The 69736-nt window shown below is 41.5% G+C and overlaps 10 protein-coding genes across 10 annotated transcripts; 6 read left to right on the forward strand and 4 right to left on the reverse strand.

Moving 5' to 3' along the window:
- Window positions 1-362: 362 nt before the first annotated feature.
- On the reverse strand, window positions 363-2070 carry LOC139203535 (natterin-3-like). Its single transcript, XM_070833331.1, has 2 exons — window positions 1948-2070; window positions 363-1453 (listed from the first exon to the last, which is right to left on the reverse strand). The coding sequence occupies exons 1-2, from the start codon at window positions 2057-2059 to the stop codon at window positions 363-365; spliced, it is 1203 nt and encodes a 400-aa protein (XP_070689432.1). The 5' UTR covers window positions 2060-2070.
- A 3681-nt stretch (window positions 2071-5751) lies between these two features.
- LOC139204200 (natterin-3-like) lies at window positions 5752-7112 on the reverse strand. The gene is made up of 2 exons (XM_070834181.1): window positions 7019-7112; window positions 5752-6865 (listed from the first exon to the last, which is right to left on the reverse strand). The coding sequence occupies exons 1-2, from the start codon at window positions 7110-7112 to the stop codon at window positions 5778-5780; spliced, it is 1182 nt and encodes a 393-aa protein (XP_070690282.1). The 3' UTR covers window positions 5752-5777.
- Window positions 7113-12891: 5779 nt separating this feature from the next.
- Window positions 12892-14982, forward strand: LOC139203537 (natterin-3-like). The gene is made up of 2 exons (XM_070833332.1): window positions 12892-12958; window positions 13805-14982. Exons 1-2 carry the CDS (start codon window positions 12892-12894, stop codon window positions 14899-14901), a joined length of 1164 nt encoding a protein of 387 aa, XP_070689433.1. The 3' UTR covers window positions 14902-14982.
- Window positions 14983-16836: 1854 nt separating this feature from the next.
- LOC139204156 (natterin-3-like) lies at window positions 16837-19462 on the forward strand. Its single transcript, XM_070834127.1, has 3 exons — window positions 16837-16871; window positions 17285-17366; window positions 18184-19462. The coding sequence occupies exons 1-3, from the start codon at window positions 16857-16859 to the stop codon at window positions 19278-19280; spliced, it is 1194 nt and encodes a 397-aa protein (XP_070690228.1). The 5' UTR covers window positions 16837-16856; the 3' UTR covers window positions 19281-19462.
- Window positions 19463-25794: 6332 nt separating this feature from the next.
- LOC139203538 (natterin-3-like) lies at window positions 25795-27865 on the forward strand. Its single transcript, XM_070833333.1, has 2 exons — window positions 25795-25870; window positions 26769-27865. The coding sequence occupies exons 1-2, from the start codon at window positions 25795-25797 to the stop codon at window positions 27863-27865; spliced, it is 1173 nt and encodes a 390-aa protein (XP_070689434.1).
- A 4035-nt stretch (window positions 27866-31900) lies between these two features.
- Window positions 31901-34278, forward strand: LOC139203539 (natterin-3-like). The gene is made up of 2 exons (XM_070833334.1): window positions 31901-31976; window positions 33182-34278. Exons 1-2 carry the CDS (start codon window positions 31901-31903, stop codon window positions 34276-34278), a joined length of 1173 nt encoding a protein of 390 aa, XP_070689435.1.
- A 4631-nt stretch (window positions 34279-38909) lies between these two features.
- Window positions 38910-42605, forward strand: LOC139203540 (natterin-3-like). Its single transcript, XM_070833336.1, has 2 exons — window positions 38910-38985; window positions 40748-42605. Exons 1-2 carry the CDS (start codon window positions 38910-38912, stop codon window positions 41842-41844), a joined length of 1173 nt encoding a protein of 390 aa, XP_070689437.1. The 3' UTR covers window positions 41845-42605.
- Window positions 42606-46649: 4044 nt separating this feature from the next.
- Window positions 46650-50334, forward strand: LOC139203546 (natterin-3-like). The gene is made up of 2 exons (XM_070833344.1): window positions 46650-46725; window positions 48488-50334. The coding sequence occupies exons 1-2, from the start codon at window positions 46650-46652 to the stop codon at window positions 49582-49584; spliced, it is 1173 nt and encodes a 390-aa protein (XP_070689445.1). The 3' UTR covers window positions 49585-50334.
- A 1430-nt stretch (window positions 50335-51764) lies between these two features.
- LOC139204311 (natterin-3-like) lies at window positions 51765-53495 on the reverse strand. The gene is made up of 2 exons (XM_070834309.1): window positions 53402-53495; window positions 51765-52850 (listed from the first exon to the last, which is right to left on the reverse strand). Exons 1-2 carry the CDS (start codon window positions 53493-53495, stop codon window positions 51769-51771), a joined length of 1176 nt encoding a protein of 391 aa, XP_070690410.1. The 3' UTR covers window positions 51765-51768.
- Window positions 53496-56570: 3075 nt separating this feature from the next.
- On the reverse strand, window positions 56571-59353 carry LOC139203547 (natterin-4-like). Its single transcript, XM_070833346.1, has 3 exons — window positions 59348-59353; window positions 58679-58772; window positions 56571-57661 (listed from the first exon to the last, which is right to left on the reverse strand). The coding sequence occupies exons 1-3, from the start codon at window positions 59351-59353 to the stop codon at window positions 56571-56573; spliced, it is 1191 nt and encodes a 396-aa protein (XP_070689447.1).
- Between the last annotated feature and the right edge of the window lie 10383 nt (window positions 59354-69736).

The following is a 69736-nucleotide window of genomic DNA, read 5'->3' on the forward strand; positions in this document are numbered from 1 at the left end:
TCTAATGTCTAAATGTGTTTTCTAATGTGGAAATGTCTTTTCTAATGTCTAAATGTCTTTTCTAATGTCTAAATGTGTTTTCTAATGTGTAAATGTCCTTTTTTAATGTGCAAATGTCTTTTCTAATGTCTTTTGAACGTCTTTTCTAATGTCTAAATGTCTTTTCTAACGTCTAAATCTCTTTTCTAATATCTAAATCTCTTAGAAAATTGAAAATTGAGACATTTATTAAATGTCTCAATTAAAGTAACACAGAGAAAAAGAAGCTCCGTAAAAGTTTTAATTGTGTTTTATTTGGAAAACAGTGTTTTTCTGGACTTTTTAAAAAACATTTTAAACACAGAAGTCCAACAGGTTGATCATCAGTCTTGAGCGGAGGAACAGGGAACGGCGTCAGTCACCGGCTGACATCTCTCCACCACGGCATTGATCTCGCCCACGCTCACGCCGTCGTAGGTGCCCGTGATGGACGTCCAGTGTGTGTCTCCGTTGTGGTTGGTCCTGCTCAGCCGGCCGGTGAAGGGGATGTCGGCCGTCATCTTCCTGCCGTCCATCCTCACGACGCAGGAGTGGTTGGGTGGGACCAGCAGCACCACGGAGACGGAGTGACTGATGGAGTCCACCGTGGTGGTTCCCTCGGAGAAGGTCACCGTCTGCTCCTTGGTGAAGTCCACCGTCCCCGGGCCGAGGATGGGCACTTTGGCCTTCATGGTGGACACGGAGCCGTTGCGGGTCTCCCTGCCGATGTCCCAGGTCTTCTCCACCCTGCTGGTCTTCTCCAGTTTCACCGTCTTCTCCACATTTCTGCACTCCAGGTTGGTGACCTTGGCGAGCTGCAGGGTCTCCGGAGGAAGGTGGAACAGCTCCATCTGGTCGATGCCGTACTCCACGTGAGAGATGTGCTGGCTGTAGCTGTCTCTGTTGACGGCCAGAACCTGGTAGCTCTTGTACCAGTACTCATCGCCCTCCCAGGGAAGGAAGAAGGCCTCGTGTTGGGCCACCACTTTGCCAAGGCCGTACTTGTTTTTGCCCACGTAGATGTCGGAGTCGGCGCAGGTCTTGATGGCGTACTGAGGCACCGACCCGTACGACTCTTCAACCCACTGCAGGAACTCAAAGTGGTCCACGTTGACCAGGACTTCAAACTTGGAGGAGCTGTACTCTTTGTCGGCGTACGGGTACCGGCAGAAGTTCCCTTTGCTGGGAGTGTAGAAGCCGGCCTCGCAGTTGACTTTGCACACGTAGTCGGTGCGTTCGGTGTAGCCGTTGAAGATGGCAACAGCGCCGTTCGGGAGGGAACCGCTCCATGTGACCCACTTGAGGTTCGTGTGTTCACCAAACATGGGGAAGGAGTGCGAGGTCGTCTCAGTTTCTGGGATCTCTCTCACTTCAACAGGTTTCCAGATTTCCCGGAAAGGGACAACATTTTCCAGTGCGGGGTTGAGCCGCAGCTCTACATGACAAGACGGAGAGAAAATGGCTGCAGGTTTTGGTACATTGACCTGAGGCCTATTTGAAAGAACCTAACAGTCTTTTCAAAGTGGCTTTTTAAAGTGTAAAACTGCAACTTGAGCAAAATTAAGCAAAAAGTACTTTCCTGCATACTTTACATCCAGTAGAAGGTGGATAAGAATCTGTCCATCACTAGAATATCTTCTGTCAAAATGTAAGATTTAGAAATCCTGATATTCTGCTACCACTTTCACCTAATTATGTCCTGTGGGTGTGTAGTGTTGATTTTTAAGGATGCACAGGACTGATATCTAATTAAATATAAATGTATGCTGTGCCTGAGTAGCTACCTTAAATGTTTTGGTCGACCATGATCTTAAGTTTGTGAAGATATCAGGTTTAATTCGTGCTAATGGTCACGACATGGCTTTTGCGAAATGGTAGAAGTCACAGTGTCTGACTGGATGAAGCTCTCGTCTCATGATGTGAACTCACGGGGTTTTTCTTGGCCGTCCTGCAGCTGGGAGACGTAGAGCAGCGGGTCGGACTGCAGCGCCGGGCCGCAGTGCTGCAGCACCAGCAGGACAACAGCGACGCTCCACCTCATCTGGACACACAGAGGAAACACCACCGGTGGGGATTTAGTTAAGACTAAATTAAAAAAATAACAACCCTAAACTCTGTCATGCGTCCATTGGAGGCTAAATGACAAATGTTTTTTATCAAACAGGAGAAAGTAGAAACAAAGGGAGGGTTGGGTTACTGATCACCTCCAGTCTCTCCCTCTGAAATCAGTCCATCCTCTACATTACATGTTGTATGAGTCTCTGAAGAGATGATGGCTGAGTTATTATAGAATTATTGCAATGCAACTATTGGTGAAGTTACTGGTTGCTGCTGTGGTTTGCAAGTCAAATATCTGCTGCAAAACAGTGCGTCTAAGGTTCGAATGATGCCTCATACATGCATTTAAACCCAAACCCTGACCTGGATGTACGCAGGCACAAAAATCTCCTAATCGCTATTTTAAATGCAGTTAGATTTAAGGGTTTAAGGCCAATGTGACTTTTGTGTAACAAGATTAACTCATTGCATTATTTGAAACGTTTGCTCTTTTGTTAAAATGTGATTCTGCTGCTTATGTAAAGATTACTGGAGGGGAAGGGGGAGACTGCGCAGTTACATTTAGCAGAGCTTAACTCAGCTGACGCTCCTGGCTGTCTATATACGGCAATAAAAAGTGCGTAATACTCCTTTAAAAAAAACATTTATTTGACCACAGATGATAAAAACTATAACAACGTTTGAGTTTTCTGCTTTTTGTTTGCATTTCATTTAAATTCAGATCAGAATAACCTTTAAGAAATTACACTCTGTGATCCTATAACTCACACGGTGCAGAGATTAAATGTCCTCACAAGTGAATATGAAGCAAGGCAGCAGAATTATTAATTAGCTTAATTAATCGGCGGCTTCACGTGTGTCAGATTAGTATTTTTAAGACCAGCACTGAGAAAGTTTTCCAGCAAACAAAAATGTCACAACAGCAGAGAAAAATAAAGCAAATGCTCGAAGTGATTTCAGAATGAAAGATTCTAGATGTGTTTGATCAGTTTCATATTAAAGAATCTCGAATCATCAATCAGGAAAAGCAGCAGCAGCAGCACTTCATTCAGGGACAGAGAGGCAGTTTTTACCTGGACAGGTTGCTCCTGCAGTGGTGCTGCCTGCAGGCTGTGCCCAGTTTTAAAACCTCCCTTCAGACTTATTGCCCGCAATAAAACAGGAGAGTCTTTGCTGAAGGACACAGAAGAAACAACACAATCAGGAAATTCTCACCTAATTCTCATGAATGTGGCCTGAAGGCCTCATTTTAACACACTGATATCTAGATACGTTTACTCGCAGCACATAGTTATATAAATCTATGTGACTAAAGCCCATCTCGTGCCACCTGCATCTCCTGTTTACACATATGATCCATGCTAATGCTTCATACTGAGCCTTTTTGTTGCTGCCCGGAGAGATCCCTTTACACCCTAACCACCATTTAATAATCATTTCAGGGAGTATTTGTTCCTCTTCTTTGGCTCATGATCAAAACTCAGTGGTTTGCTGAGCTTCAGCAGTGCAGGTTGAACCGTTTTTACACGTCGTTACAGTTTCTGTTGTCAGTTATCGGCTCTCCGAACCCAAACCAGCTCCACTGCGACTGAACTGGAAATAGCGTGTGATTTCCTAGGACATTTCATCAGCTACACAGAAGAATTGATTAGTTGAGTGTGTGTTCAGGGCATCTTGTTCTTCTTGTTGTCGTCCTGCAGAAGCAGAACTATCTGCAGATACTAATTATCTGTGAGGGTCATCGTGCTGTTTTTGACATGAGACCTACTTTGTCCATGACTCATCTGGCTGCAGCCGTCCAGGAGTGTAAAAAGAGCACACAAGCCAATAATGATAACAGGATTCTTTATTGATCCTCGTGCACCAAGCAGCTCTCCTCCCTCCTCTTCAAGTGAATTTACTCTTTGATGAGACTGTTAAAAGTGCTTCGTAAATAAATTTGCCTGGATTTAACGTTCCTGTATCTAGCAGGCGATAGAAGATCGCACGATGTCCAAAGTGCTGTGGCGCCCTTTTCTCCGTTGATGACAAGATACTGTATGTTTAGATAAGCTCAGGCTGGGAACAGAGTGATTAGATCCCCTGTAATAGTGGGTCATTGATTAGGGAGCTCCTTGTTGCGTAATGTCGCCGGCTGCCAAGATTAAACCAGAGGAGAAGTCGCTCAACACGGACATTGTTCTGCACCCACAGGCCTATCATTGAAAATCGCTGAGGTCATGGCCATCTGTGTGCGTCCTTGAGACAGAAAGTTATTATCAGTTTATTTATTTCAGTCTGAATGAGCACTCTCTGTGAAGCAGGGCTGTGTAAAGGTCATTTACATTGACAAAACTGCACTGTCACCGTCTTCAGCAGCCACAGCGGCACACAGCTGAGCGTCAGCGCCTGAAAAAACTCGGCGTTCATGCATCAGAGGAGCCATATTATGCTATTCAGATTCAGTGTGTCATTCAGATGTACTGCAGTGGCTGTGACAAGCACTGATTCAGTCTGATTCACTGTCTTATTGTTGCACAGTGGAGTGAAACAGGGTTTTTTTCTCATCGTCTAAAAGTCCTCAGTGTCAAAGCTGAATGCTGAAGTCTGAATGTGTGCGTGGGAAAGCAAACAGTATTTCCCTTCTTTATTGATTCACTGCTGGAGCGTTTCGTCCAGCATGAACTGAACGACAAGAATAACCCGGAGAGCAGGGCTGCACTTCATGCTGCTGCTCCAAGTGAGCGAGACAGAGGGTCTGCAGCCATGCTAGCTGAAACCTCTGAATGCTAAATGCTAAACTTTGGAAAGCCAAAATGGTCACAATGTCAGAATGTCAGAAGCATCAGCAGATACTTTCCAACCCGAACCTCATTAGAAAGAGCCGAGAACAACCTGCAAAATGATGATATGTTATTTTTCATGATTCATGTTTTGGAGGCTTCATCGCAAATTAATCCAAAAATTTGTGAGGACAAACCTTCTAGAAGAGACGCTTTAGTTGGTGCATGGTGGAGAAACTTAATGATCAGTATGTTAAGTCAAAACACAACTTTAACTTACTGTGGTTCCACCTTTCATTTCTTTTTTATTTGGATTATTGTTTGAGCGACTTTAATTTCAATTGGTTAATATGTTTGTTTGATCTAATGATCTACTGATAATAATAATAGTAATATATAATATTACAAATAATAGTAATAATGGATAGAATTAATAATTAGTCTTTACTAAAACTATTGTAATACATTTAAAGTAAGAATCCTGTATCCAAAAGTCAATTTATGTAAAGAAAACAGTAATAATTTCAAATAAAGGAGCATCAAACTATTCATAATTTAGCAGGCATTGCTTATATTTTTTTTTTAGGGAAAATGTTAAGTTTAGAGAAAGTTAAAAGTCGAACAAGGAGAAGCTCCTGTACTGTACTTGCGTACGGCCCTGAGTAGATGTTTGTGTACGTTATAAATGTAAAATCATTAACTTTAAAGTTTCATTTGCTGCTAAATGGAGGAAGAGATTGTGAAGAGAATGAAGAAAAACTTGTATGTATGATTTTATTTTCAGCATGTAAAGACACCAGCAGACACAGAAGATATTTTCCAGTTACCCCACAACGTGTGCGTGGTTTTATCTTTATTGTGACACATAATTTTCTTTAAATATCACAAACATCGGACGCCGAATAGAAAATATCTTTTGGTGAGTTTCCCATCAGTCTTTCAGGGGCAAGGCTGGGCGTCGGCCACGGGCTCACAGCGGTCCACCACGGCCCGGATCTCTCCGATCTGGACTCCGTCGTATGTCCCAGAGATGGACGTCCACTGGGTTTCTCCGTTGCGGTAGGTGCGGCTGAGGCGAGCCGTGTAGGGGATGTCTGCTTTGATCTTGCGTCCCTCCATGCGGACGGTGCAGGAGTGGTTCGGTGGGACGGTGAGCTCCACGGACACGGAGTGGCTGAGCTCCTCCACCATGGTGGTTCCCTTGGAGAACTGCAGCGTCTTCTCGCCGCTCAGCTCGATGCCCCCGGAGCCGATGAGGGGGATTTTGGCTGTGATGCTGCCGGTGATGCCCAGCATGGTGGTTCGGCCGATGTTCCAGGTGGTCTCCACCTCTGTGGTCTTTGAGATGGTGACCGTCTTCGCCACCGTCTGGCACTCGTTGTTGGTGACCCCTGACATGCGCATGGTCTCCGGCGGGTACTGGAAGAGGGCGACCTCGTCGATGGCGTACTTGACATCGCTGATGTGCTGGCTGTAGGCGTCCCTGTTGATGGTCAGGACCTGGTACTTCTTGTACCAATACTCATCGCCTTCCCACGGCAGGAAGAAGGCTTCAAACTGGGCTACAACCTTCCCGAGGCCGTACTTGTTTTTCCCAACGTAGATGCCGGCACTAGGGCAGGTCCCGACTGAATGTGTGGGCACCGAACCGTAGGAGCCTTCCTTCCACTCCAGGAACTCAAAGTTGTCTTTGTTGGCCAGGATCTCGAACTCCGGGGCGTAGTACTCGCGGTCTCCGTAGGGGTAGCGGCAGTACGGGCCCAGGCTGGGGTTGTAGAAGCCGGCATCGCACTTGTACTTACAGATGTAGTCGGTGCGCTCGGTGTAGCCGTTGTAGATGGCAACGGCTCCGCTGGGCAGAGAGCCGCCCCAGGTCAGCCACTCCAGGTTAACGTTGTCACCGAAAGCGAAGGAGGGAGCGAAGTCCTGCTGCAGCTCCTGGTCGGTCGGAGTCAGAGGAGCTGACACCACGTTGTTACCGGCTGGTTCAGGAACCAGGTCCTCCAGCTCTGGGTTCAGTAAGGAAGCTGTGTAAAAGACGCAGAGAGACAGAGATATTAAACTGCCCTGGACTTAAACCCAAAGTTTGGATAACATCTGCTTCAGAATCGATTTAGCCTGCATGGTTAGGTGCTATCTGTGCCTGTCTCTAAAATATGGAATATACACGAAATGTTCACCTTTTCTGTGCTGTGAGCTCCTCTTCACGATGTCCTGCAGACTGGCTGAGCACAGAGCCAGCAGGGCCGGCAGCAACAACACCGACAGCTTCATCTGGACACGAAACACAAGATGTTTTCAGTCAAAAACCTTTAAACTCAACAAGTCTGCAAGTTCTGCTCCTAACATTCCCATCTTTTAAAAACAGGATCCAAACATCTCTTTCTATTTGTCCTTAAAAAAAAAAAAGATCTGAACGTTAGATATCAGATATAGATATTAGATATATTTATACAATAATGTCGTACAAAACACAACCTAACATTCATGTTTTTTCATTCATTTGAAAGGCCAGGTTATATATATATTATTGATATCTACTGATACCAGCTGTCAAAGCAGCCGTGCCAACAACACAGACAGGGACGCCGAACTAATGCATGAAAACTGCAAGTGGGATTGAGACGGACCCAGGATCAGATTATCATCGTCTACAATAAAGCAGCACAGCGAGGACGCACCTGATAAACCTGACAGTTATTCACATTAGGCTTTGTGATCACACCACAAATAAACCCCGGTGAGAAAAGGGGAGGACAGAGATCCTAAATTCAACTGATGATCTATAATACAGCTTTCAGGGGGTGCTGCACCATTATGGACGTCAGTGTTATCATAAAAACATCCTGTTCATTGACTGTATTTTAGTAAGAAAAGGTGCCTGAACTTCAATAATAATCTCAGTATTATAAGAATATCTTTGATACAATAATATTTGTTTACTTGTGACATATGTACATTTAATTTAAATTTTTTTAATTCTTAGATCTATATTATAATCATTATTTTTATTATTAAAGATATTACTCAAAAATAAACCTTTGAATCATTTGAATATCATCAGAGTATATAATGTAAATAACTTGATTAGGAGCAGGTGTCCGTTTTTTAGACTATTATATTATCATTCACACTTTTATCATATTTCATTATTAATCATTAGCTTTATTTTTTCCAATTAAATTGAATTAACTCAGTAACCTTATTCATTCCCTGTGGGTCTATTACAAAGTATAGCAGAGCTCACGTTAATAATAATTAACTACTGTTTTTTAAATCAGCTCAATAAGAGATATTGTAATAATAGATTTTCTCCAGGAGATATTTGAGAAAAAAAAACTGGAAGTAATAAATATTAAATCAAGCACAACTGCACTGCAGCCAATTGATTTAAATTCCTAATAGATTATTGCCACTTGATCGTCATTGATCGTCCCGAGTGTGACTGACTGATGGTGAAAAGAGAGTGAACAGCACTCACCCTGACAGTCGCTCCCTGCTGAGTCCACAGTCGCACACGTCCAGGTTTATATACTCTGGTTTATGACTGAACCATAAAGCACATTCTGCACTTTCACTCTGTCTGACATGGATCAATAAACAGGAAGTGGTGCAGAGGTTTTTTTTAACAGCTGAGGAGGACGACGATGGGAAAGAAGCCCTCGGCCCTGCTAGTTTGTCCATCGCTTCGTCTGAATAAGTGCATTTCTGTCGGCTTATATGACGAAATTAATCTAATCTATGATTTCTGATTATAGATAATTACTGTCTGGGTCTCTCTTCTGTGGCTAACTTGATTCCACTGTGTTATGTAAAGGATAACGTACACTAAACTGGTCATTATAGCAAAACAAACCCTGACAGGGTGATGCAGGACTCTTGAATCCTCCTCATTGATTTAAAAATGAATTTAAAAACACTTTATGAGAGGGTTCACAGCAAATTCTGGCCTCCTTCTAGCCTGTCTAGTGTTATAATTCCTGTTAAAATGAACATTTCTTTTAATGGTGAAGTGAGACGTGGTGGGTGGGACTTCCTCTGGGGATACTGATGATGATGATGATGATGATGATGAGAGCAGAGCTGGACTAAAGTTTTAAGGTTTTCTTCCCGCAGCTTGGTGTCTTACAGACAGAGGACGGAGGACCTGAAGGAGGACATTCACTGTTGGAAATCAAGTTCGCTTGCTAACGCGCTGCAACAGGGGCGTTGAATGCACCCCTGTTGCTATGGTTACTCGTTTAAATGTCACCAGTGCATTAATTTAGCATCACCAACAGACTGAAACTACTGAGTACATGTCCCGTACCACATCTGGACGGTCTGCAGCATTCACCCAGACTGAACCTGACATGGACAGCTTCCCTATCTGATAGTTTTTTGTACGTGTTTACACCTGCATGCAGAAATATTTGTACTGAATTCACATTGAGGGCAACAAAACTGTTGCTGCTCTTCCGTCTTTGGCCAGTCAGAGACTTCACCACGCAGTGTCCCATCGCGCTCTGATGAAAAACCAGAAAACCAGAGAGCCACAGTCTGCAGTCTGGTGCTTTAAAAAGGCACTAAGAGGGTTTTAAAGTGAATTCTCTGTTGAATAAGAAGCCAGTGAAGTGGCTTAAGTAGACAGATGGTTCCCTCCAATCACCTGTCGTGTATTTTAAACAGCCAGATGGCTCTGTGGGTAACAACAGTGAAAACTAAGTAAGTAAATCAGAGAGTTGATCTTTGAAATGGGGGATTCGTGGTGGGACGGTTGCTGGTTTGTAACATCAGTGAGCAGCACATCTTAGCCCCACTTCAACGCTCTGAAATCACAGCAGAGCTGATAAAACCGATAAGCTTCCAGGTGTGAGCGTCTGTGGTGGGACAAGATAAAGGTGAAGAAAGGCAGATCTGTTCACGCTGATCTCACGACCCGTTATAAAGTGAGCGCAGATAAATCCAGGATAAGATTTGGGATTATTAACGAGTAAAAAAAAAAAGAGACCGATAAGACTTAACTTATCAGTTAACTGTGTCCTGCAAACTGTTGTGCTGCATCAGTGACCTTCAGCGTGTCACACACTCATTACACTGTTTGTCAAATGAGATCCGGCCTAATAAAAACATGACCACAATAAAGATTTAATCACCCACTCCTTTTTCATATCATTATCACGCTTTGCAGTTATTGATCCAAGCTCTTATCATTGACCCAAACCTTGATGAAACACTATTTATCACCAGAATCTACACGTTTTCATGGACGACTGCAGCGGAAGTCCGCTTGAATTCACCGTGACGAAGACTCTGTCACAGATTGTGGACGGCACATGTTTCAGGGTGTGAAACAGAGCCAATGCATAGTGCTGGCTTATATAGAGGCTCCAGAGGTCCCCTGCAGGTGTGCTGATGGCGGAAGGTACCATCTCTAACCAGGTGATAGGTGATGTTACCTAACTGATGGAGCTGTGTGTCGAAGCGTTGGGGTTTATTTAAGGCCTTTGACTGGGAAGTGGTGATGCTTAGAAGTAGGGATATTGTGTGATATTTTTGATTCATGTAAGAACTGGCTGATTGTTTAAAGGGAAGATAATTGATTGATCAGCGGCTGGTTGGTCTAGGGGGAGGGGCTTAACATTTATAAGGCTCTGGCCACCAAAGCACTCGAGGGGTCAGTGTGAGGGTGGCTAGAAACTTTTTTTTTCTGTTTTTTCACTGTTCTTTTGTAAATAAAGCACCTCAATAACTTTTGCAACTCAAGCCCCCTTTTTTTTTTGTTAGGCAGCTGACCCACCACATTCACTGCCAACTTTTTGACAAAATAATCTTCTAATACTAAAACTTATTGGCTTTTTCTGAAGCCTTCAACTGAATGTGTTAAGCTTCTGTGCAGATCAGAGGCTCAAATATAGAAAAAGACTGCGTTAAGTGTTAACTGAGCAGCAGTCGTACACAAAAACCAAAACCACACTGGAGAAAACAGTGGGAGAGCGATGAAAGCACAAGGAAAAACACAGACAATGTGGCAGAGACTAATTAGGACCGCAGGTGAGCGACGGGCAGGTACAGAGGGAAGGAAGTGAAAGACAAGTTAGCATTTCAAAATAAAACAGGAAACACCACAGGCAAATAATTGACAGGATGTTACAGAGTCTTGTTCTTCCTCAGGGGGTTGAGTTTGCTCCGCTGTCATTGGAACGGCTCAGTTATCATTTGATCAATATATAGATCAGCAAAGACTTTTTTTTTTGGATGAGTGAATACATTAAAAAGTTAAATTTGGGCGTTTGAAACATGGAGGCAATTCAAAGTGATTTACACAAGTAGAATAATAATCATAATACATTTTATTTATAGGCGCCTTTCAAGGTTGCCTTACAACAATAAAAGCAATATAAAATACATTAAAATAACAAACAATAGACAGTAATGGCATTCAAAACCAATAAAACCAGAATAAAATCAACAAAAATCAAAAACCAGATTACCAGTAACATTTATAATATGTAATTTATATAATCCAACGTTTTGTGGTGGATCATTACTGCACTGCTGAGTGAGATAATGAGCTTCAGCAGATCAGTAACTCTATTGTTGTTGTTTCCTTTCTTCTAAATAGTGTTTATTGTGTGAATCTCTCTTTTTACCACCTGCCTTTCATTGTATCACAACAGTGACAATAAGGATCTGTTCTATTCTACTCTATTCTATCTGTTTACAACATGTGCTGTGCAGTTCCTGATGTTTTGGTGCCACCTGCTGGAGATATGAGACACTTCACTGAGCTTTGAACTGTATTTGGGCCTTGAAGGAGGGAAAACCTCTCTCTGAACTTCCTCTGGAGACTTTTTTTCTTCTGCAGAAAGAATTCTTAACTAAAGAGTAAGAGTATTCACTGAATAGTGAACTAATCCTGTTTTTATATTTATAAAATGATATTAATCATATTAATAGATTTGATTTTACAGGCTTTTATCAGTTACAGTAATATATACATCATCCATCCCAAATACCAGATCAAGCTTCTCCACAGAATTATCAATGATGTTTAACTATCAACGATAAAGCCTGAGCTCCAGCGAGGCGTAGTGGTGAGGCACTGACCTTTAGATCATTAAGAAATAAATGCACATGGTTATGGTTCTGTAGACTGTGTCACTGGACCGGGGGTAAATAGTGTTAGTCCTCACTTTGTAGCACACACACACACACACACACACACACACACGCACGTACGTGTCTCTATCCTGGTGGGGACTGTAACTAAACACGGCAGACCTGACTGTGACTTTAACAAATGTTTTACACTTTTTATTTTATCATTAACAACAACAAACTTTAGAAACACGTTGTTTTCCCACTTTGTGTGCCACGCTGTCAGTTTTGAATAAATCTAGTACATTTTGTGTGCAAACAAAAGCCAAATAACAGCAGATAGTTTGTTGTAAATGTTGCACAGCTGACAGTCTTTTGTTAGCTACCTGCCTTTTGAGTGAGGCAGTGGAAATGTGGTCGGAGGGAGAGAAAGGCAGAATGTGACACAAAGAACGGGAGGTGAGCCAGCTACTATTTACTATTTGATATCAAGTGAAAATATGCACAGTATGTGTTTGAATGATTTAACCATGAATCAGCTGCAGCATATAAAACCTGAAGGAGACTCCAGGCGCTTCCAGCGATGGACACTGGGATGGTGAGTACCCTTTCATCGTATTTTGAGTGTTTCAAGCTCAGTTACTGTTAAAATTAGTCAAACTGATAATCTGCATGGCAAAGAATTACGAGCAAATTCCAAAAGTTCAGTAGATCACACTTATATTTCATACTTATATCTTAAAATTTAAAAGTAAATGCATTTGTTTCGTAATGTTTCATCATTTTAAGATACAAAGATCAGATTCATGCTCTTATTTTATATTTCCAAATTCATCAACAGTTACTTTGCTTATTCTTCCTCCTGCAAAAATAAATTCATCATTCACAGACGGTCCGGACTGACACAAAGCTTGTGTTGGTTTAATTCTACGTTGGTAACAAACAATGATTCAGTTCTGTGTTTCACGTCCAGATGGAGGTGTCGGTGTTGTTGCTGCTGGCCCTGTCCTCAGCCACCAACAACGCAGAGCAGAGAAATGGTAAACACAAACTGGCTTTAAGGATTCAGGGAACGGAGGAAATACACTTTTATGTTCATCTTTTATGTTAATTAATGTTTGTTAATCATCTTAAAACGGCTTATAGAGCAACAAAAGGACATGGAGGCAAAAACTCTGCCATTGATTTATTTATTAAAGTCACATTTATCATGTTTGCCCACAAATGTGTGCTATCTTGCACTCGATACTTGAGCTTTGGTTTTATATGCAGAGATTTTGAGTCTTGAGTCCTTTTGCCATCACATTTGGTTTGTTCTTCTCAATTCTGCTGCTACTTATGATTATATGATGTCACTGCCATAAATTGACACTTTCTTTTTAACGTGTGTTACTTTAATGTTGTACATTGGACTGTTGCCAATAAATAACACCTGAATAAAAAAAAGGATTATTATTATTCAAAGCATGGGGAAAATACTAAGCACAGCTAAGCACATTTAAAGACATAATGAAATCAAAATATATTTTCTTTACTCTAATCCAGACGGTCAGCCATCTCTTGTTTTATATCCATGTATATAGATTAATATTTTATGAATTAATCATTTTTGTGTTTGTTTTTTTTTACCTCAAAATATCTTTTCTCTTCCTGCAAAACCTTTTGGCATTAACCTTCACACAAATATATTCAATCAAATGTGATTTTGGGTGACTAGCTTAACTAGCAGAGAAACACTGTCAATGGTCAGAAGTCTGTGCGTTTTGACTTCAGTTGTACTTTTGCAGGTGGGATCAGTTTTTTTTCTCTTGTGGCTCATTTTAAAGATGTCTTTGCACTTATTCTTGTATTAAAGCAAACACTACTTTTCTGTTGTCTTTATCCAGTCTCCTTCACGACCTCTGACCTAAAAGGCAGTCCTGAACTCACAGCTAACAGATCGACACTAACGGATCTGCCTCCTCTGACTGTTGCTAAATCGAGGCAGAGGCGGCAGGTTCGGTCTTCCTCCTTCGTGTCTGACGATGGCTCTAACCTGGAGTGGGTGACCTGGAACAACTCTCTACCAAAAGATGCTGTTTCACTTTACAACAGCTACACTGATCGCACTGATTATGTCTGCAAGTACATGTGTGAGGCTGGCTTCTATAGCCCCAGCAAAGGTCCTTATTGCCACTATGCCAACAGTAAAAAAGCATATCCTGGTACCCCGTTTGAGATCCTGGTGAACAAAGACATTTTTGAGATCCTGGAGTGGAAGGAGGATTCGTACGGCTCAGTGCCACAGGATTCAGTCAGAACCTGCGCCGGGGTGCAGGTATACGTGGGGAAGAACAAATATGGACTTGGGAAGGTAGCTACTCAGGATGAGGCCTTCTACCTGCCTTGGGAGGATTATCAATATTACTACCGCTACTACCAGGTCCTCACCACCAATAAGAATATAATGAGCCAGCAGATCTACGATGTCCTGTACAACACTAATGAATCCAAAATCTTGAAATACCCACCAGAGATCATGCATGAAACAGCCATCAGCAACTATGAATGCCACCCGGTGGTGAAAAAAGATACTCTCTCAAGGTCATATCAAGTGGAGAGAAGGTGGGACACCACCTATTCTACCAAAGCTGGAGTTAAAACGAGCATCAAAGTCGCCGTCCCCTTCATCACAGACAGCGGTATCGAGATCGGCCTCGAGCAAATGTTCCAGTACTCCGAGGGGAACGTGGTGATAGAGGCCATCACTGATACTCTCTCCATGGAGGTCACAGTCCCACCGAAACACGCCTGCAAGCTCAGCATGGTGCGGTATAAGTGCAAAGTTGACATCCCGTTCACGGCAAGCCTCAGCCGCACCTACGGTAACGGGGAGAGACGCACGACATCCATCAGTGGGACGTATGACAGCGTTCAGATCGGGGAAGTGCAGGTCGTGGTTGAGCGATGTGAATATCTAGACGGATCAAAGCCGTGCACATGAAATACAAAAACAGACATGATACAGTGTATGTTTGATGCTTTTTTATCGCTTTTTCATGACATCTAGCTGTTTCCTGTTGATTTGGAATGACTGTATTGTAAAAAATATTTAGCTTTTGTCAAATTTCATTCCTTAATAAAATCGTCTCTTACATAATAAAATCAAAGCATCCTAACGCCCACCTCCACACCAAAAAGTGTTTTTCTGACTGTTACTTCACTTGTTTGACCTTAACTGTGCAGAGTTTGACACAAGAAAGCTGTCTTTGACGTCCATCTATCAAAGAGATAAGGTTTCTCTGAGCTCACCTACATCTCATTTTAACATATGAGCTTGTTTAGTTTTGTTTGTTTTGACAATTGCTCTCTAATATTCTTGGGTGTGCGTTCTGCAGCCGCCTTCTTCAAATCCCATCAGAGATTTTCTGTGAAGCAAAGCAGCCTCGGAGCATCACGAGCCACAGAGCCATGCTTCACTGTAGGCAGGATGTTCTTTTTAGCGCCGGCCTCATTCTTCCTCCTCCGGACATACCGCTGATCCATAGACCCCAAAAGTTCCAGTTTTGCTTCATTGCTCCACAGAAGAGAATCCCCAAACTTCTGTGGCTTATTTATATGGTTTTGAACATTTTAAGATCAAAGATGTTCCTTTATTAGTCCCATGACGGGGAAATTTACATGATCTTGGCTGTTAGAGCCGACTTGTCTTGTGCTTCTCGGTCAGTAATGTTGTACAGCTTGGAGTTGCGCGTTTAGGAGGAACTGAATTCTTGCTGCAGGTCTTTTTCAGTCACTCCAGGGTTTTTTTTGGCCTCCTGGCTCCTCAGAAATCTGGTGGAAGCTGTTGATAGCTTCGACTTTCTGCCACGTCCAGGTAGTGCAGCCAGTGTTCCTTTAGCTGTGAACTATGCGTCCAACAGTAAAAGCTGTGGGAAAAGCATACAATATATTTACAGACTCAAGACACACGTTCTTTAAGCAGAGGCAGGATGGTGTTTTTTCATACAAGGAAGTGGTTTAGGTTTGTTGTCCTTTATTCTACATCCGTGGAATCAGGAAATGTGCACAGAACCAGTTTTGACTAGTTTGTATGGATCATATTGTGTCAGCAAAAATCTTCTTTCACAGTAATTGAAAAACTGTTCAGTCAGTCATTGAGGAAACATCTCTTATTTGGAAAATAAAAAGGACACCACAAAGAAATTATTAACTTTTAGGGTTTGATATTCAGACAATCAAGGCGTACTGTACATATGCCTTTTTCCCCCACATTCAAGTAAGTTGCTCGTGTTCTGGCAAGTAAAGAAAAGCACTGGATTAATACATTTTTCGGATGTCCTGTAAGATAATATAAAACTGACCCATATGTCTCTTGCTCTTCACTTCACTTTCTCACCAGCTACAGGGGTTGGGTGCATGAGCCAAGGTGGGGTCCTGGGCGTGCGGATCCCCGGCATCATAGACTGGCTCTAGGAACATGGAACGTCACCTCTCTAGCGGGGAAGCCGCCCCTTTAGATCATTAAGAAATAAATCGGAGATGTCTTTAACATCAGAACACACATTTATTAGTGCTTTATATGGACTTAATCAAACAACAGATCCCAGTTAAATAGGAATAAGAAGTTATGGTTCTGTAGACTGTGTCACTGGACCGGGTGTAAATAGCTGAATAGTCGCAAAACTTCCTCAGTCCTCACTTCCCAAAAATGTCCTCACTCTGTCAAAAGTACACAACACACACGTCTCCATCCTGGTGGGGACTTCCCACTGTCAGTTTATACTGTAACTAAAGATGGCTGACCTGACTGTGACTTTAACAAATGTTTTACACTTTTTTTATCATTAACAACAACAAACAGGTCAGCTACCTGCCATTTGAGTGAAGTAGAGGAAATGTATCCATGAATCAGCTGCAGCATATAAAACCTGCAGGAGACTCCAGGTGCTTCCAGCGATGGACACTGGGATGGTGAGTACTTTTTCATCGTACTTTGAGTGTTTCAAGTTCAGTTACTGTTAAATTAGTCAAACTGATAATCTGCATGGCAAAGAATTACGAGCAAAGTCCAGAAGAAAACAACGTTCAGTAGATCACACTTATATTTCATACTTATATATTAAAATTTAAGAAAATGCATCACGTCTCACAATGTTTCATCATTTTAATATACAATTTAATTCCAATCCAACTTAATTTTTCATTATTATTCTGATTTATGCTCTATTTTATATTTCCAAATTCATTAACAATTACTTTGCTTATTCTTTTTCCTGCAAAAACAAATTCATCATTCACAGATGGTCCGGACTGACACAAAGCTTATGTTGGTTTAATTCTACGTTGGTAACAAACAATGATTCAGTTCTGTGTTTCACGTCCAGATGGAGGTGTCGGTGTTGTTGCTGCTGGCCCTGTCCTCAGCCACTCCTCTGGATTTCGGGACCAATGCAGAACAGAGAAATGGTAAACACAAACTGGCTTTAAGGATGTAGGGAATGGAGGAAATACGCTTTTATGTTCATCTTAAAATGGCTTATAGAGGCAAAAACTCTCGTATTACAGCTCTGCCATTGATTATTTATTAAAGTCACATTTATCATGTTTGCCTACAAACGTGTGCTATCTTGCACTCGATACTTGAGCTTTGGTTTTATATGCAGAGATTTTGAGTCTTTTGAGTCCTTTTGCCATCACATGTGGTTTGTTCTTCTCAATTCTGCTGCTACTTATATATGATGTCACTGCCATAAATTGACTACTCTTTTTCTATTGCGCTTTTAATTTTGTACTTTAATGTTGTACATTGGACTGTTGCAACACCTGAATAAAAAAAGGATTATTATTATTCAAAGCATGGGGAAAATACTTTTGAAAAACTCCAGCTAAGCACATTTAAAGACATAATGAAATCAAAATATATTTTCTTTACTCTAATCCAGACGGTCAGCCATCTCTTGTTTTATATCCATGTATATAGATTAATATTTTATGAATTAATCATTTTTGTGTTTGATTTTTTTTACCTCAAAATCTCTTTTCTCTTCCTGCAAAACCTTTTGGCATTAACCTTCACACAAATATATTCAATCAAATGTGATTTTGGGTGACTAGCTTAACTAGCAGAGAAACACTGTCAATGGTCAGAAGTCTGTGCGTTTTGACTTCAGTTGTACTTTTGCAGGTGGGATCAGTTTTTTTTCTCTTGTGGCTCATTTTAAAGATGTCTTTGCACTTATTCTTGTATTAAAGCAAACACTACTTTTCTGTTGTCTTTATCCAGTCTCCTACACGACCTCTGACCTAAAAGGCAGTCCTGAACTCACAGCTAACAGATCGACACTAACGGATCTGCCTCCTCTGGCTGTTGCTAAATCGAGGCAGAGGCGGCAGGGTCGGTCTTCCTCCTTCGTGTCTGACGATGGCTCTAACCTGGAGTGGGTGACCTGGAACAACTCTCTACCAAAAGATGCTGTTTCACTTTACAACAGCTACACCGATCGCACTGATTATGTCTGCAAGTACATGTGTGAGGCTGGCTTCTATAGCCCCAGCAAAGGTCCTTATTGCCACTATGCCAACAGTAAAAAAGCATATCCTGGTACCCCGTTTGAGATCCTGGTGAACAAAGACATTTTTGAGATCCTGGAGTGGAAGGAGGATTCGTACGGCTCAGTGCCACAGGATTCAGTCAGAACCTGCGCCGGGGTGCAGGTATACGTGGGGAAGAACAAATATGGACTTGGGAAGGTAGCTACTCAGGATGAGGCCTTCTACCTGCCTTGGGAGGATTATCAATATTACTACCGCTACTACCAGGTCCTCACCACCAATAAGAATATAATGAGCCAGCAGATCTACGATGTCCTGTACAACACTAATGAATCCAAAATCTTGAAATACCCACCAGAGATCATGCATGAAACAGCCATCAGCAACTATGAATGCCACCCGGTGATGAAAAAAGATACTCTCTCAAGGTCATATCAAGTGGAGAGAAGGTGGGACACCACCTATTCTACCAAAACTGGAGTTAAAACGAGCATCAAAGTCGCCGTCCCCTTCATCACAGACAGCGGTATCGAGATCGGCCTCGAGCAAATGTTCCAGTACTCCGAGGGGAACGTGGTGATAGAGGCCATCACTGATACTCTCTCCATGGAGGTCACAGTCCCACCGAAACACGCCTGCAAGCTCAGCATGGTGCGGTATAAGTGCAAAGTTGACATCCCGTTCACGGCAAGCCTCAGCCGCACCTACGGTAACGGGGAGAGACGCACGACATCCATCAGTGGGACGTATGACAGCGTTCAGATCGGGGAAGTGCAGGTCGTGGTTGAGCGATGTGAATATCTAGACGGATCAAAGCCGTGCACATGAAATACAAAAACAGACATGATACAGTGTATGTTTGATGCTTTTTTATCTCTTTTTGATGACATCTAGCTGTTTCCTGTTGATTTGGAATGACTGTATTGTAAAAAATATTTTGCTTTTGTCAAATTTCATTCCTTAATAAAAATCGTCTCTTACATAATAAAATCAAAGCATCCTAACGCCCACCTCCACACCAAAAAGTGTTTTTCTGACTGTTACTTCACTTGTTTGACCTTAACTGTGCAGAGTTTGACACAAGAAAGCTGTCTTTGACGTCCATCTATCAAAGAGATAAGGTTTCTCTGAGCTCACCTACATCTCATTTTAACATATGAGCTTGTTTAGTTTTGTTTGTTTTGACAATTGCTCTCTAATATTCTTGGGTGTGCGTTCTGCAGCCGCCTTCTTCAAATCCCATCAGAGATTTTCTGTGAAGCAAAGCAGCCTCGGAGCATCACGAGCCACAGAGCCATGCTTCACTGTAGGCAGGATGTTCTTTTTAGCGCCGGCCTCATTCTTCCTCCTCCGGACATACCGCTGATCCATAGACCCCAAAAGTTCCAGTTTTGCTTCATTGCTCCACAGAAGAGAATCCCCAAACTTCTGTGGCTTATTTATATGGTTTTGAACATTTTAAGATCAAAGATGTTCCTTTATTAGTCCCATGACGGGGAAATTTACATGATCTTGGCTGTTAGAGCCGACTTGTCTTGTGCTTCTCGGTCAGTAATGTTGTACAGCTTGGAGTTGCGCGTTTAGGAGGAACTGAATTCTTGCTGCAGGTCTTTTTCAGTCACTCCAGGGTTTTTTTTGGCCTCCTGGCTCAGAAATCTGGTGGAAGCTGTTGATAGCTTCGACTTTCTGCCACGTCCAGGTAGTGCAGCCAGTGTTCCTTTAGCTGTGAACTATGCGTCCAACAGTAAAAGCTGTGGGAAAAGCATATATTACAGTATATATATTACTGTAAATATTTACAGACTCAAGACACACGTTCTTTAAGCAGAGGCAGGATGGTGGTTTTTCATACAAGGAAGTGGTTTAGGTTTGTTGTCCTTTATTCTACATCCGTGGAATCAGGAAATGTGCACAGAACCAGTTTTGACTAATTTGTATGGATCATATTGTGTCAGCCAAAATCTTCTTTCACAATAATTGAAAAACTGTTCAGTCAGTCATTGAGGAAACATCTCTTATTTGGAAAATAAAAAGGACACCACAAAGAAATTAGTAACTTTTAGGGTTTAATCTTCAGACAATCAAGGTGTACTGTACATATGCCTTTTTTCCCCACATTCAAGTAAGTTAGTATGTAAGGTAACATCTGTGACATCTGTCTCTTGCTCTTCACTTTCTATCTACTTGCTATCCAAACCTGAATGTCACCCGGTAGCTGACATGCAGCCAGCACATTCTTTGAGTGTTATACAAAGGTCGTACCCCACTCATCTTCATACTACGAAGCCCTGCAGGTATGACAGTGAAAAAACAACACTTCTTCCCTGTGTACATATTTGTTTGAGGTGTGAAATGCATTGAGTGTGATGTTACTGTAGACTTTCATGGTTTCTGTCAAACCAAGAAAAAAAGAGCTATTTAAAGATCATTTAAGGTCAAATTCCACTGCTTCTCTATAAAGTCCCATGAGCTTATTTTAGTGGAAGAAAACTTGATTCATGATATCACTGATAATTCAAACAAATTTTTAACTTTTAAGTTACTCAAAATAATCAGTACTTTTTTCATAACAAAATCAGCTCTTGCCAAGCAGACTATTTACTTATTACATGCCCTCACCTGAAACAGGAGATAAATGCAGTCTTATCATCATTGGTCGGCCCCACAGGGCAAACAATACTCCACCATTGACCCAAAATTTCACTTCACCACCACTTATAAGGCTCAAGCCATGTTTATTAAATAACACAACAAGTCAAACACAAACAGTCAAAAGACAAAGACACTCAAGAGCTGCAGTCCACAACCCAAGGCTTCCCACTGCAAATGGAGCCTGGAACATTTATCCTCTTCCCGTCCGTGGCCAGATGCGCCTCATTCAGGACCAATCAGGGCTAATTAAGTGTAAGAGTCCTAGGCGGAGCTTGAGGGAGGAGAGGAAAAAGGACAGACAGCTCAGGGAAGACATACAGCCGAACCAACAGCAACAACAACAAAGCCCTTTTCATACCATGCAGTCTCCGGACAATAATCAGCTCCGTGCTGCTCTGTTTGTTCACCTTTCTGAGGCTCTTGATACGTTACGGCAAAGGCAATTTTATGTATCACGTCACATTAAAAAGGCAAAAATAAAAAAGTTTCATCACAAACAGGAGCAACGTACACCAGTAGAGCACAGAAACACTAATCAGTAATGCTGCACCACACCCAACATTTACTACCATCAAAGTGCACACACGCCTCTTTGTCATGCAAATAAGCTGCACAGGCTTCATTTTCCACCAATGTTCGTGTGAAAATGTTGTTAGGACGTCCTGCTGATGAGCAGGACTGACTGCACAACCCTCCTCCAAATGAAACCGCTGCATGTGTCCCCTTTGTTGAACATCCCCTGATCGTACTCCTCCATTGCTTTGTGGTCTGAGAGGTTTCACCAGCAGATTGTGGACTTAATCTTGGCGATCAAAATCAAACATTTGATTTGTAAAAACACAAAGCATTTTACTGTTTGCACACGTTGATCTGGAAAAGTGTCCAACAAGAAGTAAGATAATATAAAACTGACCCAAACTACAGGTGTAAAAGTGACCTCTGTCTCTTTCTATATACTTTCTGTCTGCTTCTTGAGAAAAATGCCACTTTCTTCTTCCCTGTGTACATATTTGTTAGAGGTGTGAAAAGCATTACTCAAAATACTATCAGTACTTTTTTTTTCAGCTCTTGCCAAGCAGAGTATTTACTTATTACATGCCCTCATCTGAAACGGAAGATAAATGCAGTCTTATCATCACAGCGTTACGCCCCATGGGGCAAACAATACTCCACCACTGACTGATGACTGATGATACCTAACAGTGCGGCACAGTGCTGATGGCAATAGCAGTTTCATTTATGTTGCACAATTCAGTACAGGTAAGCTCAAAGTGTGTCACATTAAAAGGCAAAAAGTAGAAAGCTTTAACATAAACATACATGAGCAGAATACAGAAACACTAATCAACAGTCCTGCGCCACAGCCAACATTTACTACCATCGGAGACTTCTTATATATGTAGAAAGATTCAATAAGAAGTGTAACAGCCCGGGAGCTGAGCAAACCTGGGTGCTCTGCCAACCTGGAAACTGATCAAAAACAGAAGTAGTTAACAGAACCCCACCCTATTACATGCTAAACGGTCAGGTATTTATTTCAGGGCTGTTGCAGGTGGAGAGTTGACATATTTAACATTTCAGGCCCACTGGCGTTGTTGTGGAAAATCGCTATATGGAATAAAACCAAGCTCGGTGCAATGTGAAGCAAACTGAACTCTATTATCTAGCGCAAGAGAGTCAAGTCACCCACACTACACAGTTGACTGACACAAAGAGGTAACAGACAGATTCTTATATCAGTAGGGCAGGGCGTACCATTGGTGCCAACAGTTTCTTCCTCATCTAGCATGGGGGGGCTAAGTCTACCCCCAATATATATATATATATAAAATCATAGACATGAAGCAAGATAACCTTTAGGTGAACTTCCTGTCTTCTAGCTGTTCGACTTGACACACTACTCAGCATACTTTCCTGTCCCGGTCATGACCCTTTTCTTAAAATAAGTGAAAGGGCTGTTGCAGGGCGGATATGCATAACTTCTGCTTTCATAGGTAATCAACAACTGTCATCTCAGCATTTTTCCATCACATTTCCCCCCTTTTGATTACAAAACCACACAGATCAAAAATGCACTTCAATAAGAATAATAAAAAACAAAACAAAATGTAAAATTCACTCAATGTTGACCCAATCAGGTCCGAATGTAGCAAGCTTAGCAATGGAGTATACAGTGCATCCGGAAAGTATTCACACCCCTTCACTTTTTCCACATTTTGGTATGTTACAGCCTTATTCCAAAATGGATTAAATTCTTTTTTTTTCTCATCAATCTCCACACAATACCCCATAATGAGTTTTTTAGAAATTTTTGCAAATGTATTAAAAATAAAAAACTGAAATATCACATGTACATAGGTATTCACACCCTTTGCTATGACACTCAAAACTGAGCTCAGGTGCATCCTGTTTCCACTGATCGTCCTTGAGATGTTTCTACAACTTGACTGGAGTCCACCTGTGGTAAATTCAATTGATTGGACTTGATTTGGAAAGGCACACACCTGTCTATATAAGGTCCCACAGCTGACAGTGCATGTCAGAGCAGAAACCAAGCCATGAAGTCAAAGGAATTGTCTGTAGACCTCAGAGACAGGATTGTATCGAGGCACAGATCTGGGGAAGGGTACAGAAAAATTTCTGCAGCATTGAAGGTCCCAAAGAGCACAGTGGCCTCCATCATTCGTAAATGGAAGAAGTTCAGAACCACCAGGACTCTTCCTAGAGCCGGCCGCCCGTCCAAACTGAGCAATCGGGGGAGAAGGGCCTTGGTCAGGGAGGTGACCAAGAACCCGACGGTCACTCTGACAGAGCTCCAGCGTTACTCTGAGGAAATGGGAGAACCTTCCAGAAGGACAACCATCTCTGCAGCACTCCACCAATCAGGCCAGTGAGTGAGTATCAACGTCTTCTACTCACTACTGGACATCTCCTCTGGGGTCGGAACTTTTCTGCAGTGGCTGCTGTGGATCCAAGTTGCTCTTTCTGCCACCTTCACAGCTGTGTGGGTGACGAGTAACACCTGGAACGGTCCCTGGCACCTGCGAGCTTGCCAGTTCTTTCTCCTGAAGTCCTTGACCACCACGTAGTCCCCCGGTTGTAGACTGTGAAGAGGATTAGTGGCTTCCTTCGGAAGGGCAGCTATCACCTGTTTCCTTACGTCGGACAGAGCTGAGGAGAGGTTAGCACAGTATGTTAGCATATCATTTTCACATAGAGTGGTGGAAAGTGGAGGGGTCTTTGGCGCCTCTGTCCTGACGTGAGGAGGGGCTGCAAACAAAATTTCATAAGGACTGAGATTGTTTCGCGTTCTTTTCCTCATTCTCATGTACATCAGCACAATGGGGAGAGCCTGTGTCCACTTTAACCCCGACTCTGCACAACATTTTGCCAGTTTTGTTTTTAACGTTCCATTTTCTCTTTCCACGGCTCCTCCGCTAGCTGGATGGTATGCACAGTGTGTTTTCAGAACAGGATAAAAGAATTCTGATTCTATGCCCAAATAGGAACTTAACTCCTGTATGGCAGTATTTACAAAATGAGACCCATTGTCGCTGGACAAACAGGTTGGAATTCCCCAACGAGGGATAATTTCCCTCAATAAGGCCTTTGCCACGGTTGAAGCAGTTTGGCTTTTTGTGGGAAAAACTTCCACCCACTTTGACCACATGTCTACCATTACCAAACAGTGCTTCTTACCCTCAGAGGGTGTTAGTTCAACAAAGTCCATCATCACATGTTCAAAAGGTCAAGTTGGTGGTGGATGAGCTGCTTGTTGTGTCATAGGTAATGCTTGCCCAACATTGTGTGTTGCACAAATCACACATGCATGGCAATGTTTTTGCGCGTGCACTGAAAAACCTGGGCTGTTGCAAGGCAGATGTGCATAACTTCTGCTTTCATAGGTAATCAACAACTGTCATCTCAGCATTTTTCCATCACAGTGTACATATATATATATATGGGGTAGTATTCCTTTTCCAAGACAGACTGCTGTTTTCTCATCCTCTGAACACAAGGCATCAGTACAGCAAAGGTAAGACTTCATAGGCTGACTACTTTGGGACGATTAAATTATCAAATTGCATCAAAGCTTCATGGAGAAGAAGCTGATAGGAAAGTTAAACATATTGGTATTCACATAATACCAAGATTGTAATGATACAAAGCTGGTACTCTACAGATGGAAAACAGTAACGTCTCTCTTATCTTATCTCGCTCTTCATGAATATCGGGACAGAAATAAAGGAAGCAAAATAACAAAAGAATTTCGTTGATGGAGAAAAGAGAAATTAATTATCCAGACTTTAATATTACCCTAAAGTGAGAGTACATATTTGTATTGATGCAGCAAGAAGGCTGCTATATAAACCTGGAATTACTGATTTCTACATTTCATTCACAGATTTGAAAATAAGTAGTGCCACACATTTACTACCACTCACTTAATTAATTAAGCAATAACTCCAACACGATTTTGAATTTTCTCAGATTTTTCTTAAATCAGATATAAATGACTGAATGAGTGGATAATCCAATGATACTGGTGTCTCTCATGATCAAAGTCTTTGAGCTTTTAGCTTCTCCACATATGATTTTTCACCAAAGTTGGTTCACAAAGTTTGGTTAATGCTACAAACTAGTGGGAAGTAAAGTAAGTAAGTGATTTTGCTTCCTGTGTGATTTGCAGATGAAGCTGTCAGTGTTGCTGCTGCTGGCTCTCACCTCGGTCAACCTTTGCAACTGTGAGAACAACACCGAACCAGGTAAACTGAGTTTTCCATGTTGCTATTCTATTTAATTTATTTTAAAGTTATAACACAGGCAGAGTTGCCACTGGAAATTCTTGGTAATTCTTCAAATGTGCCCTTGATTTTGGACCAAAGTAGACAGGCGAGAGAGCTTCTTTTCCAGCTGCCAACCATCAATTTTGTTAACTGAAATGGCAACTCAAGGCTCAAGGTTTATGTTTTTTGTCATTCTACAACACAAGTTTGTTGCTCCATGACTTGGTCAGTGTTTCCAGGTGGACCAAAACTTTGTTAAAGGGGTCTTAAATATGCACATGATGGTTACACACATGCTAAAATCCTGAGACTTTAGCATGTGCTGCCTGTTCGAGGCAAAAAGTCAACCTGAGTCCTCAGCAGTTGATGAAGATTAGTATAAGTCTGATCTCAAATCTTTCTTCATCAGCGTTTTGTTTTAACATACCTCAGCTTATTTTTTGGGCATTTATTTACTAGTAACAGTAGAGAGACTGGAATCGGAGGAAAGAGAGTAAGGAAATGTGTGGCATGCACCCTAACCTCTCGGCTATCTTAAGACACTTTAATCATGTGGAGAAACCCTCAGTTTGACAGACCTCCATGATGCTAAGCTATGGTTGGATAATGGTCAGTTTGGCTACCTCTAAAATTCATGACAGCAGACAGACTCAGTTATCTCAGTGGAGAAAGAAGATCTGATGTCAAGATAAACATTTGGCTTTTCACTACACTAGCTAGCTTTTGTTTTGCCCCATAAAACATTTCCTCCAAACTTGTCTTTTTTTCAAAAGCATTAGGAATTAGGAATTAGGAATACATGATTTATTACTGATGTCATTTGGTTATACTTGTTTATACTGGTCTTATCTGCACCCTTTTTCTGTCTTTTATTCAGCCCAGTCACTGGACCCGAGTCTAGAGGACAGGGTTCCTAAAGAACCTGAAAGAAACCCTCTTTCAACTCCTGTGGAGATTAAGAACAAGCTGAGCCAGTCTCACTCTTTCAGTTTTCAACAAACCAACCTGGAATGGAACACCTGGGGTGGCTCTGTCCCCAATGGAGCAATTTCAATCTACAACGGATACGTTGGCCGCTTCGACTACGTTTGCAAATATGGGTGTTGTTCCGGCTTCTACAATCCTGAAATGGGTGCTCACTGTCACTACCCCTATGGAGGGAAAACATATATGGGCTACCCATTTGAGATCCTGGTGAACAAAGACAACTTTGAGTTAATGGAATGGAAAGATGGCTCCTACGGTTCAGTGCCTCAGAATTCAGTCAAGACCTGCTCCGACAATGACCTCTATGTTGGGAAGAACAAGTATGGTCTTGGGAAGGTCGATGTTAAAAACGAGGCCTTCTTTCTCCCCTGGGAAGGTGACGAATATTGGTACAAGAGCTATCAGGTCCTGACCTTTAGCACAGATGTAATCAGTGAGCACATGTCTGAAGTCCAGTACAAGACTGCTGGGGTTAGCATCATTTCATACCCACCAGAGACCATGCGCACGTCCTCCATCACCAACTATGAATGCACACCAGTGACGGGGACAGCTACCCTCTCAAAGACCGAGCAAGAGGAGCAAAGATGGGACACCAGCTTCTCCATCACATTGGGTGTCAAGACCACCATCACTGCTGGAATCCCTGAAATTACCTCAGTGGCTATTGAGTTTAGCGCTGCGACGACCCTTCAGTTCTCCAAGGGGACCACTTATATCAAGTCGACCACCCACTCTGTCTCCGTTCAGCACACCGTCCCACCAAACCACTTCTGCAAAGTCACTATGGTGGGATATCGGTACGGGGCAGACATCCCTTACACAGCACGCCTCAGCCGCACCTACCGCAGCGGGGAGACCACCTGGACTTCCATCTCTGGGACATACAAGAGCGTCCAGATTGCTGAGGTTCGGGCTGTGGTGGAACCATGTGAGCCTGTAGCTAACCCCACGCCCTGCAGCTGCAAGGACGGTGTATGCCTGTAACATTGTAATGAGGCGCTAAAAATAAACCTGCTTTTATGTCTTTTATGCTTTGATTATAAGACAATAAAACTACTTGGCATTTAGTTTCTTCAGTTTATCAATGAATAATTTTCAACAAACCAAATTTACGAGAAAAAATGCATTTAATATTGTATTGTTACATTTAAATGAACTTAAATACACTAAATCTGTGTCTCAATCAGCCTGCATCTTACAGTCGGGAGCAGCAGTGTGGCAATGGTATAAAAAAAAAAAAATTAAATAAAAAAATGGGCCAAGGGCAGCACTTCATTATCATTATTATTCTCATTATGTTTGGTAGAAACAGGGTACTGAGTTTAGGAAAGTATAGATTTTACTTTTATCATTATAAAATCAATTTATTAACAAAACTCATCAGTAAAAAATAAAGAAAAGAAGGTTTGAAACAAAAAAAACTTTTTAAATTGATTAAAAAATTGATAATTTGTGTCTAAGTACTGGTGTTGGATCGTTTGCCATGAACATTTGGATTTTTGCACATCAAAGCTTAATTACACAGCATTCAGAGGTGTGGACTCGAGTCACATGACTTGACAAAGTGTAAAGAGACTTGCAACTCGACTTGGACTTTAACATCAGTAACTCGTGACTTCACTTGGACTTGACCCTTTTGACTTGAAAAGACTTGCTACTTTCCCCAAACCCAAAGATTAAAAAGTATGTTGACATGGACCGCTATATATCTATATCTGTGCGTGCGTGCGTGGGTACCTGAGCAAGTGCGCTGTCGGCACGACATCCAATCAAATTAGATCCACGTTGTTTTGATCCGACAGCATCCAACCAATCAAACTACAGGACAACCAATGAAGCAGATAAAGCAGCGCGCCAGTTGGAAAAAATGATACCAAAGATGGTTTCGTTTGGGTATAAAAACTACGAGGTGGTCAACAAAAAACGAATCGCAGTATGTAAAACATGCGGGTCGAAGATTACGGATGGAGACGCAACAACTTCCAACTTTGTTCGACATTTGAAGCTGCACAAAGAACGGTAAGTTAAGCTAACACTAGCTTATAGGGCTAAGAAAAGGTTAAGGCTAGATTTAAGTAAAGTAAAGTAAAAGGGCCTGTCTAGTTGAAGGTGAAAACTGTTTTGCAATATGATGTGAGATCAATACAATACAGGACAGAAGCTGCTGTGCAACTAGTTATAGTGCAGTATGCTATGGAAATACAATGTCAGCACTTTTTGTGCAAATTACATTTGCATTTGTTTCTTTCAAATGTGTTTGAACAATGTTCTTGCTAAAAAAAGGTTTGAATAAATACTGATGTTGTAGCATACGTGATCTGTGTAAATATTATTTCTCTGTTGTTAAAAGGACTTGAAACTCAAATGGTAGGACTTGGGACTTGACTTGAGACTTGTCGGTCTTGACTTGGGACTTGACTCAGGACTTGACTTGGGACTCGAGGGCAAAGACTTGAGACTTACTTGTGACTTGCAAAACAATGACTTGGTCCCACCTCTGGTTCATGGTTACTGCTGCGAGTAGACGTTTGCATGGAGCGTGATGGGGTTGAAAAAGTTAAATAAAGCTTTTTTTCCCTCCGTTTTTGTCTGAATTTGAAACAGAATAATATTTTGGCCCCTAAAACTGAAAAAAAACGTACAAGTTACTGTTAAAATTAAGTGTAAAACAGAGACATCAAGCTATCTAGTTTGCCTTAGTCTCCAATCAGTTGGTAGAGATAAAACTAGATTTTTGGCTCATCACATAAGCTTTTACTGCCTTTTGTTGGTTTTGGAGCTCCATACATATGGCAGCAAATAGGTGTGAATCCTTCGGGAATATACAGAGGCGCCTATTTGCATCATAACTTCAGAAAATCTGGACAGAGTGGATACGATTTTTTCATTTTGTTGTCAGCCAGGCTAAATGCACAGTAATAGTGGGCTACATGTGGTGTGTGCATATATAACTCAATGTATCCATGTGCACATCTCTGCTGGCCAGAAGAAGAAAAACGGATAGAGAGGTTTCAGCAGCAGATTGTGGACAAAATCAAAAATCAAATATTAAATAGTACACAGCATTTTACTGTTTTCACACATTAATGTGGAAAAGTGTCCAACAAGAAGTAAGGTAATATAAAACTGACCCAAAGTACAGGTGTAAAAGTGACCTCTGTCTCTCGCTATTTACTTTCTATCTAAGAAAGAAAAAGTTAAGAAAAATGCCATTCAAACTTGAATGTCACCCAGTAACTGACATGCAGCCAGCACATTCTTTGAGTGTTTTAAAAAGGTCTGCAGGTATGACAGTGAAAAAACACTTTCTTCTTCCCTGTGTACATATTTGTTTGAGGTGTGAAAAGGATTGAGTGTGATGTTACTGTAGACTTTCATGGTTTCTGTCAAACCAAGAAAAAAAGAGCTATTTAAAGATCATTTAAGGTCAAATTCCACCGCTACTCTATAAAGTCCCATGAGCTTATTTTAGTGGGAGAAAACCTTAAGATATCACTGATAATTCAAACAGTAAGTTACTCAAAATACTATCAGTACTTTTTTTTCAGCTCTTGCCAAGCAGACTATTTACTTATTACATGCCCTCATCTGAAACGGAAGATAAATGCAGTCTTATCATCACAATGTTACGCCCTACCATTGGTCGGCCCCATGGGGCAAACAATACTCCACCACTGACCCAAAATTTCACTTAAACACCACTTATGAAGCCCAATATGAGGCCCGAATGCAGTTTTCACAGGTATCACAACAACAAAGCGCTCTAATCTATATCAGATGATACCTAACAGTGCGGCACAGTGCTGATGGCAATAGCAGTTTCATTTATATTGCACAACTCAGTACAGGTAAACTCAAAGTCCTGCGCAATAGCCAACATTTACTACCATCGAACACTTTTTATATATGTAGAAAGATTCAATAAGAAGTGTAACAGCCCGGGAGCTGAGCAAACCTGGGTGCTCTGCCAACCTGGAAACTGATCAAAAACAGAAGTAGTTAACAGAACCCCACCCTATTACATGCTAAACGGTCAGGTATTTATTTCAGGGCTGTTGCAGGTGGAGAGTTGACATATTTAACATTTCAGGCCCACTGGTATACATATATATGGGGTAGTATTCCTTTTCCAAGACACACTGCTGTTTTCTCATCCTCTGAGCACCGGGCAACAGTACAGCAAAGGTAAGACTTCATAGTCTGACTACTTTGGGACGATTAAATTATCAAATTGCATCATAACTTCATATCCAGTGGAATGATTTTTGTTATTTTGGAACATTTTAGAGATGTGTTGTGATTGTTTATGATGCTGTGAGTCTTCTCTCTGTTCTTTTTCTGCTCTACATACACTGTTAGCTAGATAAAAGGTCCCCTGTGACTGACATCTGGTTCAAATGAGCGATGTTTGACTTTCCTCCGTGCCGCCTGCACTGAGAGCTCCCCACTCCTGATGTCTGTGTATTATCCAGCTGACATTTATCCCTATGGCTGTTACTTTAAATGAAATAACAGTAATAATAGTATTGATGAGTCAGTTATTCAGTAGAACAACGGAAATGTCCGTCGACTGAGATGCTGATAGGAAAGTTAAACATATCATTGGTATTCATATAATACAAAGCTGGTACTCTACAGATTTAAAACAATAACATCTTATCTCGCTCTTCATGAATTTCGGGACAGAAATAAAGGAAGCAAAATAACATATTACCCTAAAGTGAGAGTACATATTTGTATTGATGCAGCAAGAAGGCTGCTATATAAACCTGGAATAAGTGATTTCTAAATTTCATTCACAGATTTGAAAATAAGTAGTGCCACACATTTACTACCACTCGCTTAATTAATTAAGCAATAACTCCAACACGATTTTGAATTTTCTCAGATTTTACTTAAATCTTAAATCACAAGTTTCTCCACATATGATTTTTCACCAAAATTGCTTTACAAAGTTTGTTTAATGCTACAAACTGGTGGGAGGTAAAGAAGTGACTTTGCTTCCTGTGTGATTTGCAGATGAAGCTGTCAGTGTTGGTGCTGCTGGCTCTCACCTCGGTCAACCTTTGCATCTGTGAGAACAAAACCGCATCAGGTAAACTGAGTTTTCCATGTTGCTGTTTCTTGTCCATCAGGTTTTCAATTCTATTTCATTTATTTGAAAGTTATAACAGAGGCAGAGTTGCCACTTGAAATTCTTGGTAATTCTTCAAATGTGCCCTCAATTTTGGACCAAAGTAGACAAGCGAGAGAACTTCTTTTCCAGCTGCTGACCATCAATTTTGTTGACTGAAATGACAACTCAAGGCTCAAGGTTCATGTTTGTTGTCATTCTACAACACAAGGTCGCTGCTCCATGACTTGGAAGAAAGTCAGTGTCTCCAGGTGAACCAGAACTTGGTTAAATGGGTCTTAATTATGCACATGATGGTTACACACATGCTAAAATCCTGAGACTAAAGCTGCCTGTCCGAGGCAAAAACTCAACCTGAGTCCTCAGCAGTTGATGATCCATGTAGAGGACATATGAATGTGTTGTACTAGATTAGTATAAGTCTGATCTCAAATCTTTCTTCATCAGCGTTTTGTTTTAACATACCTCAGCTTATTTTTTGGGCGTTTATTTACTAGCAACAGTAGAGAGACTGGAATCGGAGGAAAGAGTAAGGAAATGAGTGGCATGCACCCTAACCTCTCGGCTATCTTAATACAGTAACACGTCCATGTGTACACTAAAAGGGTTATTAGTCACTCTTATCGTTCCCTACTATTCACAGTGGATATGCCGGTCATGAACAGGACGTTTTTAGGTTATCTCTAACTCCACAAATCAACAGTGAGTTAGCTACTGATATGCTATAAATATTTAGCTCGACATGCTAACCATTGCAGCTTATGTACAAGCAGATGAACACAGTGTCGTTACTCTTCTGCTGTTGTGATTTTGTTTTTGGAAAAGCTGGGGAAAAACAGACACTTTAATCATGTAGAGAAACCCTCAGTTTGACAGACCTCCATGATGCTAAGCTATGGTTGGATAATGGTCAGTTTGGCTACTTCTAAAATTCGTGACAGCAGACACAGACTCAGTTATCTCAGTGGAGAAAGAAGATCTGATGTCAAGATAAACATTTGGCTTTTCACTACACTAGCTAGCTTTTGTTTTGCCCCATAAAACATTTCCCCCAAACTTGTCTTTTTTTTCAAAAGCATTAGGAATACATGATTTATTACTGATGTCATTTGGTTATACTTGTTTATACTGGTCTTATCTGCACCCTTTTTCTGTCTTTTATTCAGCCCAGTCACTGGACCCGAGTCTAGAGGACAGGGTTCCTAAAGAACCTGAAAGAAACCCTCGTTCAACTCCTGTGGAGATTAAGAACAAGCTGAGCCAGTCTCACTCTTTCAGTTTTCAACAAACCAACCTGGAATGGAACACCTGGGGTGGCTCTGTCCCCAAAGGAGCAATTTCAATCTACAACGGATACGTTGGCCGCTTCGACTACGTTTGCAAATATGGGTGTTGTTCCGGCTTCTACAATCCTGAAATGGGTGCTCACTGTCACTACCCCTATGGAGGGAAAACGTATTTGGGCTACCCATTTGAGATCCTGGTGAACAAAGACAGCTTTGAGTTCATGGAATGGAAAGATGGCTCCTACGGTTCAGTGCCTCAGAATTCAGTCAAGACCTGCTCCGACAATGACCTCTATGTTGGGAAGAACAAGTATGGTCTTGGGAAGGTCGATGTTAAAAACGAGGCCTTCTTTCTCCCCTGGGAAGGTTACGAGCATTGGTACAAGAGCTATCAGGTCCTGACCTTTAGCACAGATGTAATCAGTGAGCACATGTCTGAAGTCAAGTACAAGACTGCTGGGGTTGGCATCATGTCATACGCACCAGAGACCATGCGCACGTCCTCCATCACCAATTATGAATGCAAACCAGTGACGGGGACAGCTACCCTCTCAAAGACCGAGCAAGAGGAGCAAAGATGGGACACCAGCTTCTCCATCACATTGGGTGTCAAGACCACCATCACTGCTGGAATCCCTGAAATTACCTCAGTGGCTATTGAGTTTAGCGCTGCGACGACCCTTCAGTTCTCCCAGGGGACCACTTATATCAAGTCGACCACCCACTCTGTCTCCGTTGAGCACACCGTCCCACCAAACCACTTCTGCAAAGTCACTATGGTGGGATATCGGTACGGGGCAGACATCCCTTACACAGCACGCCTCAGCCGCACCTACCGCAACGGGGAGACCACCTGGACTTCCATCTCTGGGACGTACAAGGGCGTCCAGATTGCCGAGGTTCGGGCTGTGGTGGAGCGCTGTGAGCCTGTAGCTAACCCCACGCCCTGTAGCTGCAAGGACGGTGGATGCCTGTAACATTACACAGACACTACAAATAAACCTGCTTTTATGTATTTTTACGTCTTGATATAAGACAATAAAACTACTTGGCATTTAGTTTCTTCAGTTTATCAATGAATAATGCATTTAATATTGTATTGTTACATTTAAATGAACTTAAATACACTAAATCTGTGTCACAATCACTCAATCAGCCTGCATCTTACAGTCGGGAGCAGCAGTGTGGCAATGGTATATATATAAAAAAAGAGAAACAAAAATAAGGAAAAGAAGGTTAGAAACAAAAAAACTTTTTAAATAGATAAAAAAATTGATGATTTGGCCCAACAAAATCATAAAGAAACATATTCTCCAGTAACTTTTTGTCATAATAGCATGTAACATCTCATCTAATTTTTGTGTAACTTGCCCAACACTGGTCACCTGTTGACTAAATGTAACCCTCACTCTATTCTAACACATGAATCTTTGCTGACTTTTCTTTATACTGAGTTAAGTGCTGGTGTCGGATTGTTTGAATGCTGTGTAATTAAGCTTTGATGTGCAAAACTCCAAATGTTCATGGTTGCTGCTGCAAGTAGATGTTTGCATGGAGCGTGATGGGATTGAAAAAGTTAAATAAATCTTTTCTGCCAAATGTCCTTGTGTTTTCTTCCTCCATCTTTGTCTGAATTTGAAACAATAATATTTTGGCCCCTAAAACTGAAAATTACGCAGTACAAGTACAAGACACTTTTAGAATTAAGTGTAAAATAGAGACATAAAGCTATCTAGTTTAGCTATCCAGCCAATCAGTTGGTGGAGATAAAACTAGATTTATGGCTCATCACATAATCTTTTACTGCCTTTTGTTGGTTTTGGGGCTCCATACATACACTATATTGCCAAAAGTATTGGCTCACCTGCCTTGACTCGCATATGAACTTAAGTGACATTCCATTCTTAAACCATAGGGTTTAATATGACGTCGGTCCACCCTTTGCAGCTATAACAGCTTCAACTCTTCTGGGAAGGCTTTCCACAAGGTTTAGGAGTGTGTTTATGGGAATTTTTGACCATTCCTCCAGAAGGGCATTTGTGAGGTCACACACTGATTTTGGACGAGAAGGCCTGGCTCTCAGTCTCTGCTCTAATTCATCCCAAAGGTGTTCTATCGGGTTGAGTTCAGGAGGCAGGCCAGTCAAGTTCATCCACACCAAACTCTCTCATCCATGTCTTTATGGACCTTGCTTTGTGCACTGGTGCACAGTCATGTTGGAACAGGAAGGGGTCATCCCCAAACTGTTCCCACAAAGTTGGGAGCATGGAATTGTCCAAAATCTCTTGGTATGCTGAAGCATTCAGAGTTCCTTTCACTGGAACTAAGGGGCCATGCCCAGCTCCTGAAACACAACCCCACATCATAATCCCCGCTCCACCAAACTTTACACATGGCACAATGCAGTCAGACAAGTACCGTTGTCCTGGCAACCGCCAAACCCAGACTCGTCCATCAGATCGCCAGATGGTGAAGAGCGATTCATCACTCCAGAGAACACGTCTCCACTGCTCTAGAGTCCAGTGGCGGCGGCTTTACACCACTGCATCCGACGCTTTGCATTGCACATGGTGATGTAAGGCTTGGATGCAGCTGCTCGGCCATGGAAACCCATTCCATGAAGCTCTCTACGCACTGTTCTTGAGCTAATCTGAAGGCCACATGAAGTTTGGAGGACTGTAGCGATTGTCTCAGCAGAAAGTTGGCGACCCCTGCGCACTATGCGCCTCAGCATCCGCTGACCCCGCTCCGTCATTTTACATGGCCTACCACTTCGTGGCTGAGTTGCTGTTGTTCCCAATCGCTTCCACTTTGTTATAATACCACTGACAGTTGACTGTGGAATATTTAGGAGCGAGGAAATTTCACGACTGGACTCACGACAGGTGGCATCCTATCACAGTACCACGCTGGAATTCATTGAGCTTCTTTCACAAATGTATGTAGAAACAGTATGCATGCCTTGGTGCTTGATTTTATACACCTGTGGCCATGGAAGTGATTGGACACCTGATTTCAATCATTTGGATGGGTGAGTGAATACTTTTGGCAATATAGTGAATATACAGTGGTGCCTATTTGCATTGCATTGAGAGTGGACAAGATTTTTCATTTTGTTGTCAGCCAGGCTAAATGCACAGTATGAGTGGGCTACATGTGGTGTGAGCATATATAACTCAATGTATCCATGTGCACATCACTGCTGGCCAGAAGAAGAAAAACAGACAGAGAGGTTTCAGCAGCAGATTGAGGACAAAATCAAAAATCTACTTTTAAAAAGTACACAGCATTTTACTGTTTTCACACATTGATGTGGAAAAGCGTCCAACAAGAAGTAAGGTAATATAAAACTGATCCAAACTACAGGTGTAAAAGTGACCTCTGTCTCTTGCTCTTCACTTTCTATCTACTTGCTATCCAAACCTGAATGCCACCTGGTAGCTGACATGCAGCCAGCACATTCTTTGAGTGTTTTAAAAAGATATGACAAAGGTATGACAGTGAAAAAACAACACTTCTTCCCTGTGTACATATTTGTTTGAGGTGTGAAACGGATTGAGTGTGATGTTACTTTAGGCTTTTATGGTTTCTGTCAAACCAAGAAAAAAGAACTATTGAAGCATTAAAACATTAAGATATCACTGATAATTCAAACAGTAAGTTACTCAAAATAATATCAGTACTTACACCCTACCATTGGTCGGCCCCATGGGGCAAACAATACTCCACCACTCACTCAAAGATTCACTTAAACACCACTTATGAGGCCCGAATGCAGTTTTCACAGGCATCACAACAACAAAGCACTCTAATCTACATCAAATGATACCTAACAGTCAATAGCAGTTTCATTTATGTTGCACAATTCAGTACAGGTAAACTCAAAGTGTGTCACATTAAAAGGCAAAAAGTGGAAAGTTGTAACATAAACACACATGAGCAGAATACAGAAACACTAATCAACAGTCCTGCGCCACAGCCAACATTTACTACCATCGAAGACTTCTTATATATGTAGAAAGATTCAATAAGAAGTGTAACAGCCCAGGAGCTGAAGTAGTTAACAGAACCCCACCCTATTATATGCAAAACGGTCAGGTATTTATTTCCTGACCGTTGACATATTTAACATTTCAGGCCCACTGATTTGGTATATATATAAATGGGGTAGTATTCCTTTTCCAAGACACACTGCTGTTTTCTCATCAGTACAGCAAAGGTAAGATTTCATAGTCTGACTACTTTGGGACAACTAAATGATCAAATTGCATCAAAACTACTTTTAGAGACGTGTTGTGATTGTTTACGATGCTGTGAGTCTTCTCGCTGTTCTTTTTCTGCTCTACATACACTGTTAGATAGTTAAAAGGTCCCCTGTGACTGATATCTGGTTCTATGCTTCATTATGAGAATATAAATACTGAAGCATCACAATCAGAGCAGCATGTTACTGTTGGAGCTGCTCCAGGTGGAGACTCTGAACTACTTTATATACGGTCAGACAGTTTGGTCCAGTGGTTGCTAACCTCCAAAGGGTCACCGGATTAATCTGAGGGTTCATCATCTGATTAATGGGAGCGCAAAGAGGAAAAAAACAAGTTCTGATAGACAAAACTATTTCCATTTTTTTAGATGTTTTCTGTATTTTCATAGATTCTGTATTTATTTCATATTTAGGAATAGCTGTCTCAAGTCTCTTTGGTGAAAGAATTCACAAGCTACAACACTTGGCTTTACACTTTTTTCTATTTGCACTACATGTTTATCTGTTGTTTCTACTCTTATACTGTGCACAGATGGAAAACAATAAAGTAGTCTCTTGTCTTATCTCGCTCTTCGTGAATTCTGGGACAGAAATCAAGGAAGCAAAATGAAAGAATTTCTTTGGTGGAGAAAAGAGAAATTAATTATCCAGACTTTAATATTACCCTAAAGTGAGAGTACAGATTTGTATTGATGCAGCAATAAGGCTGCTATATAAACCTGGAATAACTGATTTCTAAATTTGATGAGCACTTCTCACAAATTTCATTCACAAATTTGAAAATAAGTAGTGCCATCCATTTACTGCCACTCACTCAATTAAGCAATAACTCCAACATGACTGAATTTTCTCAGATTTTACTTATATCTTAAATCAGATATGAATGACTGAATGAGTGGACAATCCAATGATGCTGGTGGCTCTCATGATCAAAGTCTTTGCGCTTTTAGCTTCTCCACATAATTTTTCACCAAAGTTGGTTCACAGAGTTTGTTTAATCCTTTATCGGGCAAGGGACCATATTTGGTAACTTAAGTGGTTCAAAATGCCGCCCCTTACCTCACCATGAGGCAGTAGGACTGAGGTTTCTCCAAGCCAATCAGCAACAATCAGGCTACATGACAAACTGACAAGAAACCATATATGGTAACTTCACTGACCTTGATTTTCACCATAACATTACATTTTTTTGAAAAACTCACAAAAGTAGAGTCTTGTAATGATCAACAGTAATGGTTGAAATTTTGAATTTTTGAAGTATTTCAATGAGTGCCCTATAAAGGGTTAATGCTACAAAACTGGTGGGAAGTAAAGAAGTGATTTTGCTTCCTGTGTGATTTGCAGATGAAGCTGTCAGTGTTGGTGCTGCTGGCTCTCACCTCGGTCAACCTTTGCGTCTGTGAGAACAAAACTGAATCAGGTAAACCGAGTTTTCCATGTTGCTGTTTCTTGTCCATCAGGTTTTCAATTCTATTTAATTTATTTGAAAGTTATAACAGAGGCAGAGTTGCCACTGGAAATTCTTGGTAATTCTTCAAATGTGTGCTTGATTTTGGACCAAAGTAGACAAGTGAGAGAACTTCTTTTCCAGCTGCCGACCATCAATTTTATTAATTAAAATGGCAACTCAAGGCTCAAGGTTCATGTTTTTGTCATTCTACAACACAAGGTCGCTGCTCCATGACTTGGAAGAAAGTCAGTGTCTCCAGGTGAACCAGAACTTGGTTAAATGGGTCTTAATTATGCACATGATGGTTACACACATGCTAAAATCCTGAGACTAAAGCTGCCTGTCCGAGGCAAAAAGTCAACCTGAGTCCTCAGCAGTTGATGATCCATGTAGAGGACATATGAATAAAACAACATGGGCATTTATTTGATAGCAACAGTAGAGAGACTGGAATCAGGGGAAAGAGAGTAAGGAAATGACAACAAATGGTTCAGCCAGCTGGAGATCTAACCGGTGACTCACTGCTTAGGGTTTGTGCATGTGTGGCTTGCACCCTAACCACTCAGCTATCTTAATACAACAGTGACTCGTCCATGTGTACACTAAAAGGGTTATTAGTCAATCTTATTGTTATCTACCATTCACAGTGGATATGCCGGTCATGAACAGGACCTTTTTAGGTTATCTCTAACTCCACAAATCAACAGTGAGTTAGCTAATGATGTGCTATAAATATTTAGCTTGACATGCTAACCATTGCAGCTTACATACAAGCAGATAAGTCTGTGAAGATTCTCAGTCATCCAGGTCATAGTTATTCCTTAGGAGTTGAGCAAAAGTCAACTGGACTTGTTGAAGGTACTTGAAGATGTTTTGCTTCCCATCCAAGAAGCTTCTTCAGTTCTAACTGACTGGTAGGGAGGTCAGGCATATAAACACTGTTCGGGTCGTTAGGCCCTGGGTGGGTCTTATGTGGGCCGTTACCCAGTCGTCATGTGAGTCGTTAAGTCGCATGAGTCATGGTGTGAATGGGTGTTTAGCTGGCTGGGAAGGGTGCTCAGGACAGCATTGTAAGTAGCCGATAGGTGGTGTCGTAGGCCACCTCCTATGTTCAGCGAAGGTCACTCCAGACAAAGATGGCTTCTTTGACTCCTCTTTCAAACCATTTGTCTTCTCTGGCCAACACCTGTGCATTGCTGTCCTCAAAGGAGTGCCCTTTGTCCTGACCTAAGGAGTTGGCTCTCCTGTGTTGGGCCATGCGCTTGTGGAGCGGTTGTTTTGTTTCTCCAATGCACAGGTCTGGGCATTCCTCACTGCATTGCACTGCATACACCACGTTGCTCAGTTTATGTCGGGGGGTTTTGTCCTCGGGGTGGACGAGCTTCTGTCTCAGGGTGTTGCCCAGATTGAAATGTACAGGAATGTCATGTTTATTGAAAATCCTCTTAAGTTTCTCAGACATGCCTGAAACATGTTTATTGCCCTTCTTTTCTTTGTCCATTGTGTTCTTTTTAGCTGTTTTAACAAAGGCCCAGTTTGGGTAGCCACAGGTTTTAAGTGTGTCCCTGACGTGTTTTTGCTCCTTCTCCACTACAAAACAAGCTGGGGGTGATCAGAACCCAGCACCATCGAGCTCAAAGAGCATTAGGAATACATGATTTATTACTGATGTCATTTGGTTATACTTGTTTCTACTGGTCTTATCTGCACCCTTTTTCTGTCTTTTATTCAGCCCAGTCACTGGACCCGAGTCTAGAGGACAGGGTTCCTAAAGTACCGAAAAGAAACCCTATTCCAACTCCTGTGGAGATTAAGGACAAGCTGAGCCAGTCTCATTCTTTCAGTTTTCAACAAACCAACCTGGAATGGAACACCTGGGGTGGCTCTGTCCCCAATGGAGCAATTTCAATCTACAACGGATACGTTGGACGCGTCGACCACGTTTGCAAATATGGGTGTAGTTCCGGCTTCTACAATCCTGAAATGGGTGCTCACTGTCACTACCCCTATGGAGGGAAAACATATTTGGGCTACCCATTTGAGATCCTGGTGAACAAAGACAACTTTGAGTTAATGGAATGGAAAGATGGCTCCTACGGTTCAGTGCCTCAGAATTCAGTCAAGACCTGCTCCAACAATGACCTCTATGTTGGGAAGAACAAGTATGGTCTTGGGAAGGTCGATGTTAAAAACGAGGCCTTCTTTCTCCCCTGGGAAGGTGACGAATATTGGTACAAGAGCTATCAGGTCCTGACCTTTAGCACAGATGTAATCAGTGAGCACATGTCTGAAGTCAAGTACAAGACTGCTGGGGTTAGCATCATTTCATACCCACCAGAGACCATGCGCACGTCCTCCATCACCAACTATGAATGCACACCAGTGACGGGGACAGCTACCCTCTCAAAGACCGAGCAAGAGGAGCAAAGATGGGACACCAGCTTCTCCATCACATTGGGTGTCAAGACCACCATCACTGCTGGAATCCCTGAAATTACCTCAGTGGCTATTGAGTTTAGCGCTGAGACGACCCTTCAGTTCTCCCAGGGGACCACTTATATCAAGTCGACCACCCACTCTGTCTCCGTTCAGCACACCGTCCCACCAAACCACTTCTGCAAAGTCACTATGGTGGGATATCGGTACGGGGCAGACATCCCTTACACAGCACGCCTCAGCCGCACCTACGGCAACAGGGAGACCACCTGGACTTCCATCTCTGGGACATACAAGGGCGTCCAGATTGCCGAGGTTCGGGCTGTGGTGGAGCGCTGTGAGCCTGTAGCTAACCCCACGCCCTGCAGCTGCAAGGACGGTGGATGCCTGTAACATTACACAGACACTACAAATAAACCTGCTTTTATGTATTTTTACGTCTTGATAGAAGACAATAAAACTACTTGGCATTTAGTTTCTTCAGTTTATCAATGAATAATGCATTTAATATTGTATTGTTACATTTAAATGAACTTAAATACACTAAATCTGTGTCACAATCACTCAATCAGCCTGCATCTTACAGTCGGGAGCAGCAGTGTGGCAATGGTATATATATAAAAAAAGAGAAACAAAAATAAGGAAAAGAAGGTTAGAAACAAAAAAACTTTTTAAATAGATAAAAAAATTGATGATTTGGCCCAACAAAATCATAAAGAAACATATTCTCCAGTAACTTTTTGTCATAATAGCATGTAACATCTCGAAGGTTGAAATGAAAAATGTTGATATGTATGTTCGATGGTCTGAGCACTGGAGAACTATGCAACAGGTGTGTGACCAGTTCTTAATTAGGAAATTAATGTTATTACTGTTTTGATGAGCAATAAATAATGCAAATAAGAAGAGTAAGATAATTTTGTGTAACTTGCCCAACACTGGTCACCTGTTGACTAAATGTAACCCTCACTCTATTCTAACACATGAATCTTTGCTGACTTTTCTTTATACTGAGTTAAGTGCTGGTGTCGGATCGTTTGAATGCTGTGTAATTAAGCTTTGATGTGCAAAACTCCAAATGTTCATGGTTGCTGCTGCAAGTAGACGTTTGCATGGAGCGTGATGGGATGGAAAAAGTTAAATAAATCTTTTCTGCCAAATGTCCTTGTGTTTTCTTCCTCCATCTTTGTCTGAATTTGAAACAATAATATTTTGGCCCCTAAAACTGAAAATTACGCAGTACAAGTACAAGTACAAGACACTGTTAGAATTAAGTGTAAAATAGAGACATAAAGCTATTTAGTTTAGCTATCCAGCCAATCAGTTGGTGGAGATAAAACTAGATTTATGGCTCATCACATAATCTTTTACTGCCTTTTGTTGGCTTTGGGGCTCCACACATACACTATATTGCCAAAAGTATTGGCTCACCTGCCTTGACTCGCATATGAACTTAAGTGACATCCCATTCTTAAACCATAGGGTTTAATATGACGTCGGTCCACCCTTTGCAGCTATAACAGCTTCAACTCTTCTGGGAAGGCTTTCCACAAGGTTTAGGAGTGTGTTTATGGGAATTTTTGACCATTCCTCCAGAAGGGCATTTGTGAGGTCACACACTGATGTTGGACGAGAAGGCCTGGCTCTCAGTCTCTGCTCTAATTCATCCCAAAGGTGTTCTATCGGGTTGAGTTCAGGACTCTGTGCAGGCCAGTCAAGTTCATCCACACCAAACTCTCTCATCCATGTCTTTATGGACCTTGCTTTGTGCACTGGTGCACAGTCATGTTGGAACAGGAAGGGGTCATCCCCAAACTGTTCCCACAAAGTTGGGAGCATGGAATTGTCCAAAATCTCTTGGTATGCTGAAGCATTCAGAGTTCCTTTCATTGGAACTAAGGGGCCATGCCCAGCTCCTGAAAAACAACCCCACATCATAATCCCCGCTCCACCAAACTTTACACATGGCACAATGCAGTCAGACAAGTACCGTTGTCCTGGCAACCGCCAAACCCAGACTCGTCCATCAGATCACCAGATGGTGAAGAGCGATTCATCGCACGTCTCCACTGCTCTGGAGTCCAGTGGCGGCGGCTTTACACCACTGCATCCGACGCTTTGCATTGCACTTGGTGATGTGAGGCTTGGATGCAGCTGCTCGGCCATGGAAACCCATTCCATGAAGCTCTCTACGCACTGTTCTTGAGCTAATCTGAAGGCCACATGAAGTTTGGAGGTCTGTAGCGATTGTCTCAGCAGAAAGTTGGCGACCCCTGCGCACTATGCGCCTCAGCATCCGCTGACCCCGCTCCGTCATTTTACATGGCCTACCACTTCGTGGCTGAGTTGCTGTTGTTCCCAATCGCTTCCACTTTGTTATAATACCACTGACAGTTGACTGTGGAATATTTAGGAGCGAGGAAATTTCACGACTGGACTCACGACAGGTGGCATCCTGTCACAGTACCACGCTGGAATTCATTGAGCTTCTTTCACAAATGTTTGTAGAAACAGTATGCATGCCTTGGTGCTTGATTTTATACACCTGTGGCCATGGAAGTGATTGGACACCTGATTTCAACCATTTGGATGGGTGAGTGAATACTTTTGGCAATATAGTGAATATACAGTGGTGCCTATTTGCATTGCATTGAGAGTGGACAAGATTTTTCATTTTGTTGTCAGCCAGGCTAAATGCACAGTATGAGTGGGCTACATGTGGTGTGAGCATATATAACTCAATGTATCCATGTGCACATCACTGCTGGCCAGAAGAAGAAAAACAGACAGAGAGGTTTCAGCAGCAGATTGAGGACAAAATCAAAAATCTACTTTTAAAAAGTACACAGCATTTTACTGTTTTCACACATTGATGTGGAAAAGCGTCCAACAAGAAGTAAGGTAATATAAAACTGACCCAAAGTACAGGTGTAAAAGTGACCTCTGTCTCTTGCTCTTCACTTTCTATCTACTTGCTATCCAAACCTGAATGCCACCTGGTAGCTGACATGCAGCCAGCACATTCTTTGAGTGTTTTAAAAAGATCGTACCCCACTCATCTGCATACTACGAAGCCCTGCAGGTATGACAGTGAAAAAACAACACTTCTTCCCTGTGTACATATTTGTTTGAGGTGTGAAACGGATTGAGTGTGATGTTACTTTAGGCTTTTATGGTTTCTGTCAAACCAAGAAAAAAGAACTATTGAAGCATTAAAACATTAAGATATCACTGATAATTCAAACAGTAAGTTACTCAAAATAATATCAGTACTTACACCCTACCATTGGTCGGCCCCATGGGGCAAACAATACTCCACCACTCACTCAAAGATTCACTTAAACACCACTTATGAGGCCCGAATGCAGTTTTCACAGGCATCACAACAACAAAGCACTCTAATCTACATCAAATGATACCTAACAGTCAATAGCAGTTTCATTTATGTTGCACAATTCAGTACAGGTAAACTCAAAGTGTGTCACATTAAAAGGCAAAAAGTGGAAAGTTGTAACATAAACATACATGAGCAGAATACAGAAACACTAATCAACAGTCCTGCACCACAGCCAACATTTACTACCATCGAAGACTTCTTATATATGTAGAAAGATTCAATAAGAAGTGTAACAGCCCGGGAGCTGAAGTAGTTAACAGAACCCCACCCTATTATATGCAAAACGGTCAGGTATGTATTTCCTGACTGTTGACATATTTAACATTTCAGGCCCACTGATTTGGTAAATATATAAATGGGGTAGTATTCCTTTTCCAAGACACACTGCTGTTTTCTCATCAGTACAGCAAAGGTAAGATTTCATAGTCTGACTACTTTGGGACAACTAAATGATCAAATTGCATCAAAACTACTTTTAGAGACGTGTTGTGATTGTTTACGATGCTGTGAGTCTTCTCGCTGTTCTTTTTCTGCTCTACATACACTGTTAGATAGTTAAAAGGTCCCCTGTGACTGATATCTGGTTCTATGCTTCATTATGAGAATATAAATACTGAAGCATCACAATCAGAGCAGCATGTTACTGTTGGAGCTGCTCCAGGTGGAGACTCTGAACTACTTTATATACGGTCAGACAGTTTGGTCCAGTGGTTGCTAACCTCCAAAGGGTCACCGGATTAATCTGAGGGTTCATCATCTGATTAATGGGAGCGCAAAGAGGAAAAAAACAAGTTCTGATAGACAAAACTATTTCCATTTTTTTAGATGTTTTCTGTATTTTCATAGATTCTGTATTTATTTCATATTTAGGAATAGCTGTCTCAAGTCTCTTTGGTGAAAGAATTCATAAGCTACAACACTTGGCTTTACACTTTTTTCTATTTGCACTACATGTTTATCTGTTGTTTCTACTCTTATACTGTGCACAGATGGAAAACAATAAAGTAGTCTCTTGTCTTATCTCGCTCTTCGTGAATTCTGGGACAGAAATCAAGGAAGCAAAATGAAAGAATTTCTTTGGTGGAGAAAAGAGAAATTAATTATCCAGACTTTAATATTACCCTAAAGTGAGAGTACAGATTTGTATTGATGCAGCAATAAGGCTGCTATATAAACCTGGAATAACTGATTTCTAAATTTGATGAGCACTTCTCACAAATTTCATTCACAAATTTGAAAATAAGTAGTGCCATCCATTTACTGCCACTCACTCAATTAAGCAATAACTCCAACATGACTGAATTTTCTCAGATTTTACTTATATCTTAAATCAGATATGAATGACTGAATGAGTGGACAATCCAATGATGCTGGTGGCTCTCATGATCAAAGTCTTTGCGCTTTTAGCTTCTCCACATAATTTTTCACCAAAGTTGGTTCACAGAGTTTGTTTAATCCTTTATCGGGCAAGGGACCATATTTGGTAACTTAAGTGGTTCAAAATGCCGCCCCTTACCTCACCATGAGGCAGTAGGACTGAGGTTTCTCCAAGCCAATCAGCAACAATCAGGCTACATGACAAACTGACAAGAAACCATATATGGTAACTTCACTGACCTTGATTTTCACCATAACATTACATTTTTTTGAAAAACTCACAAAAGTAGAGTCTTGTAATGATCAACAGTAATGGTTGAAATTTTGAATTTTTGAAGTATTTCAATGAGTGCCCTATAAAGGGTTAATGCTACAAAACTGGTGGGAAGTAAAGAAGTGATTTTGCTTCCTGTGTGATTTGCAGATGAAGCTGTCAGTGTTGGTGCTGCTGGCTCTCACCTCGGTCAACCTTTGCGTCTGTGAGAACAAAACCAAATCAGGTAAACCGAGTTTTCCATGTTGCTGTTTCTTGTCCATCAGGTTTTCAATTCTATTTAATTTATTTGAAAGTTATAACAGAGGCAGAGTTGCCACTGGAAATTCTTGGTAATTCTTCAAATGTGTGCTTGATTTTGGACCAAAGTAGACAAGTGAGAGAACTTCTTTTCCAGCTGCCGACCATCAATTTTATTAATTAAAATGGCAACTCAAGGCTCAAGGTTCATGTTTTTGTCATTCTACAACACAAGGTCGCTGCTCCATGACTTGGAAGAAAGTCAGTGTCTCCAGGTGAACCAGAACTTGGTTAAATGGGTCTTAATTATGCACATGATGGTTACACACATGCTAAAATCCTGAGACTAAAGCTGCCTGTCCGAGGCAAAAAGTCAACCTGAGTCCTCAGCAGTTGATGATCCATGTAGAGGACATATGAATAAAACAACATGGGCATTTATTTGATAGCAACAGTAGAGAGACTGGAATCAGGGGAAAGAGAGAAAGGAAATGACAACAAATGGTTCAGCCAGCTGGAGATCTAACCGGTGACTCACTGCTTAGGGTTTGTGCATGTGTGGCTTGCACCCTAACCACTCAGCTATCTTAATACAACAGTGACTCGTCCATGTGTACACTAAAAGGGTTATTAGTCAATCTTATTGTTATCTACCATTCACAGTGGATATGCCGGTCATGAACAGGACCTTTTTAGGTTATCTCTAACTCCACAAATCAACAGTGAGTTAGCTAATGATGTGCTATAAATATTTAGCTTGACATGCTAACCATTGCAGCTTACATACAAGCAGATAAGTCTGTGAAGATTCTCAGTCATCCAGGTCATAGTTATTCCTTAGGAGTTGAGCAAAAGTCAACTGGACTTGTTGAAGGTACTTGAAGATGTTTTGCTTCCCATCCAAGAAGCTTCTTCAGTTCTAACTGACTGGTAGGGAGGTCAGGCATATAAACACTGTTCGGGTCGTTAGGCCCTGGGTGGGTCTTATGTGGGCCGTTACCCAGTCGTCATGTGAGTCGTTAAGTCGCATGAGTCATGGTGTGAATGGGTGTTTAGCTGGCTGGGAAGGGTGCTCAGGACAGCATTGTAAGTAGCCGATAGGTGGTGTCGTAGGTCACCTCCTATGTTCAGCGAAGGTCACTCCAGACAAAGATGGCTTCTTTGACTCCTCTTTCAAACCATTTGTCTTCTCTGGCCAACACCTGTGCATTGCTGTCCTCAAAGGAGTGCCCTTTGTCCTGACCTAAGGAGTTGGCTCTCCTGTGTTGGGCCATGCGCTTGTGGAGCGGTTGTTTTGTTTCTCCAATGCACAGGTCTGGGCATTCCTCACTGCATTGCACTGCATACACCACGTTGCTCAGTTTATGTCGGGGGGTTTTGTCCTCGGGGTGGACGAGCTTCTGTCTCAGGGTGTTGCCCAGATTGAAATGTACAGGAATGTCATGTTTATTAAAAATCCTCTTAAGTTTCTCAGACATGCCTGAAACATGTTTATTGCCCTTCTTTTCTTTGTCCATTGTGTTCTTTTTAGCTGTTTTAACAAAGGCCCAGTTTGGGTAGCCACAGGTTTTAAGTGTGTCCCTGACGTGTTTTTGCTCCTTCTCCACTACAACACAAGCTGGGGGTGATCAGAACCCAGCACCATCGAGCTCAAAGAGCATTAGGAATACATGATTTATTACTGATGTCATTTGGTTATACTTGTTTATACTGGTCTTATCTGCACCCTTTTTCTGTCTTTTATTCAGCCCAGTCACTGGACCCGAGTCTAGAGGACAGGGTTCCTAAAGTACCGAAAAGAAACCCTATTCCAACTCCTGTGGAGATTAAGAACAAGCTGAGCCAGTCTCACTCTTTCAGTTTTCAACAAACCAACCTGGAATGGAACACCTGGGGTGGCTCTGTCCCCAATGGAGCAATTTCAATCTACAACGGATACGTTGGACGCGTCGACCACGTTTGCAAATATGGGTGTTGTTCCGGCTTCTACAATCCTGAAATGGGTGCTCACTGTCACTACCCCTATGGAGGGAAAACATATTTGGGCTACCCATTTGAGATCCTGGTGAACAAAGACAACTTTGAGTTAATGGAATGGAAAGATGGCTCCTACGGTTCAGTGCCTCAGAATTCAGTCAAGACCTGCTCCAACAATGACCTCTATGTTGGGAAGAACAAGTATGGTCTTGGGAAGGTCGATGTTAAAAACGAGGCCTTCTTTCTCCCCTGGGAAGGTGACGAATATTGGTACAAGAGCTATCAGGTCCTGACCTTTAGCACAGATGTAATCAGTGAGCACATGTCTGAAGTCAAGTACAATACTGCTGGGGTTAGCATCATTTCATACCCACCAGAGACCATGCGCACGTCCTCCATCACCAACTATGAATGCACACCAGTGACGGGGACAGCTACCCTCTCAAAGACCGAGCAAGAGGAGCAAAGATGGGACACCAGCTTCTCCATCACATTGGGTGTCAAGACCACCCTCACTGCTGAAATCCCCTTAATTACCTCAGTGGCTATTGAGTTTAGCGCTGCGACGACCCTTCAGTTCTCCAAGGGGACCACTTATATCAAGTCGACCACCCACTCTGTCTCCGTTCAGCACACCGTCCCACCAAACCACTTCTGCAAAGTCACTATGGTGGGATATCGGTACGGGGCAGACATCCCTTACACAGCACGCCTCAGCCGCACCTACCGCAGCGGGGAGACCACCTGGACTTCCATCTCTGGGACGTACAAGAGCGTCCAGATTGCCGAGGTTCGGGCTGTGGTGGAGCGCTGTGAGCCTGTAGCTAACCCCACGCCCTGCAGCTGCAAGGACGGTGGATGCCTGTAACATTACACAGACACTACAAATAAACCTGCTTTTATGTATTTTTACGTCTTGATAGAAGACAATAAAACTACTTGGCATTTAGTTTCTTCAGTTTATCAATGAATAATGCATTTAATATTGTATTGTTACATTTAAATGAACTTAAATACACTAAATCTGTGTCACAATCACTCAATCAGCCTGCATCTTACAGTCGGGAGCAGCAGTGTGGCAATGGTATATATATAAAAAAAGAGAAACAAAAATAAGGAAAAGAAGGTTAGAAACAAAAAAACTTTTTAAATAGATAAAAAAATTGATGATTTGGCCCAACAAAATCATAAAGAAACATATTCTCCAGTAACTTTTTGTCATAATAGCATGTAACATCTCGAAGGTTGAAATGAAAAATGTTGATGTATGTTCGATGGTCTGAGCACTGGAGAACTATGCAACAGGTGTGTGACCAGTTCTTAATTAGGAAATTAATGTTATTACTGTTTTGATGAGCAATAAATAATGCAAATAAGAAGAGTAAGATATAATTTTTGTGTAACTTGCCCAACACTGGTCACCTGTTGACTAAATGTAACCCTCACTCTATTCTAACACATGAATCTTTGCTGACTTTTCTTTATACTGAGTTAAGTGCTGGTGTCGGATCGTTTGAATGCTGTGTTATTAAGCTTTGATGTGCAAAAATCCAAATGTTCATGGTTGCTGCTGCAAGTAGACGTTTGCATGGAGCGTGATGGGATTGAAAAAGTTAAATAAATCTTTTCTGCCAAATGTCCTTGTGTTTTCTTCCTCCATCTTTGTCTGAATTTGAAACAATAATATTTTGTCCCCTAAAACTGAAAATTACGCAGTACAAGTACAAGACACTGTAAAACATTAAGTGTAAAATAGAGACATAAAGCTATTTAGTTTAGCTATCCAGCCAATCAGTTGGTAGAGAAAACTAGATTTTTGGCTCATCACATAATCTTTTACTGCCTTTTGTTGGTTTTGGGGCTCCATACATATTTACAGTGGCGCCTATTTGCATCATAACTTAAGAAAACATGGACAGAGTGGACAAGATGTTTTTCATTTTGTTGTCAGCCAGGCTAAATGCACAGTATGAGTGGGCTACATGTGGTGTGATCATATACCTCAATGTATCCATGTGCACATCTCTGCTGTCCAGAAGAAGAAAAACATGTTATTATCAATAATTTCACTGTCAAACACACCATGTTTAATAAACTGTAAACAATTTACTGTAGATGCTCATGAAGCAGCTGAAGCAGTAGATGGCATTGAATGGTTGTTTAATAAATAATTGGATTTCTTGTTTGTCATCCAACGTGGGATTGCATGACACCATCACGTGAAAGAAAAATAAGGATTACTGCATTTTAAAGTATCCACATGTTCTTTCAAATAGCATTTGAAATGACATTTGTCTGATTTCACTGAAAAGAACTGCGACACACAGACAGTTCAGCCTGATAGTCATCTCAAAGCAACTGGCCAATCTTCACATGTGCACAACCATTTATTTGCATAATCTATACTTACAAAGTCATTATTTGTTTTTATCTCACTAAACAAAGTATTCAGTTGCAGTTCTTAGTAAGAAAGGACCATAAAAATCTTCTTCCTCCAGTCAGATGAACCGTCAACAACAGACCTCAGCTGGGTATGTAGAGATCTTTGCTTTTTGGATAAATGACAAACAGGATAATTCTCATATTTTATCATCCTAAATGTACACAGTTTTGGTTTATTTCTTATATCATTAGCCCACTGCTTTTTAATGTGAGCCAACACAGATTCTTGGAACAGATGAAACCAAACTCAGAGAAACAACAATGGGCACAAGTGAAGCATGCTTTTATTAACTTTATTCATTATGATTGTAGACAATTCAAGGATATGAGCAAGACGTTGACTTAAATTTTGCTCTTCCAGAAGGACCCTCTCTTTTCCAAGTACAACCTGAGCCTCTTATTACATAGCGTAGACAGATTGTGCTCATTAGGCTAATCCTTTGATTTCTTTGCTGTGGGGTTTGGTATTGGAATCTAAAATAGACTTAAGCCACACTGATGGTATTTTGCCAGATTCAAAGTATGTTTTAAAGAAATAATGCAAAGTCAAGCCAATCAGTCAAATATTTTTGGTGTCAGATATCTTAACGAAACCTCCTCCGTTGTTCTTTCAGTGGCAAGGCTGAGCACCAGGTATGGGCTCACAGCGATCCACAACAGACCGGACTTCTCCAACGTCGACACCAGTGTACGTCCCAGAGATGTACGTCCAGGTGGTCTCGCCGTGGCGGTAGGTGCGTCTGAGGCGTGCTGTGTAAGGGATGTTTGCCGTGTACTTATATCCCACCATAGTGACAGTGCAGGAGTGGTTTGGAGGGACAGTTACCTCCACGGCGACGGAGTATTCGTTGGACTCCACTATGCTGGTTCCACTGGTGAACTGCTGTGTTACCTCGGCGCCGAAATCAATACCTGCCGATGCGATCAATGGGATTTTGACAGTGATGCTGCAACGGACACCAGCTGAGATGGCAGTGCTGGTTTCCCACCTTTTCTCCTCCTGGTAGGTTTTTTGGAGCTGGAGTGTCTTCACAACGGTGCTGCACTGGTTGTTGGTGATGGTGGACTTGCGCATGGCCTCCGGAGGAAACGCGATAACGTCCGCATTGGTGTTGTAAATGACGTCAAAAATGTGCTCTTCGTATATATTTTTGTTGATGGTCAGGACGTGGTAGTGGTAGTACCAGTACTCATCACCCTCCCAAGGCAGGTAGAAACACTCATTCTCAACATGTACCTTCCCCAGACCATACTCATTCTTCGCTGCAAATTTGTTCTGTGAATAGCAATTTCTGACTGAATTTGGGGGCAGTTGTCCGTAAGACTCTTCCTTCCACTCCAGGACCTCAAAGTTGTCTTTGTTCACCAGGATCTCAAACGAGGAGGTATAGTACTCTTCGTGTTTAAAGGGGTAGTAGCAGTAAGGACCCATGCTACTGCTGTAGAAGCCAGATTCGCACCCACTTTTGCAGACGTAGTCATAGCGACCTGCATATCCATTGTAAATACCAACGGCTCCGTTGGGGAGATAGCCAGGCCAGTACTGCCACTGCAGGTTGGAGCCTCCAATCATGAAGGAGGCAGATTGATCCAGACTGTTCTGAAGTTCAGGGGGAGTCGGAAGAGCCAACATTGATCCGTTAATGGTGATTTTGGGAATCCTGTTACCTAGATCTGGGTTCAGAATGGGAACTGTATAAAAAGAAATGGGAAAGACATTAAGTCAAGTCAAGTTTCTGCAGGCATAACGAAATTTTGCAGACTCCCGGCAAGGCACATACATAAATAAGGCAGAATAGATAAATCAAAAATATTTACAGGCAAACAAAATGTATGTACAGAGGAATATATGTACAGGGGTAAAAAAGTGACAGTGATAGTAAAGTGATTAAGTGATTTTGTATCACACTTGAAAAGAAACAGGCCGTAAATCAAAATGTTTCCCAGATTCAAAATGTATGGATAGATAGCACTGGGGGTAAAGTGAGTGAACTGGAATTCATTATGTTACATTAAGACAATTAAATGTAAAAATCGAAGAATTAATGTAGAATCAGCACAAAGGAAGTGTGTTTAAAATCAACCGCTATTACTTTATAGCATATTTTCAACATTTAACAAATTCTCTCCGGTGAACTACAGATTTCCAATAACACCAGCAAGGCTTTAAAACTAAAAAGGCAGATTTCTTATATACATTAAACAGAATATATATGGAATGAACAAAAGCTGCTTCTGTTTACCTTTTCTCATCTGTGAGCTCCTCTTCGCAACGTTCTGCACGCTGGCTGAGGACAGAGCCAGCAGGGCCGGCAGCAACAACACGGACAGCTTCATCTGAAATGTTTAACATTCATCAAAGCTTATTGTAATGATAACAGTAATACCTCCATACATACCAATATTTAAAGCCACGTTTAAAATTGAGGTTAGAACACAGTGAAAGGATCTTACCATTGCCGTCTCACATCAGCCTCCTTCCACCACCAGGTTTATATGCTGTAGCTGCTTTTATGGCTGAATCATAAATCAAGAGATGCCACTCTGATTTGGTTCTGACGAGGAGCAATTACAGAACAGATTGCAGCTTGTAAAGTCCCAAAAGTAAAGAGTTAGATTAAAAAAAATTCATTACTAATGAATAATGTAAATATTTATTTATCATTACAATATATATTTACTTACTATTTTTCTACTGTTGCTTATTTTATTTCTTTTTTTTTCTATTACTGCTTATCTTGTCCCTGCCTATGTTGCTACTGTAATGTACTTTTCCCTCTATGGGGGATCAATAAAGTAAAGTCCAAGTCTTACATTATATAAGTCTATAATGAGCAGCATTTATTACAGGCCCATGAGAATCCTGATGTCTACTGTTAACTACAGAGGATACTAAATGATAAAGCAGATAAAAATGGAAAGGCTGCACGCTTGTAACTGATGCATTTATTTTAATGCAGAAAGGTTGATGTTAAGGAGGGCAACATCACCTTAGTGGCATTTACTGGGACAGGTGTTATGAATCAAGACCCATCGTGAGGCCAATCCAGGGATTCACCTCACACCAACACAGAAAACACAGAAAATGGGTGAAATAGACCTTTAATAGAAGAAATAAAACTAAATTAATTAAAACAATCCTAAATCTCTCACTGGAAAAAGGTAAATGTCAAATATTGATGTCATATAGCAGCTTTGTTTTGTTAACAGTAAGTAATGACGATAAGTTTTTCATTAGGCAAATGCTATAAAAAGTGCTCGGATTAAATATACTAATTTATAACTGAAGAGTTCATTCTGCCCTCTTCTTGTCCAAGTCGACCTTGCCCTGTCATAAACTTAGGCTAGGAAGAATAAACCTAAGACATTTAGTGGCCTATTGAAGAGAATCAGAAGATAAGGCTTTAACAGGAGGAAAGTACTGCTCATTTATTGGACCAGTAAAGAGGCTACACAACTTCTGGAATCATAAACACGATACTTGCTGAGAAATCAATATCAACTAGAGATAAACAAATACAATTGCACTCAAAATTGTTCAACCCCCTTTGCAAGAGAGGTGTGTTGGCAAAATTTAATGCACAACTCAATCAAGAACAATTTAAATAACAACACAACTAACATTACAGGCGGCTCCTCCAGATTCAACCATTCAGAGCACTCATTTGCAAATCAGGTGTTGTCTCAAGCACACCTGATGCACACTGATGAGGCCCCTGATTAGTTGGATAAAATAGGGCTTTGTTCACAGCGATGTTTGGTTGCATGTTAGAAATATGGATAAGAGAATCGTTAGATAAGAGAGGAGATAACTGCCTCAAAAGACAGCAAAGGCACTGAATGTTCCTGGAGATACAGTTGGAGGCATAGTTCACAAGTTCACAGCTAAAGGAACACCGGCACTGCACTGCCAGGACGTGGCAGAGAGACGAAGCTGCCAGCAGATTTTCCGAGGAGGCCAAAAAACCCTGGAGTGACTGCAAAAGACCTGCAGCAGATCAAGTACTGCTGCAGACACTGAGGGCTCAGTTCCTGCAGTAAGGAGCGTCCTAAACGCTGAAGGCCTCCAAGCCTGAACTCCAAGACGTACATCACCACTGACCCTAAAGCACAAGTATGCTCGACGCTATATAAAACAAAACTCTAATGATCAGCGGGACGTCTAGAGGAGGAAAAACAAGGCAGACGCTGAAAAAACACCCTGCTTACAGTGAAGCACGGCGGTGGCTCAGTGATGCTCTGAGGCTGCTTTGCTTCTTTTGGCTCTGGAAACCAGAACCTGGTGTCTGGATATGCGTCACGTTTGCGACGTGATGTACTAAGTGCTGAAGATGGTTGTCAAGAAGAGAATGAATCATTTTGAAACAGCAGTGGTCACTAAAAGTGGCATATTGTGTTCGAGTTGTTTATTGAACGCAGCTGAAAGTTTCTGCCAAAACACCTAATTTGCAGTGGGGAGTGGGGGTTACATTTGAAGTACACGTGCAAAAGTACCCCTTTGCTAATTTATTCCGAAACAGTGCACTATTTTGGCTGCTTTAAGTAACAATTATATAACTGTAATGCCACTACGTACATGTGAAATGATTTCAATTTGGAGCAACCGTATCTCTGAATAGAGAAAAAATAAACATGGTGATCAGTGGGAACAAACCACATAGTTTGTCGATTTAAGATCATGCATATTCCTGAGTTTATCTATTCAACAGAGATGTAAAATTACAAAGATTAAAAATAGGGCATCGTAAATGATAAAATCCAGACGTTAAAGGTCTTAACAGACAGAAAGTTGACTTTGTCCTCTCATTAATCGAAGCCAGGTAGAATAAATTTAAGGGATTATTAACCTGAAAGAGGGAACATAAGATAAAGAAAAAGAAAGATAAGGCTGTTAGAGGATGAAATACAGCTCTGTTCATTTATCGGACCAATAAAGTGCCAACCTGTGTCCTACTGAGCGACTGCTGCATTGTTGAAATCAAACTGTCTGCATCAGTTTAAAGCCATACATACATAATAAGGTATGCTATTAAAAAACATACTATTATGTGAAAGTCATGGCGGCAAAAACGAAATGAAAAGAACACGTCGGTAGAGATGCTTACAGTCACGTCACCGTGTGGCCGTGCCGGTCTAACTCGGTTTGGTTTCAGTTCATTTGGGCTAACAAATATATTTGGGGTTACGACATTGTCCGCCAGGGTCAAACGTGATAAACGACCACCTGCACTGTCAGAAAATAAACACAGAAGCAGCAGTTTTTCATTTGTGTGTCAGTTAGAAGACAATTTTGGAAAAGCACCAAATTACATTTAGAAATTGAAGCAGTTTTTGTTCTTCTCAATATGCAAAACAGGACACATTTTGACATTTGCCATGTATAAACATGTACATGGGATTATTTTGACACATTTAGCTAAAGCTATCGCATGCTCTGCGTTGGGGGCAAGCCTTGGCGCCAGGTACCGGTTGACATCGGTCCACCACGGCTTGGACTTCTCCAATATCCATGCTGTCGTACACCCCAGTGATCACAGTGCAAGTAGTTTTTCCATCGTTGTAGGTGCGGCAGAGGTGGGCGGTGAAAGGGATGGTCGCCGTGTACTTGTGTCCCACCAAACGGGCTGTGCAGGAGTGGTTTGGCGGGACGGTGAGCGTCACGGCCATAGAGTGGGAGGACTCTTCTGTCCTGGTGTGACCTCCTGAGAACTGGAAGGAAACCTCAGCGCTGATGGAAACACCTGCGGACGCGACTGCAGGGATTCCTCCAGTGAAGCTCTTGGTGACACCAAGCGAGATGGAAGAGCCGATGTCCCACCTTTTCTCCAACCTATTTGTCTTTGAGAGAGTAGTCGTTTTCATCACTGGACTGCACTCGTAGTTGGTGATGGTGGTGGTGCGTATGGTCTCTGGAGGGGACTTGAGGATTTCAACCCCATCAGTGTTGTACTTGACATTGGAGATGTGCTCGTTGTGTACACTGTGGCTGTAGGTCAGGCTCTGGTAGCTCTTGTAATAATACTCATAACCTCGCCAGGGAAGATAGAAGGATCCGTGCTCAACATGTACCTTCCCCAGACCGTACTTATTCTTCCCTACATACATTTTCACTGAATTGCAGGTTCTGACTGAGTTTTGTGGCAATGAAGCATAAGAACCGTCCTTCCACTCCAGGACCTCAAAGTTGTCTTTGTTCACCAGGATCTCAAACTTCTTGCTTCTCAGCTCTTCGCCGTCGTAGGGGTAATAGCAGAAGGAACCCATGCCCTCGTTATAATAACCGGCTTCACATTTGTATTTACAGACGTAGTCGATGCGATTATCATATACGTTGGAGAATATGAACGATCCGTCGGGGAGAGAGCCGTTCCAGGTCACCCACTCCAGGTTGGAGCTGTCTTCGAAGACGAAGGTGGAAGGTGAGGACCGTCTCTTCCGTTTCAGTGTAGGAGGCAGAAGGAAGTGTTGTGTTGTTGTGGTTCTGCTGGAGCTCAGTATGGAGACTGGATGAAACAAGGGAGGGAGGAAGCACAGGCACCATGAGTGAGAGTCATCTATTGTATTATGGTGCTTTCACACTGCTCAATAAATATCTATGAGAGAGAAAAGGTTCTCACTTCACTTCAGCCTTTAACTTGCTAAAATTTCCCGATACAGCCGTGAAATTTATGAAATATATTTGACTGTTTTTATCTCTTCTTCTTCCTCTTTTATTATTGTTATTCATTAGGTTTTATCCCATTATATTATGCAATGTATGTATTCTATTTTCAGTTTTATTGTCTTATTTTTTGGTGTTATATTCATATTTTTTGTGTATTATTATGTTAGTTTTGTGTGTGTTTCATGTGAGGCACTCGGGCGTGTGTAATTTCTTTGCTGTAAAGCAGTTTGAGTTACATGTCTTGTATGAAAGATGCTATACAAATAAAGTTTATTACAATTATCGTTATTATTGTCATTATTATTATTATTATTATGGTAGTAGTAGCTGAAATGTTACGCAACATAAATCCTCCCAAGTCGTTTTGAGTGCAGCCTCTCAGTGGAGCTAACTAGCAAACAGCATCAGTCAGATATCAGTAGCTTTAAGGTTGTCAGTGTTATGTCTCGTCGTATCTGTTAAGTGTCTAGTCTTGTCTCTCACTTCCTGTGTTATGGTGAAAACTAACTCTCCTCCCGCCCTGACTGTTTCCACCTGTTCCCCATTACCTCATGTATAAATAGTCTGCGTCTCCCTTTGTCCTGTGCCAGATCATCTTGTCCTGTCCAGGTTCCCATTGCATTCAAGCTAAGCCATTATAGCCACGTTTAAGTATTGTAAGTATTGTTTGTCTTCTCGATTTTATCTTCATATCCTTTCGTGCTGTGAGACTTTGTGCAGCAAAGGGATCTGTTGAAAGCAGTTTTTGCCTTTCAAACATTGAGTGAAGAAATAAAAAAAATAGAATATAGTAAATAAAGACCTTTGTACTTGATGAAGAAACTCCAAAGTAATACATTTTTTATTTTCTTTTTACCATTTTTGCTCTGTGAGCTCTTCTCCATGATGTCCTGGAGACCTGCTGAGGACGGAGCCGGCAGGACCAGCAGGAACAACACCGACAGCTTCATCTGGAGGTGAAACACAACATAAAAAAAATCATTACACCTCCATATAAAACCTTTTTTAAAGCCATTTTAAACATTTATTTAAAAAGGCGCCTGACAGACAACCTTTAGCAATCTGTCACAATGTTAGTTTACATCGAGAGATACTCACATGCACAGTAATAAGGAAAGCATTCGAACACACACACCTACATCTTTGTTAAATTAAGTGTGCAAAAGCAGCTGGAGATAATAGGATAATAGGATAGAGAGACACATGGAGGCAAAAACATAATAAATTATACTGTAGAAAGGGACTAAAACAAGATTTTCTAATCAATAACCACATAATTTTATTATCTTCTATTTTTTGTAAATCTTCTAAATCATAGAGAAAACAGACAAATTATGCCTTACTGTATCTGTCATATATATATATATTTATATGAAACTACCAAACTAGTTCTTACATAAACATCAGTTCTTAAAAAGGTGAGGTTAAAAAAGCGAGCGTTCAGGTTTTGTTCCAGTTATCAGACTTTTAGCGAAGCAGCGAGTGTTTATGAAAATGTTAAATATCCAGTGAAATACACACTTACCATCATGGTCGCTCACCTCTTGCACCAGTTACTTAATAGCTGCATACCACATGTACTTTCACTTACTGTGACTTTGATTGCTAAAACCAGGGGTTAAAGTAGAAATCAATACGATATTTGTTAATGTTTAAGTCTGGATCTGTGTTTTTTTCCCCTGATTTGGCCCCATCGTGGAGGTTTTGTTGGTCTGTTCATCTGTCAACATCATATCTCATTAACCTGTAGCATGATCAGATTACTACAGATTAAACATTTAGGGACCGGCTGGTTGTGGCTTCGCTACTTCTCCTCCTGAAAGATGAGGAGAGGCAGTCAGTCATGTGAGAAGAACCTGAAAAATGCATACTTCATGTAAAAAAAAAAGAGAAAGTACATTTTGATTGTTCTAGTCTGTGTGCTGACTCTGCAGAAAAACTGGTTTGAACCTACAGGGGCAAAACTCCAGCCAGGAATCATGTAAAACAAACAGGAGGAACAGACGGGAAGCTACAGCGGGAACGGAGCCAAAAGTGTGGACACACCTTCTTTCAGTGGTTTCTTTTCTTATTTTCATTCATTTCTACTTAATAGATTATTATTGAACACATCAAAACTATGAAGGAACACTTGTAGAAACAAAAAAAAAAGTGTTAAACGAACCAGAATTTGTTTTATATCTTAGAGTTAACTTCTTAATGCGTTTGAGACGAGGTCGGGTCGGTTCACGGTGATATGCAGTGAACGGCCCTGTTCCACTACTGTTCTAAGCCATATTATAGCAAGAGCCACTCATCTCAGTAACGTCCATCATTAGTTGACACCCTCTCAACCTCTGCACGACACTGTGGGGGCCCTCAGCGGCTCCTTCAGCAGCAGGCTGAGGGCCCCACCCTGCAAGAAGGAACGCTACCGCAGGTCATTAATCCCATCAGCCGTCAGACAGTCCACAGTCACTACATGGTAGCTGACTGGCTGTTTTTCACTCATCTCATTTCATATCCCTGGCCATACTGTACATTTATGTTCATAGTGTAAATATTTATTTATCACTACAATATACACTACTCACAAAAAGTTAGGGATATTCGACTTTCAGGTGAAATATATGGAAAATGTAAAAAGTGAATGCTACAGTGATATTATATCATGAAAGTAGGACATTTAAGTAGAAGCATGCACTGGTAGTTTCTTCATTTTAAACAATTTAATGAAAGAAAAGCTAACAACAATGGTAGGTAAACCACAACAAAACATGTTCAGTGTCTCAATAAATTGGGACGTGGCCAAAGGACGTCCACTCCTCTCCTTTCTGTGACTCTTCCAGTCTCTGTATCACTGTTCCAACCTCCTGATGACACTCTGTGACCCTCTAAGCTCAGTGAACACCTCCGTCTGAGGACTTCCTGTTTGAAGCCTCCAGTGTTGAGGTGCTGCTGATCAACTGTTAGGTGTCGTCTTGGTCTCATGATGTCAGAATGTGAACAGCAGGATGAGGAGGACTGTTTAAATACCAATTCTACCTGAAGCAGGAAATGTATTGGTGGATTCATGGATCAAACCTGTTGTGAATGTTGCTGTTAAGCTTCTTGTTAGAGAACAGCAGCTGGTGCAGAAAGTACTGAGACACTGAACAGTTGGACATGTGCATTCAAAGGTTTAGAGAAGGTCACATTAAGTTCACCTGGAAAGGTTAGAATGCATTTTAGGTTCATCCTGAAATTTCACCTGAAAGCCGAATATCCCTAACTTTTTGTGAGTAGTGTATATCTATTTACTATTTTCTACTGTTTTTCTTTTTTCTATTACTGCTTGTCTTGCCCATGCATCTGTTGCTGCTGTAACATGTACATTTCCCCCTATGGGGGATCAATAAAGTAAAAGTCCAAGTCTAGTTTGAGACATGAAGGTCTGTCAAGTTTGGAAAAACTTCATCAGAGTTTCCAGTCTCAGAAACTGCAAATGAACAGCACTTCTGCACTTCAGATCGGAGCGTGAGGGCCAAGAAACACAAGGAACAGACTTTAGACCAGTGGAAGTCTGTGCTTTGGTCTGATGAGGGCAGATATGATATGTTCGGTTCCACCTGTCGTGTCTTTGTGAGGCACAGGAAAGGTGAGCGGATGGTTTCTACATGTGTGGGTCCCTCCGTGAAGCCTGGAGGAGGAGGCCTGGTAACTCTAAATTGCCCGTAGGTGTGAGAGTGAGTGGTTGTCTGTCTGTCCGTTTGTTTGTCTGTATGTGGCCCTGCGATTGGCTGACCAGTCCAGGGTGTACCCCACCTCTCGCCCAAAGTCAGCTGGGATAGGTCCCCCCGCGACCCTGACGGATAAGCGGTATAGAAGATGGATGGATGGATGGATGTACTGTGTCTTCTGTGCTTAAACAGTTTGTTCTGTATATGTTATTTGTTACTTTAGTGCCCTATCAAGTGTCTAACCATGTTTTTCTCTTGTAGATATATTTTACAGTTTTTTTACATCATGGCCAGGGGACTACAGGTGAAAACTAGCCTTCTGGCTAATTCTGGCTTTTTTTAACCATGTGTAATCATGTGTTTTATGAAATTGTATTGTCGCCTTTCAAATAAACTAAACTGAAACTTTGTTCAGCTTGTCTTGTGTTTTCCTGCACGTCTGTTTATGTGTGAGCACATGAGAGCAGTGATAAATCAAATAAATGATGCTAAATCTCGTTTGTTTGTGGTTTTTTTTTTTTTAAATCATCTTTTATCAGCATTTTACATTTACAGGCAGCAGAGGGCAGCAACAGACTGACACGAAAACGAAGGTGGACAACGTGGTTTGGACTCAAATTTTGGGTTCAGTCTGACAATTTAGTATTTTATTTAGTGTTTGTTTCAGCAGGAACATTTATTTATCTACACTTTGTTATTGAGCAGACCACTTCTGACCATGTGTCGTGTTTTTATAAGTATTCATTTCAATTTAAAGACCAAAATAACTACAAAATCCCAAGTGGTTCTTTGTAAAACACTGTAAAAATGTTAACATTTAAATTCTACTGCAACCGGAAATACAAGCTTATGTGAATGAGTCACATAAATAACTACATTTAATGATGACTTCATAATATCAATTTATCAGTGAATGTTAATTGGCTTATTGACCAATAGAATTAAATGAATAGAAAGAAAAAAAAAAAAAGATATTAAAATGCTTGTTATAAGAATATTCTGTTTAAATTTAACAACACTAAAGCGTCCGTGGGTCTGCAGGCTGTAAACTGGGATCACAGTGAAGTGGTTTCATCCAGTGGTTTTACTGCAGCTCACAGCGGCACTTAACCAGAGATAAATAAAACATCCTCCGACTCCCAACTCTCTCTCTCTCTCTCTCCGTCTATCCATCCATCTATCTATATCTCCCTGTGTCTTTGTCTCCCCCCCCCCACACACACACTGTATAACACAGCTGCTCTCTACATGCTGAATCAAATGCTTCCTTTAATAACACATCATGTAACTAGAGTGAGTACATTTACTCTGTACTGGAGTACAAATACGAGCTACTGAGTATTTCTAATTGCCATTTTTACTCTGAGGTTGATGTTATAAATTTTCAGATTCACATTATTAAAACAAAACTTAAATCACCTAATGAATTGTTTTATATCATAGTGGATTAAAATACTCCAGCTACAACGTTAGTGATGTTAGTGGGTCATTCTGCTTTTGCTTTTGATACTTCAATTATATTCTAATACTTTTGCATATTTACTTACAGAGTAAGTCGCATTTTGAATGCAGGACTTACTTCATTCAGCAGAACACAAAACAACTCAAACACCAGCCAGGTAAGTAAATCTGGGATAAATACACTGGAAATGAAAGGTTAAAGGTCACGCTCTGTGTGTTTGTGCTGCAGAGCGAGGCGGCGTGGCAGCGGCACACATTTTGCAGACTTTGTCTCACAGAAGGTCAAAGAGAGAGAGAGAGAGGGAGGCTGGCGTGAGTTTTAGGCGAGCCTGCACTTTGCAGTGCCCTTGAAAGTCGTGTCAGGCTTCATTTCGGCTGAGCGAGCAGTTCCGATTGAGCTGGTTGGATAGATGGCTGCCTGCGCTCAGGGTGACAGCGATCAGGCAAACAGCTCATTAAAGGCAGCCGAACAACCAGGCCGTGCCCGTTTTAATGAGATAGTGACAGTAACGAGTAGCTTTGTGCCTGAAGCCACTCTTCTCTGAGGTGAGTTATTATCTGTCACTCACACAGAGATAAAAGACACAAAGCAGACGGGAAATGCACGACATGGTTTGCATGTTTGCATGTTCAGACCTTATCTCCAAAAATAAAAAAATATTTTTCAAGTACAGATAATAAATATTAAATTTTTTAGTAATATTTTAATAAGTAGAAGTAAATTTTCTATATTTTTATTATATATTTAATATTTTTCCATATTTATTTTTCAAATTCATTTTAGTTTTTTCTTAATTTTTTACTTCAGTTTTTATTTCTTTTAATTCTATTTTAATGTACTTTAAATATATGCTGTTGCTGTTGTGCCCAACTACTGATCTGTTTTTGCAGCATCTTATTCTTACGGTTCGTCGTTATCGTCATTATCCCATCACATGTGACGACACGGTTGGTCCGGGGATGCGTGATTGGTAGAGGTTGTTAACTGGGGGCCGGCCACACACTGAGAGGCCCCCGATAAACCCTCAGGCAGTAAAACAAGGGCTTTTCCAAGAGCTCCACGGCCATCATCCGCTGTTATTCTGCACTTGTGTTGGCTTGTGATCATCTCTCTGCGTCGATGGCTCCTCGCTCTAACATGTACATGCTAATTTAGCATGTAAGCAATTAGCCCGAGGCTCTGCGGTGGCTGGATTCTGTGTGCATGTTGTCTCTTTCTTATTTTCTATCTCACACAACAGCGCCGCTGTTTATTTAGTCAGTAGCGGAGCATTAAAGCTGTAAAGGCCACACGTCATTCCCACACGGCGATACAATATTAATCACCTTGAAGTAGATTTCTTTGCAAGCATACCTCAGAGGTCAGAGGTCGGCTACAGAAGAGCGCACCGGAGTGCTGGTTGGATTTCAGGATTTATAAATTCTCAAATATCTTTTATATTTGTGGTGTGAAGAGAGCCGTCTTAATGTGAACTAATGGAGGAAACAGAAGAAGAAGAAGAAAAAAGAGCATTTTCAGATTTAGATTCAGCTTAATGACGTCAGTTTCTTACTTCAGATTCAGACTGAAGATCTATTTCGACCTCACTCGCCTTGAATGCTGCCGTCATCTGCCTATCCTTCGAGGACATATAACAACAAAGTCATGTGACTGACCTCAAGAGGCTATTAGAGCGTCCAGGTGACCGCCTGAGACCTGCAGGTAAGATTAACCGTCCGCCACAGCGGTGCAGGTGTGTCCCTGAGGACTGCACATGGTTCTCTTTTGCGTTTTTAGCTTTTATGCTTTATGACCTTCCTCCTTTTAATAAATGATTGATTGAACAACTTTAATTACAAAAACAGCAGCATGAAATATTACTCTATTACTCTACTATTAAAACGCATCCTCACCTCAGTGCTTGTGTGTCTTACACAAAATGGCCCGACAAAAAAAAAAAAAAGAGTATGACGTCACGTGAAACAGCGTCCTCTAGTTTGGCTGTAATAAATACCGTGACAACCAGACGAAATACTTATTCCACCCTGCATAATGCATCCAGTGGCGATGTGGCACAGACTGAGAGGGTAGATGTCATAAAGATATCTTTCTCTTTGAGCGATACAATACAATGAATCATCTGCAGATACATAACAGATTACGCTTCCTGCAGCGAGGAGAGGAATCTGTTCCTGCCAGCGAGGTGCAGGAGTGCATTTGTGCCCGTGGCCGCACGCCCAGCCGAAGCACTCAGGACGATAAGCTCTCATTGTCATATCAGGAGCAAAGCTGCCGTGTACATGATGAAAAATGCATGGGGGCTGTATCTTTGAGCGCATTTGCATTTCAGAGCCTCATCTTACCTGGCATGTCACGGCAGCATGACGCCATTTCGCTCTTTGTGTGTGTGTGTGGAGCTGTAACTCCAGGGTCACAAGCACTTTCTGATCTCTGGATGTCGTCAGCACTGATGAATTAGAAGTAACGCGTTACTGTAATCTAATTACTTTTTTCAAGTAACGAGTAAAGTAAGGGATTACAATTGCAAAAACAGTAATTAGATTACTGTTACTTTCAGGCTGCGTTACTAAATCGTGATTTTGTTTTGTGAGACTGTCTCGTGACAATGACGTATTAGCGGCGTGACGTCAGTGGTAAACAACAGACACGTGAAGTGAAGAACAAGAGACAACATGGAGCAGGAACATACAGCGTTTAATGGTTGGAAGTACCGGCATTACTTTGAGTTTGACTCGGTAAAAGGTGACAAAAATATTAGCGTCCTCTGTACACTGTGCGTGGGAAGAAAACTTTTATCCACATCAAAAAATTCCACCTCAAATTTAACCAAGCACCTAGCTAGCCGGCACGGGAATGTCAAACCCCCGGTTCCCCCCACCGACATGCCCGCTGCGGCTACCACATCCAGTTCCACCGGGCGAAACTTGGAGGGCCCCTCTCCTGCTAAACAGGTGAAAATAGACTTGAGAGCGACAGGACTTAGTGATGCAATGTGCATAAAGTTAAAAGACTGAAACTGATAAAACAAGTTTTAAAAAAAGACAGTTTCATTTGATTCAATTTTCTATACGCAGAAAGAACAGAATTAGGCTGAAAGGTCTTTTGCTTTATAGTGTATTCAGGTTGTGCGTCATGTTTTTGAAAAGTAACTAAGTAAAGTAATTAAAGTACCTAATTACTTTTAAAAGTAAGTAATCAGTAAAGTAACTGGATTACTTTCTTGGAGAAGTAATCAGTAACTTATTACTATTTCCAAGTAACTTGACCAACACTGGTCGTCGGTCCCGTCGACATCACAGAGGTCTGGGAAGGTCTATAAAGCATTATGCTTTCTCCAAAACAAAAAGGATTGTTCTCGAAGGTTCTGCTTTCCTTTTCCTTTTCTCCAGACATCCATGAGTTTGAAGAGTCAAACATCTGGAGATTGATGACAATACAATAGTTTAACGCAGAGCAGCTTTGCTAATAGCAAATTTAAAGCAAATCTGGTTGAAATATACTGCGGCTGTCACAACCGAAAGGTGTCTCGGCTGCCAGAAGGCCGGGAGAGAACTTTCCTGACAGGAAGGGTGTGTTAGGTTTAGGGCGCCGCCTTCACCACATCATCAACAGGGATTGATGTCAGCCAAGCACCCAGCAGGGGACCTGCCATGGTCATCAGGAATGATGAAACAGGGAAGAAAATGAAAATAATGTGCACACATACAAGAAATTTAACTAATTTAACTGAGTTTTGTCAGGCCTGTTCACAACCTGTGTTGTCTGGAACAACATAATATTTCATCCCCTGAATGTTAAACTGCACCTGTGGTTTATCAGTACATCACTTTAAGTCATCAACCTTCATGATTATACAGCTGGTTTAGCTGCTGCACAGGTTAAGACTTCATGTGCAGCAGTAGATGGTTGTTGTGGGGACTGATTTATTTGAGTGTTTCACAACTCATTTTTCACTTTGATTTATTTATTTTACATTATATTGAATGATTTAATCAAGGATTCCCTCAAATAGACATAAAGTTTATAAAACTTCCAACATACAGCACATAGAAGACAAAACTACACCTTCAGTTTTATTTTCAAAGACAAATGTGTCTAATCACACACAAGCAGGAAAAAATTAAAAAAAAGGGAAACGATGTTAAATATTGTGTGATAATATTGATCCACTGACACGTCTGTAATGCTCCAATCTGATACAACAATGATCTTTTGGGACTTTGCTGCTTCGTGCACCTCCAGCAGACCTCTGCCACCAACAGGAACCTTTCACCGGTTCTTTGGCTCCACCTTCTCAGATGGCCCCCGTCAGGCCTCCTGGGACTTTAAGTCTAAGTGCTAAAAGTGTTGTGCCTCTCTGTCAGGCCTCCCTGCGTCTTCGTGACCCGTCCGGCTCATGAAAGTAATGAATGCTGACCTGCTGCTCGCCCCCCCCCTCCCTCCGATTCATCTGCTCCCCTCACGCTGATGTTTATGTCACAGGCTATGCTAATATCCTGCACAATATGCTAATAGAGGGGGGCCAATGAATATTCATTAGCTTCTTGGAATACATTCAGGATGACAGTTGGGAGCTGAGACTCGGTGTCATTGGAGGAAAGAAGGTACAACTAACTAACTTTGTGACGGCTCTGCCCAAACTTCCTGCCAGGACGACTCGCCAGGAGAGGGTTGGTTTTCAGCAGGAGGACGTCTGAGCGAATCTTCTCCACTGATTTTTATATTGGTAGAAATACAGAGCAGGTGAGCTCGGAGTGTTTTGACCTTGTAACCATCAGTTTTATGCACAGTTTGTTGAAGCTGTTGTTTTTTTTTTTTCCCCCACCTGGACCTCTTCTGCATATCTTAATAACCCGACCCCGGGTGTGACAACGCTTTTAACCTTCATTTATTCATGCAAGTCTTTTCCAGCTTTGTCACGGTTCGTACTGTCTCATACTGGCCAAAGTGCTGGGAGCGTCCTGCTCCTGCTGGTCTCTGCGGAGCTCCATTACAGCAGCAGAAGGTGCCTTGCTAAAGGGCACTGGAAATGTCTGTTAATGAAGGGATGCAGCTGGTGAGGAGCAACACGTCAGATTTGGAATAATAAAAAAAACACGTCTCTTTAATGTGTTGTTGAATGTTTGTGATGTACTGAAGGATTAAATTCTTCCTCTTCTTAAGCTGAATAAACTATTTAAAAACCCTCTTGGATCGTCACAAAGAAAGAGAAAGAAGTTGAATTTTACAGATGCATGGTTATCTTATAGACCATGATGCATTGCTGTAGATTAAACCACCCAACAGTATATACAAGTGGTTAAATTAGCAACAGACACATCAATAGAAGCATCAAGCATCAGATATAAAAGGCTGATAGAACATTTCACTGTAACTTGACTACTTTTACTTGAGGATCTGAATACTTCTTCCACCTCACAGGTGGGTCACATACTGTATAAACCTGTAGGGGTAATAATTAATCAATTAGTCTTTAAAGTTTATCCCAGAAAAACTGTGAATCACATCAAAGCTCCTGATAACAGACGAGGAACTGCAGCCACAACAAGTAAAAGAGTAAAAAGAAGCTTTGGAGCAAAATCCTCAAAGGATAAATGTGTAGTAGACTTCCAATCAATCAATCAATCAATCAATCAGACTTCAGTTCAGTCCCAAAAGCTTCGTCCACTTCTTTTACACATTCTGGGGTTTAAAACTCCAACATGGTGGGACCTTGTGTCAATAAGTGCAGGTGCATTTTGGGAAATAACTCGAACAAAGATCCAGACAAAGACTTTGTCTTCATCATCTGAATGTTGTCTTTGTTCCCTTTTCTTAGGATTTGCACTTGTTTTTGAAGTTTCATCATCTGTAGTTGTCGATCCTTTCGTCGTCTATTGATTAGTAACTATTACCTATTAACTAATAACTGTGCGCTGCTTCCGCCTGCCGTCTCTGCCGGACCTACGACTGCTTGTGACTTTTCCCAACAATTTCAACTTGACAACCAGTTCAAATGCGAGAGCTTTCAGTGGGTCACCGTCACCACTGTGTTAACTTATAGTTAGTGATGTCAGACATTTAACTAAACTGAAAATCTTCAACTTTATAACTTTAAGGGGCGTCTGAGGTTGTTGCCAGTTGCTCATCAAGTTAGGAAAGAAGAAGAACAAAGATATTTCTGCTCCATAAAGCTCAGTTACACTCGTTTTTACTTTTCTTCTTGTAAAATAGTAAAAAAAATACTCAATATTCAAATTAATTCTTGAAGGTAAAACCCACCGTTTGCTAGATGAGCTAAAAGCTCTCAGACATATGTGACCTTTGATGCGGTGTTGTGAGTTGACTGTTGCATTTAAAGTGAAATGGTGATGGTCAGAAGATGCCGTGGCTCTTTCTGATCGTTCGTCTCCGATGTGATTCTACATGCAGTTTTTTTCCGTGTGGGCCGACGTCAGCGCAGCTCCTGCAGGTAAACACAGTCTGTAAAACCTGATGAGGGGCTCAGGCTTGTTGAGATGTTGTTCTTCGTTCTGATGAATAAATAAAAAGCGACAAAGCAACGAGAGCGCACCAATTCACTCAGTTTATTCCTGCTGGATTGTTTCACGACCTCAGTCATGTTTTCACCTCACGTCTTCACTGGGACAAATCAATGAGCTCAAAGACAGACAGTCAGACAGACAGACGTCCTTTAAGCAGAACAAGTAAACATCTGATATGTGAATGTTTGAACGGCCTCCTGCAGCGTTAGTGGGACAGAAAAGGCTGAGAT

This window comes from Pempheris klunzingeri, chromosome 7 (assembly GCF_042242105.1).
Source record: "Pempheris klunzingeri isolate RE-2024b chromosome 7, fPemKlu1.hap1, whole genome shotgun sequence".
Classification (NCBI taxonomy): Eukaryota; Metazoa; Chordata; class Actinopteri; order Acropomatiformes; family Pempheridae; genus Pempheris; species Pempheris klunzingeri.

What these genes read in the sequence shown, in the direction of transcription:
- LOC139203537 (XM_070833332.1), top strand. Translation starts at nt 12,892, where the DNA reads ATGGAGGTGTCGGTGTTGTTGCTGCTGGCCCTGTCCTCAGCCACCAAC. An exon ending in CAACGCAGAGCAGAGAAATG is followed by an intron (nt 12,959 to 13,804) that starts GTAAACACAAAC and finishes GTCTTTATCCAG; the next exon opens with TCTCCTTCACGACCTCTGAC.
- LOC139204156 (XM_070834127.1), top strand. An exon ending in CAATGCAGAACAGAGAAATG is followed by an intron (nt 17,367 to 18,183) that starts GTAAACACAAAC and finishes GTCTTTATCCAG; the next exon opens with TCTCCTACACGACCTCTGAC.
- LOC139204311 (XM_070834309.1), bottom strand. Translation starts at nt 53,495, where the DNA reads ATGAAGCTGTCCGTGTTGTTGCTGCCGGCCCTGCTGGCTCTGTCCTCA. An exon ending in GAGCTCACAGATGAGAAAAG is followed by an intron (nt 52,851 to 53,401) that starts GTAAACAGAAGC and finishes CTTTTTATACAG; the next exon opens with TTCCCATTCTGAACCCAGAT.
- LOC139203539 (XM_070833334.1), top strand. Translation starts at nt 31,901, where the DNA reads ATGAAGCTGTCAGTGTTGGTGCTGCTGGCTCTCACCTCGGTCAACCTT. An exon ending in TGAGAACAAAACCGCATCAG is followed by an intron (nt 31,977 to 33,181) that starts GTAAACTGAGTT and finishes TCTTTTATTCAG; the next exon opens with CCCAGTCACTGGACCCGAGT.
- LOC139204200 (XM_070834181.1), bottom strand. Translation starts at nt 7,112, where the DNA reads ATGAAGCTGTCGGTGTTGTTGCTGCCGGCCCTGCTGGCTCTGTGCTCA. An exon ending in GAGCTCACAGCACAGAAAAG is followed by an intron (nt 6,866 to 7,018) that starts GTGAACATTTCG and finishes TCTTTTACACAG; the next exon opens with CTTCCTTACTGAACCCAGAG.
- LOC139203538 (XM_070833333.1), top strand. Translation starts at nt 25,795, where the DNA reads ATGAAGCTGTCAGTGTTGCTGCTGCTGGCTCTCACCTCGGTCAACCTT. An exon ending in TGAGAACAACACCGAACCAG is followed by an intron (nt 25,871 to 26,768) that starts GTAAACTGAGTT and finishes TCTTTTATTCAG; the next exon opens with CCCAGTCACTGGACCCGAGT.
- LOC139203546 (XM_070833344.1), top strand. Translation starts at nt 46,650, where the DNA reads ATGAAGCTGTCAGTGTTGGTGCTGCTGGCTCTCACCTCGGTCAACCTT. An exon ending in TGAGAACAAAACCAAATCAG is followed by an intron (nt 46,726 to 48,487) that starts GTAAACCGAGTT and finishes TCTTTTATTCAG; the next exon opens with CCCAGTCACTGGACCCGAGT.
- LOC139203540 (XM_070833336.1), top strand. Translation starts at nt 38,910, where the DNA reads ATGAAGCTGTCAGTGTTGGTGCTGCTGGCTCTCACCTCGGTCAACCTT. An exon ending in TGAGAACAAAACTGAATCAG is followed by an intron (nt 38,986 to 40,747) that starts GTAAACCGAGTT and finishes TCTTTTATTCAG; the next exon opens with CCCAGTCACTGGACCCGAGT.
- LOC139203535 (XM_070833331.1), bottom strand. Translation starts at nt 2,059, where the DNA reads ATGAGGTGGAGCGTCGCTGTTGTCCTGCTGGTGCTGCAGCACTGCGGC. An exon ending in GGACGGCCAAGAAAAACCCC is followed by an intron (nt 1,454 to 1,947) that starts GTGAGTTCACAT and finishes CTTGTCATGTAG; the next exon opens with AGCTGCGGCTCAACCCCGCA.
- LOC139203547 (XM_070833346.1), bottom strand. An exon ending in GAGCTCACAGAGCAAAAATG is followed by an intron (nt 57,662 to 58,678) that starts GTAAAAAGAAAA and finishes TGTTTCATCCAG; the next exon opens with TCTCCATACTGAGCTCCAGC.